At 43.1% G+C, this 71,271-nt stretch overlaps 2 protein-coding genes, 1 long non-coding RNA gene and 6 other non-coding genes across 9 annotated transcripts in view; 8 read left to right on the top strand and 1 right to left on the bottom strand.

Annotated features, from left to right (window-relative positions):
• The first annotated feature begins 1,004 nt into the window (after positions 1 to 1,004).
• On the top strand, positions 1,005 to 1,077 carry trnar-ccu (transfer RNA arginine (anticodon CCU)). Its single transcript has one exon. It is a non-coding gene; the product is annotated as a tRNA-Arg (tRNA).
• Positions 1,078 to 1,759: 682 nt separating this feature from the next.
• On the top strand, positions 1,760 to 1,832 carry trnar-ccu (transfer RNA arginine (anticodon CCU)). The gene has a single exon. It is a non-coding gene; the product is annotated as a tRNA-Arg (tRNA).
• A 1,239-nt stretch (positions 1,833 to 3,071) lies between these two features.
• Positions 3,072 to 3,144, top strand: trnar-ccu (transfer RNA arginine (anticodon CCU)). The gene has a single exon. It is a non-coding gene; the product is annotated as a tRNA-Arg (tRNA).
• A 1,238-nt stretch (positions 3,145 to 4,382) lies between these two features.
• trnar-ccu (transfer RNA arginine (anticodon CCU)) lies at positions 4,383 to 4,455 on the top strand. The gene has a single exon. It is a non-coding gene; the product is annotated as a tRNA-Arg (tRNA).
• A 3,119-nt stretch (positions 4,456 to 7,574) lies between these two features.
• trnar-ccu (transfer RNA arginine (anticodon CCU)) lies at positions 7,575 to 7,647 on the top strand. The gene has a single exon. It is a non-coding gene; the product is annotated as a tRNA-Arg (tRNA).
• A 2,860-nt stretch (positions 7,648 to 10,507) lies between these two features.
• trnar-ccu (transfer RNA arginine (anticodon CCU)) lies at positions 10,508 to 10,580 on the top strand. The gene has a single exon. It is a non-coding gene; the product is annotated as a tRNA-Arg (tRNA).
• Positions 10,581 to 39,202: 28,622 nt separating this feature from the next.
• Positions 39,203 to 52,999, top strand: LOC109884503 (glycogenin-1-like). The gene is made up of 7 exons (XM_031795576.1): positions 39,203 to 39,432; positions 40,539 to 40,674; positions 40,817 to 40,991; positions 41,083 to 41,245; positions 43,653 to 43,779; positions 49,030 to 49,255; positions 51,414 to 52,999. The coding sequence occupies exons 1-7, from the start codon at positions 39,426 to 39,428 to the stop codon at positions 51,582 to 51,584; spliced, it is 1,005 nt and encodes a 334-aa protein (XP_031651436.1). The 5' UTR covers positions 39,203 to 39,425; the 3' UTR covers positions 51,585 to 52,999.
• A 14,779-nt stretch (positions 53,000 to 67,778) lies between these two features.
• On the bottom strand, positions 67,779 to 68,553 carry LOC116354740 (uncharacterized). Its single transcript, XR_004203936.1, has 2 exons — positions 68,438 to 68,553; positions 67,779 to 68,326 (listed from the first exon to the last, which is right to left on the bottom strand). It is a non-coding gene; the product is annotated as an uncharacterized LOC116354740 (long non-coding RNA).
• LOC109884501 (serine/threonine-protein kinase PAK 2) overlaps positions 68,512 to 71,271 on the top strand; it is a 13,987-nt gene continuing 11,227 nt past the window's right edge. Inside the window, exon 1 of the mRNA XM_031795524.1 lies at positions 68,512 to 68,702. The gene's annotated coding sequence lies outside the window, so the exon portion shown is untranslated. The remainder of the gene's footprint in view (positions 68,703 to 71,271) is intronic.

Raw genomic sequence — 71,271 nt, 5'->3', positions numbered from 1 at the left:
TGAGTTCTAGTCTTTTCTGAAGTGGCTGAGAGCCACTAACCAGATTTTTTTTTAATGAAACGCAAGCAGAAATTAGAAAGCTAAATTGAATTTGCGTCTCTCACTGCTATCCAGTACACATTATTTTTACTGCTTCTATCAGTTCGTACTGTTTGCAGAAGGTAAACAGTGCCCCAGTGGCCTAAGACACTGGCCTCCTAAGCCATGGATTGTGAGTTCTAGTCTTTTCTGAACTGGCTGAGAGCAGAGTGGCGCAGCGGAAGCGTGCTGGGCCCATAACCCAGAGGTCGATGGATCGAAACCATCCTCTGCTAACCAGATTATTTAAAAAAATGAAACGCAAGCAGAAATTAGAAAGCTAAATTTCATTTGTGTCTCTCAGTGCTATCCAGTACACATTTTTTTACTGCTTCTATCAGTTCGTACTGTTTGCAGAAGGTAATCAGTGCCCCAGTGTCCTAAGACACAGGCCTCCTAAGCCATGGATTGTGAGTTCTAGTCTTTCCTGAAGTGGCTGAGAGCAGAGTGCCGCAGCGGAAGCGTGCTGGGCCCATAACCCAGAGGTCGATGGATCGAAACCATCCTCTGCTAAACAGTTTCTTTTTAGATTTTAAGTGCGAACAAAAAAAACAAAAAAAATTGTCGTTTCATGGCATGTCTCATTGCCATTATACATTTGTTTTTACCTCTTCCAACAGTTTGTATAGGTCTTACTGTTTACACAGTACCCCAGTGGCCTAAGACACTGGCCTCCTAAGCCATGGATTGTGAGTTCTAGTCTTTTCTGAAGTGGCTGAGAGCAGAGTGGCGCAGCGGAAGCGTGCTGGGCCCATAACCCAGAGGTCGATGGATCGAAACCATCCTCTGCTAACCAGATTATTTAAAAAAATGAAACGCAAGCAGAAATTAGAAAGCTAAATTTCATTTGCGTCTCTCAGTGCTATCCAGTACACATTGTTTTTACTGCTTCTATCAGTTCGTACTGTTTGCAGAAGGTAAACAGTGCCCCAGTGGCCTAATGGATAAGGTACTGGCCTCCTAAGCCAGGGATTGTGGGTTCAAGTCCCATCTGGGGTGGGTGGAAGCAGAGTTGGGCAGCGGAAGCGTGCTGATCCCATAACCCAGTGGTTGATGGATAATAATCATCCTCTGCTAAAAGTTTCTTTTTAGATTTTAAGTGTGACCAAAAAAAATGGCATGTCTCATTGCCATTATACATTTGTTTTTACCTCTTCCAACAGTTTGTATAGGTCATACTGTTTACACAGTACCCCAGTGGCTTAAGACACTGGCCTCCTAAGCCATGGATTGTGAGTTCTAGTCTTTTCTGAAGTGGCTGAGAGCCACTAACCAGATTTTTTTTTAATGAAACGCAAGCAGAAATTAGAAAGCTAAATTGAATTTGCGTCTCTCACTGCTATCCAGTACACATTATTTTTACTGCTTCTATCAGTTCGTACTGTTTGCAGAAGGTAAACAGTGCCCCAGTGGCCTAAGACACTGGCCTCCTAAGCCATGGATTGTGAGTTCTAGTCTTTTCTGAACTGGCTGAGAGCAGAGTGGCGCAGCGGAAGCGTGCTGGGCCCATAACCCAGAGGTCGATGGATCGAAACCATCCTCTGCTAACCAGATTATTTAAAAAAATGAAACGCAAGCAGAAATTAGAAAGCTAAATTTCATTTGCGTCTCTCAGTGCTATCCACTACACATTGTTTTTACTGCTTCTATCAGTTCGTACTGTTTGCAGAAGGTAAACAGTGCCCCAGTGGCCTAATGGATAAGGCACTGGCCTCCTAAGCCAGGGATTGTGGGTTCAAGTCCCATCTGGGGTGGATGGAAGCAGAGTTGGGCAGCGGAAGCGTGCTGATCCCATAACCCAGTGGTCGATGGATAATAATCATCCTCTGCTGAAAAGTTTCTTTTTAGATTTTAAGTGCGAACAAAAAAAATGGCATGTCTCATTGCCATTATACATTTGTTTTCACCTCTTCCAACAGTTTGTATAGGTCATACTGTTTACACAGTACCCCAGTGGCTTAAGACACTGGCCTCCTAAGCCATGGATTGTGAGTTCTAGTCTTTTCTGAAGTGGCTGAGAGCCACTAACCAGATTTTTTTTTAATGAAACGCAAGCAGAAATTAGAAAGCTAAATTGAATTTGCGTCTCTCACTGCTATCCAGTACACATTATTTTTACTGCTTCTATCAGTTCGTACTGTTTGCAGAAGGTAAACAGTGCCCCAGTGGCCTAAGACACTGGCCTCCTAAGCCATGGATTGTGAGTTCTAGTCTTTTCTGAACTGGCTGAGAGCAGAGTGGCGCAGCGGAAGCGTGCTGGGCCCATAACCCAGAGGTCGATGGATCGAAACCATCCTCTGCTAACCAGATTATTTAAAAAAATGAAACGCAAGCAGAAATTAGAAAGCTAAATTTCATTTGTGTCTCTCAGTGCTATCCAGTACACATTTTTTTACTGCTTCTATCAGTTCGTACTGTTTGCAGAAGGTAATCAGTGCCCCAGTGTCCTAAGACACAGGCCTCCTAAGCCATGGATTGTGAGTTCTAGTCTTTCCTGAAGTGGCTGAGAGCAGAGTGCCGCAGCGGAAGCGTGCTGGGCCCATAACCCAGAGGTCGATGGATCGAAACCATCCTCTGCTAAACAGTTTCTTTTTAGATTTTAAGTGCGAACAAAAAAAACAAAAAAAATTGTCGTTTCATGGCATGTCTCATTGCCATTATACATTTGTTTTTACCTCTTCCAACAGTTTGTATAGGTCTTACTGTTTACACAGTACCCCAGTGGCCTAAGACACTGGCCTCCTAAGCCATGGATTGTGAGTTCTAGTCTTTTCTGAAGTGGCTGAGAGCAGAGTGGCGCAGCGGAAGCGTGCTGGGCCCATAACCCAGAGGTCGATGGATCGAAACCATCCTCTGCTAACCAGATTATTTAAAAAAATGAAACGCAAGCAGAAATTAGAAAGCTAAATTTCATTTGCGTCTCTCAGTGCTATCCAGTACACATTGTTTTTACTGCTTCTATCAGTTCGTACTGTTTGCAGAAGGTAAACAGTGCCCCAGTGGCCTAATGGATAAGGTACTGGCCTCCTAAGCCAGGGATTGTGGGTTCAAGTCCCATCTGGGGTGGGTGGAAGCAGAGTTGGGCAGCGGAAGCGTGCTGATCCCATAACCCAGTGGTTGATGGATAATAATCATCCTCTGCTAAAAGTTTCTTTTTAGATTTTAAGTGTGACCAAAAAAAATGGCATGTCTCATTGCCATTATACATTTGTTTTTACCTCTTCCAACAGTTTGTATAGGTCATACTGTTTACACAGTACCCCAGTGGCTTAAGACACTGGCCTCCTAAGCCATGGATTGTGAGTTCTAGTCTTTTCTGAAGTGGCTGAGAGCCACTAACCAGATTTTTTTTTAATGAAACGCAAGCAGAAATTAGAAAGCTAAATTGAATTTGCGTCTCTCACTGCTATCCAGTACACATTATTTTTACTGCTTCTATCAGTTCGTACTGTTTGCAGAAGGTAAACAGTGCCCCAGTGGCCTAAGACACTGGCCTCCTAAGCCATGGATTGTGAGTTCTAGTCTTTTCTGAACTGGCTGAGAGCAGAGTGGCGCAGCGGAAGCGTGCTGGGCCCATAACCCAGAGGTCGATGGATCGAAACCATCCTCTGCTAACCAGATTATTTAAAAAAATGAAACGCAAGCAGAAATTAGAAAGCTAAATTTCATTTGTGTCTCTCAGTGCTATCCAGTACACATTTTTTTACTGCTTCTATCAGTTCGTACTGTTTGCAGAAGGTAATCAGTGCCCCAGTGTCCTAAGACACAGGCCTCCTAAGCCATGGATTGTGAGTTCTAGTCTTTCCTGAAGTGGCTGAGAGCAGAGTGCCGCAGCGGAAGCGTGCTGGGCCCATAACCCAGAGGTCGATGGATCGAAACCATCCTCTGCTAAACAGTTTCTTTTTAGATTTTAAGTGCGAACAAAAAAAACAAAAAAAATTGTCGTTTCATGGCATGTCTCATTGCCATTATACATTTGTTTTTACCTCTTCCAACAGTTTGTATAGGTCTTACTGTTTACACAGTACCCCAGTGGCCTAAGACACTGGCCTCCTAAGCCATGGATTGTGAGTTCTAGTCTTTTCTGAAGTGGCTGAGAGCAGAGTGGCGCAGCGGAAGCGTGCTGGGCCCATAACCCAGAGGTCGATGGATCGAAACCATCCTCTGCTAACCAGATTATTTTAAAAAATGAAACGCAAGCAGAAATTAGAAAGCTAAATTTCATTTGCGTCTCTCAGTGCTATCCAGTACACATTGTTTTTACTGCTTCTATCAGTTCGTACTGTTTGCAGAAGGTAAACAGTGCCCCAGTGGCCTAATGGATAAGGTACTGGCCTCCTAAGCCAGGGATTGTGGGTTCAAGTCCCATCTGGGGTGGGTGGAAGCAGAGTTGGGCAGCGGAAGCGTGCTGATCCCATAACCCAGTGGTTGATGGATAATAATCATCCTCTGCTAAAAGTTTCTTTTTAGATTTTAAGTGTGACCAAAAAAAATGGCATGTCTCATTGCCATTATACATTTGTTTTTACCTCTTCCAACAGTTTGTATAGGTCATACTGTTTACACAGTACCCCAGTGGCTTAAGACACTGGCCTCCTAAACCATGGATTGTGAGTTCTAGTCTTTTCTGAAGTGGCTGAGAGCCACTAACCAGATTTTTTTTTAATGAAACGCAAGCAGAAATTAGAAAGCTAAATTGAATTTGCGTCTCTCAGTGCTATCCAGTACACATTATTTTTACTGCTTCTATCAGTTCGTACTGTTTGCAGAAGGTAAACAGTGCCCCAGTGGCCTAAGACACTGGCCTCCTAAGCCATGGATTGTGAGTTCTAGTCTTTTCTGAAGTGGCTGAGAGCAGAGTGGCGCAGCGGAAGCGTGCTGGGCCCATAACCCAGAGGTCGATGGATCGAAACCATCCTCTGCTAACCAGATTATTTTAAAAAATGAAACGCAAGCAGAAATTAGAAAGCTAAATTTCATTTGCGTCTCTCAGTGCTATCCAGTACACATTGTTTTTACTGCTTCTATCAGTTCGTACTGTTTGCAGAAGGTAATCAGTGCCCCAGTGTCCTAAGACACAGGCCTCCTAAGCCATGGATTGTGAGTTCTAGTCTTTCCTGAAGTGGCTGAGAGCAGAGTGCCGCAGCGGAAGCGTGCTGGGCCCATAACCCAGAGGTCGATGGATCGAAACCATCCTCTGCTAAACAGTTTCTTTTTAGATTTTAAGTGCGAACAAAAAAAACAAAAAAAATTGTCGTTTCATGGCATGTCTCATTGCCATTATACATTTGTTTTTACCTCTTCCAACAGTTTGTATAGGTCATACTGTTTACACAGTACCCCAGTGGCTTAAGACACTGGCCTCCTAAACCATGGATTGTGAGTTCTAGTCTTTTCTGAAGTGGCTGAGAGCCACTAACCAGATTTTTTTTTAATGAAACGCAAGCAGAAATTAGAAAGCTAAATTGAATTTGCGTCTCTCAGTGCTATCCAGTACACATTATTTTTACTGCTTCTATCAGTTCGTACTGTTTGCAGAAGGTAAACAGTGCCCCAGTGGCCTAAGACACTGGCCTCCTAAGCCATGGATTGTGAGTTCTAGTCTTTTCTGAAGTGGCTGAGAGCAGAGTGGCGCAGCGGAAGCGTGCTGGGCCCATAACCCAGAGGTCGATGGATCGAAACCATCCTCTGCTAACCAGATTATTTTAAAAAATGAAACGCAAGCAGAAATTAGAAAGCTAAATTTCATTTGCGTCTCTCAGTGCTATCCAGTACACATTGTTTTTACTGCTTCTATCAGTTCGTACTGTTTGCAGAAGGTAATCAGTGCCCCAGTGTCCTAAGACACAGGCCTCCTAAGCCATGGATTGTGAGTTCTAGTCTTTCCTGAAGTGGCTGAGAGCAGAGTGCCGCAGCGGAAGCGTGCTGGGCCCATAACCCAGAGGTCGATGGATCGAAACCATCCTCTGCTAAACAGTTTCTTTTTAGATTTTAAGTGCGAACAAAAAAAACAAAAAAAATTGTCGTTTCATGGCATGTCTCATTGCCATTATACATTTGTTTTTACCTCTTCCAACAGTTTGTATAGGTCATACTGTTTACACAGTACCCCAGTGGCCTAAGACACTGGCCTCCTAAGCCATGGATTGTGAGTTCTAGTCTTTTCTGAAGTGGCTGAGAGGTGAGTGGCGTAGCGGAAGCGTGCTGGGCCCATAACCCAGAGGTCGAAGGATCGAAAACATCATCTTCTAAACAGTTTCTTTTTAGATTTTAAGTGCGAACAAAAAAAACAAAAAAAATTGTCGTTTCATGGCATGTCTCATTGCCATTATACATTTGTTTTTACCTCTTCCAACAGTTTGTATAGGTCATACTGTTTACACAGTACCCCAGTGGCCTAAGACACTGGCCTCCTAAGCCATGGATTGTGAGTTCTAGTCTTTTCTGAAGTGGCTGAGAGCAGAGTGGCGCAGCGGAAGCATGCTGGGCCCATAACCCAGAGGTCGATGGATCGAAACCATCCTCTGCTAACCAGATTTTTTTTTTATGAAACGCAAGCAGAAATTAGAAAGCTAAATTGAATTTGCGTCTCTCACTGCTATCCAGTACACATTATTTTTACTGCTTCTATCAGTTCGTACTGTTTGCAGAAGGTAAACAGTGCCCCAGTGGCCTAAGACACTGGCCTCCTAAGCCATGGATTGTGAGTTCTAGTCTTTTCTGAACTGGCTGAGAGCAGAGTGGCGCAGCGGAAGCGTGCTGGGCCCATAACCCAGAGGTCAATGGATCGAAACCATCCTCTGCTAACCAGATTATTTTAAAAAATGAAACGCAAGCAGAAATTAGAAAGCTAAATTTCATTTGTGTCTCTCAGTGCTATCCAGTACACATTGTTTTTACTGCTTCTATCAGTTTGTACTGTTTGCAGAAGGTAATCAGTGCCCCAGTGTCCTAAGACACAGGCCTCCTAAGCCATGGATTGTGAGTTCTAGTCTTTCCTGAAGTGGCTGAGAGCAGAGTGCCGCAGCGGAAGCGTGCTGGGCCCATAACCCAGAGGTCGATGGATCGAAACCATCCTCTGCTAACCAGATTATTTTAAAAAATGAAACGCAAGCAGAAATTAGAAAGCTAAATTTCATTTGCGTCTCTCAGTGCTATCCAGTACACATTGTTTTTACTGCTTCTATCAGTTCGTACTGTTTGCAGAAGGTAATCAGTGCCCCAGTGTCCTAAGACACAGGCCTCCTAAGCCATGGATTGTGAGTTCTAGTCTTTCCTGAAGTGGCTGAGAGCAGAGTGCCGCAGCGGAAGCGTGCTGGGCCCATAACCCAGAGGTCGATGGATCGAAACCATCCTCTGCTAACCAGATTATTTAAAAAAATGAAACGCAAGCAGAAATTAGAAAGCTAAATTTCATTTGCGTCTCTCAGTGCTATGCAGTACACATTTTTTTTACTGCTTCTATCAGTTTGTACTGTTTGCAGAAGGTAAACAGTGCCCCAGTGGCCTAATGGATAAGGTACTTGCCTCCTAAGCCAGGGATTGTGGGTTCAAGTCCCATCTGGGGTGGATGGAAACAGAGTTGGGCAGCGGAAGCGTGCTGATCCCATAACCCAGTGGTCAATGGATAATAACCATCCTCTGCTAACCAGATTTTTTTTTTAATGAAACGCAAGCAGAAATTAGAAAGCTAAATTGAATTTGCGTCTCTCAGTGCTATCCAGTACACATTATTTTTAATGCTTCTATCAGTTCGTACTGTTTGCAGAAGGTAAACAGTGCCCCAGTGGCCTAAGACACTGGCCTCCTAAGCCATGGATTGTGAGTTCTAGTCTTTTCTGAACTGGCTGAGAGCAGAGTGCCGCAGCGGAAGCGTGCTGGGCCCATAACCCAGAGGTCGATGGATCGAAACCATCCTCTGCTAAACAGTTTCTTTTTAGATTTTAAGTGCGAACAAAAAAAAATAAAAAATTTGTCGTTTCATGGCATGTCTCATTGCCATTATACATTTGTTTTTACCTCTTCCAACAGTTTGTATAGGTCATACTGTTTACACAGTACCCCAGTGGCCTAAGACACTGGCCTCCTAAGCCATGGATTGTGAGTTCTAGTCTTTTCTGAAGTGGCTGAGAGCAGAGTGGCGCAGCGGAAGCATGCTGGGCCCATAACCCAGAGGTCGATGGATCGAAACCATCCTCTGCTAACCAGATTTTTTTTTTATGAAACGCAAGCAGAAATTAGAAAGCTAAATTGAATTTGCGTCTCTCACTGCTATCCAGTACACATTATTTTTACTGCTTCTATCAGTTCGTACTGTTTGCAGAAGGTAAACAGTGCCCCAGTGGCCTAAGACACTGGCCTCCTAAGCCATGGATTGTGAGTTCTAGTCTTTTCTGAACTGGCTGAGAGCAGAGTGGCGCAGCGGAAGCGTGCTGGGCCCATAACCCAGAGGTCAATGGATCGAAACCATCCTCTGCTAACCAGATTATTTTAAAAAATGAAACGCAAGCAGAAATTAGAAAGCTAAATTTCATTTGTGTCTCTCAGTGCTATCCAGTACACATTGTTTTTACTGCTTCTATCAGTTCGTACTGTTTGCAGAAGGTAATCAGTGCCCCAGTGTCCTAAGACACAGGCCTCCTAAGCCATGGATTGTGAGTTCTAGTCTTTCCTGAAGTGGCTGAGAGCAGAGTGCCGCAGCGGAAGCGTGCTGGGCCCATAACCCAGAGGTCGATGGATCGCAACCATCCTCTGCTAAACAGTTTCTTTTTAGATTTTAAGTGCGAACAAAAAAAACAAAAAAAATTGTCGTTTCATGGCATGTCTCATTGCCATTATACATTTGTTTTTACCTCTTCCAACAGTTTGTATAGGTCATACTGTTTACACAGTACCCCAGTGGCTTAAGACACTGGCCTCCTAAGCAATGGATTGTGAGTTCTAGTCTTTTCTGAAGTGGCTGAGAGCCACTAACCAGATTTTTTTTTAATGAAACGCAAGCAGAAATTAGAAAGCTAAATTGAATTTGCATCTCTCAGTGCTATCCAGTACACATTATTTTTAATGCTTCTATCAGTTCGTACTGTTTGCAGAAGGTAAACAGTGCCCCAGTGGCCTAAGACACTGGCCTCCTAAGCCATGGATTGTGAGTTCTAGTCTTTTCTGAAGTGGCTGAGAGCAGAGTGGCGCAGCGGAAGCGTGCTGGGCCCATAACCCAGAGGTCGATGGATCGAAACCATCCTCTGCTAACCAGATTATTTTAAAAAATGAAACGCAAGCAGAAATTAGAAAGCTAAATTTCATTTGTGTCTCTCAGTGCTATCCAGTACACATTGTTTTTACTGCTTCTATCAGTTCGTACTGTTTGCAGAAGGTAATCAGTGCCCCAGTGTCCTAAGACACAGGCCTCCTAAGCCATGGATTGTGAGTTCTAGTCTTTCCTGAAGTGCCTGAGAGCAGAGTGCCGCAGCGGAAGCGTGCTGGGCCCATAACCCAGAGGTCGATGGATCGAAACCATCCTCTGCTAAACAGTTTCTTTTTAGATTTTAAGTGCGAACAAAAAAAACAAAAAAAATTGTCGTTTCATGGCATGTCTCATTGCCATTATACATTTGTTTTTACCTCTTCCAACAGTTTGTATAGGTCATACTGTTTACACAGTACCCCAGTGGCTTAAGACACTGGCCTCCTAAGCCATGGATTGTGAGTTCTAGTCTTTTCTGAAGTGGCTGAGAGCCACTAACCAGATTTTTTTTTTATGAAACGCAAGCAGAAATTAGAAAGCTAAATTGAATTTGCATCTCTCAGTGCTATCCAGTACACATTATTTTTAATGCTTCTATCAGTTCGTACTGTTTGCAGAAGGTAAACAGTGCCCCAGTGGCCTAAGACACTGGCCTCCTAAGCCATGGATTGTGAGTTCTAGTCTTTTCTGAAGTGGCTGAGAGCAGAGTGGCGCAGCGGAAGCGTGCTGGGCCCATAACCCAGAGGTCGATGGATCGAAACCATCCTCTGCTAACCAGATTATTTTAAAAAATGAAACGCAAGCAGAAATTAGAAAGCTAAATTTCATTTGCGTCTCTCAGTGCTATCCAGTACACATTGTTTTTACTGCTTCTATCAGTTCGTACTGTTTGCAGAAGGTAATCAGTGCCCCAGTGTCCTAAGACACAGGCCTCCTAAGCCATGGATTGTGAGTTCTAGTCTTTCCTGAAGTGGCTGAGAGCAGAGTGCCGCAGCGGAAGCGTGCTGGGCCCATAACCCAGAGGTCGATGGATCGAAACCATCCTCTGCTAACCAGATTATTTAAAAAAATGAAACGCAAGCAGAAATTAGAAAGCTAAATTTCATTTGCGTCTCTCAGTGCTATGCAGTACACATTTTTTTTACTGCTTCTATCAGTTTGTACTGTTTGCAGAAGGTAAACAGTGCCCCAGTGGCCTAATGGATAAGGTACTTGCCTCCTAAGCCAGGGATTGTGGGTTCAAGTCCCATCTGGGGTGGATGGAAAAAGAGTTGGGCAGCGGAAGCGTGCTGATCCCATAACCCAGTGGTCAATGGATAATAACCATCCTCTGCTAAACAGTTTCTTTTTAGATTTTAAGTGCGAACAAAAAAAAATAAAAAATTTGTCGTTTCATGGCATGTCTCATTGCCATTATACATTTGTTTTTACCTCTTCCAACAGTTTGTATAGGTCATACTGTTTACACAGTACCCCAGTGGCCTAAGACACTGGCCTCCTAAGCCATGGATTGTGAGTTCTAGTCTTTTCTGAAGTGGCTGAGAGCAGAGTGGCGCAGCGGAAGCGTGCTGGGCCCATAACCCAGAGGTCGAAGGATCGAAAACATCATCTTCTAAACAGTTTCTTTTTAGATTTTAAGTGCGAACAAAAAAAACAAAAAAAATTGTCGTTTCATGGCATGTCTCATTGCCATTATACATTTGTTTTTACCTCTTCCAACAGTTTGTATAGGTCATACTGTTTACACAGTACCCCAGTGGCCTAAGACTCTGGCCTCCTAAGCCATGGATTGTGAGTTCTAGTCTTTTCTGAAGTGGCTGAGAGCAGAGTGGCGCAGCGGAAGCATGCTGGGCCCATAACCCAGAGGTCGATGGATCGAAACCATCCTCTGCTAACCAGATTTTTTTTTTTATGAAACGCAAGCAGAAATTAGAAAGCTAAATTGAATTTGCGTCTCTCACTGCTATCCAGTACACATTATTTTTACTGCTTCTATCAGTTCGTACTGTTTGCAGAAGGTAAACAGTGCCCCAGTGGCCTAAGACACTAGCCTCCTAAGCCATGGATTGTGAGTTCTAGTCTTTTCTGAACTGGCTGAGAGCAGAGTGGCGCAGCGGAAGCGTGCTGGGCCCATAACCCAGAGGTCGATGGATCGAAACCATCCTCTGCTAACCAGATTATTTTAAAAAATGAAACGCAAGCAGAAATTAGAAAGCTTTATTTCATTTGTGTCTCTCAGTGCTATCCAGTACACATTGTTTTTACTGCTTCTATCAGTTCGTACTGTTTGCAGAAGGTAATCAGTGCCCCAGTGTCCTAAGACACAGGCCTCCTAAGCCATGGATTGTGAGTTCTAGAATTTCCTGAAGTGGCTGAGAGCAGAGTGCCGCAGCGGAAGCGTGCTGGGCCCATAACCCAGAGGTCGATGGATCGAAACCATCCTCTGCTAAACAGTTTCTTTTTAGATTTTAAGTGCGAACAAAAAAAACAAAAAAATGTGTCGTTTCATGGCATGTCTCATTGCCATTATACATTTGTTTTTACCTCTTCCAACAGTTTGTATAGGTCATACTGTTTACACAGTACCCCAGTAGCCTAAGACTCTGGCCTCCTAAGCCATGGATTGTGAGTTCTAGTCTTTTCTGAAGTGGCTGAGAGCAGAGTGGCGCAGCGGAAGCATGCTGGGCCCATAACCCAGAGGTCGATGGATCGAAACCATCCTCTGCTAACCAGATTTTTTTTTTAATGAAACGCAAGCAGAAATTAGAAAGCTAAATTGAATTTGCGTCTCTCAGTGCTATCCAGTACACATTATTTTTACTGCTTCTATCAGTTCGTACTGTTTGCAGAAGGTAAACAGTGCCCCAGTGTCCTAAGACACTGGCCTCCTAAGCCATGGATTGTGAGTTCTAGTCTTTTCTGAACTGGCTGAGAGCAGAGTGGCGCAGCGGAAGCGTGCTGGGCCCATAACCCAGAGGTCGATGGATCGAAACCATCCTCTGCTAACCAGATTATTTTAAAAAATGAAACGCAAGCAGAAATTAGAAAGCTAAATTTCATTTGTGTCTCTCAGTGCTATCCAGTACACATTGTTTTTACTGCTTCTATCAGTTCGTACTGTTTGCAGAAGGTAATCAGTGCCCCAGTGTCCTAAGACACAGGCCTCCTAAGCCATGGATTGTGAGTTCTAGTCTTTCCTGAAGTGGCTGAGAGCAGAGTGCCGCAGCGGAAGCGTGCTGGGCCCATAACCCAGAGGTCGATGGATCGAAACCATCCTCTGCTAAACAGTTTCTTTTTAGATTTTAAGTGCGAACAAAAAAAACAAAAAAAATTGTTGTTTCATGGCATGTCTCATTGCCATTATACATTTGTTTTTACCTCTTCCAACAGTTTGTATAGGTCATACTGTTTACACAGTACCCCAGTGGCCTAAGACACTGGCCTCCTAAGCCATGGATTGTGAGTTCTAGTCTTTTCTGAAGTGGCTGAGAGCAGAGTGCCGCAGCGGAAGCGTGCTGGGCCCATAACCCAGAGGTCGATGGATCGAAACCATCCTCTGCTAAACAGTTTCTTTTTAGATTTTAAGTGCGAACAAAAAAAACAAAAAAAATTGTCGTTTCATGGCATGTCTCATTGCCATTATACATTTGTTTTTACCTCTTCCAACAGTTTGTATAGGTCATACTGTTTACACAGTACCCCAGTGGCCTAAGACACTGGCCTCCTAAGCCATGGATTGTGAGTTCTAGTCTTTTCTGAACTGGCTGAGAGCAGAGTGGCGCAGCGGAAGCGTGCTGGGCCCATAACCCAGAGGTCGATGGATCGCAACCATCCTCTGCTAACCAGATTATTTTTAAAAATGAAACGCAAGCAGAAATTAGAAAGCTAAATTTCATTTGTGTCTCTCAGTGCTATCCAGTACACATTGTTTTTACTGCTTCTATCAGTTCGTACTGTTTGCAGAAGGTAATCAGTGCCCCAGTGTCCTAAGACACAGGCCTCCTAAGCCATGGATTGTGAGTTCTAGTCTTTCCTGAAGTGGCTGAGAGCAGAGTGCCGCAGCGGAAGCGTGCTGGGCCCATAACCCAGAGGTCGATGGATCGAAACCATCCTCTGCTAAACAGTTTCTTTTTAGATTTTAAGTGCGAACAAAAAAAACAAAAAAAAATGTCGTTTCATGGCATGTCTCATTGCCATTATACATTTGTTTTTACCTCTTCCAACAGTTTGTATAGGTCATACTGTTTACACAGTACCCCAGTGGCCTAAGACACTGGCCTCCTAAGCCATGGAATGTGAGTTCTAGTCTTTTCTGAAGTGGCTGAGAGCAGAGTGCCGCAGCGGAAGCGTGCTGGGCCCATAACCCAGAGGTCGATGGATCGAAACCATCCTCTGCTAAATAGTTTCTTTTTAGATTTTAAGTGCGAACAAAAAAAACAAAAAAAATTGTCGTTTCATGGCATGTCTCATTGCCATTATACATTTGTTTTTACCTCTTCCAACAGTTTGTATAGGTCATACTGTTTACACAGTACCCCAGTGGCCTAAGACACTGGCCTCCTAAGCCATGGATTGTGAGTTCTAGTCTTTTCTGAAGTGGCTGAGAGCAGAGTGGCGCAGCGGAATCATGCTGGGCCCATAACCCAGAGGTCGATGGATCGAAACCATCCTCTGCTAACCATATTTTTTTTTTTATGAAACGCAAGCAGAAATTAGAAAGCTAAATTGAATTTGCGTCTCTCACTGCTATCCAGTACACATTATTTTTACTGCTTCTATCAGTTCGTACTGTTTGCAGAAGGTAAACAGTGCCCCAGTGGCCTAAGACACTAGCCTCCTAAGCCATGGATTGTGAGTTCTAGTCTTTTCTGAACTGGCTGAGAGCAGAGTGGAGCAGCGGAAGCGTGCTGGGCCCATAACCCAGAGGTCGATGGATCGAAACCATCCTCTGCTAACCAGATTATTTTAAAAAATGAAACGCAAGCAGAAATTAGAAAGCTAAATTTCATTTGTGTCTCTAAGTGCTATCCAGTACACATTGTTTTTACTGCTTCTATCAGTTCGTACTGTTTGCAGAAGGTAATCAGTGCCCCAGTGTCCTAAGACACAGGCCTCCTAAGCCATGGATTGTGAGTTCTAGTCTTTCCTGAAGTGGCTGAGAGCAGAGTGCCGCAGCGGAAGCGTGCTGGGCCCATAACCCAGAGGTCGATGGATCGAAACCATCCTCTGCTAAACAGTTTCTTTTTAGATTTTAAGTGCGAACAAAAAAAACAAAAAAAATTGTCGTTTCATGGCATGTCTCATTGCCATTATACATTTGTTTTTACCTCTTCCAACAGTTTGTATAGGTCATACTGTTAACACAGTACCCCAGTGGCCTAAGACACTGGCCTCCTAAGCCATGGATTGTGAGTTCTAGTCTTTTCTGAAGTGGCTGAGAGCAGAGTGCCGCAGCGGAAGCGTGCTGGGCCCATAACCCAGAGGTCGATGGATCGAAACCATCCTCTGCTAAACAGTTTCTTTTTAGATTTTAAGTGCGAACAAAAAAAACAAAAAAAAATGTCGTTTCATGGCATGTCTCATTGCCATTATACATTTGTTTTTACCTCTTCCAACAGTTTGTATAGGTCATACTGTTTACACAGTACCCCAGTGGCCTAAGACACTGGCCTCCTAAGCCATGGATTGTGAGTTCTAGTCTTTTCTGAACTGGCTGAGAGCAGAGTGGCGCAGCGGAAGCGTGCTGGGCCCATAACCCAGAGGTCGATGGATCGCAACCATCCTCTGCTAACCAGATTATTTTAAAAAATGAAACGCAAGCAGAAATTAGAAAGCTAAATTTCATTTGTGTCTCTCAGTGCTATCCAGTACACATTGTTTTTACTGCTTCTATCAGTTCGTACTGTTTGCAGAAGGTAATCAGTGCCCCAGTGTCCTAAGACACAGGCCTCCTAAGCCATGGATTGTGAGTTCTAGTCTTTCCTGAAGTGGCTGAGAGCAGAGTGCCGCAGCGGAAGCGTGCTGGGCCCATAACCCAGAGGTCGATGGATCGAAACCATCCTCTGCTAAACAGTTTCTTTTTAGATTTTAAGTGCGAACAAAAAAAACAAAAAAAAATGTCGTTTCATGGCATGTCTCATTGCCATTATACATTTGTTTTTACCTCTTCCAACAGTTTGTATAGGTCATACTGTTTACACAGTACCCCAGTGGCCTAAGACACTGGCCTCCTAAGCCATGGAATGTGAGTTCTAGTCTTTTCTGAAGTGGCTGAGAGCAGAGTGCCGCAGCGGAAGCGTGCTGGGCCCATAACCCAGAGGTCGATGGATCGAAACCATCCTCTGCTAAACAGTTTCTTTTTAGATTTTAAGTGCGAACAAAAAAAACAAAAAAAATTGTCGTTTCATGGCATGTCTCATTGCCATTATACATTTGTTTTTACCTCTTCCAACAGTTTGTATAGGTCATACTGTTTACACAGTACCCCAGTGGCCTAAGACACTGGCCTCCTAAGCCATGGATTGTGAGTTCTAGTCTTTTCTGAAGTGGCTGAGAGCAGAGTGGCGCAGCGGAAGCATGCTGGGCCCATAACCCAGAGATCGATGGATCGAAACCATCCTCTGCTAACCAGATTTTTTTTTTTATGAAACGCAAGCAGAAATTAGAAAGCTAAATTGAATTTGCGTCTCTCACTGCTATCCAGTACACATTATTTTTACTGCTTCTATCAGTTCGTACTGTTTGCAGAAGGTAAACAGTGCCCCAGTGGCCTAAGACACTGGCCTCCTAAGCCATGGATTGTGAGTTCTAGTCTTTCCTGAAGTGGCTGAGAGCAGAGTGCCGCAGCGGAAGCGTGCTGGGCCCATAACCCAGAGGTCGATGGATCGAAACCATCCTCTGCTAAACAGTTTCTTTTTAGATTTTAAGTGCGAACAAAAAAAACAAAAAAATGTGTCGTTTCATGGCATGTCTCATTGCCATTATACATTTGTTTTTACCTCTTCCAACAGTTTGTATAGGTCATACTGTTTACACAGTACCCCAGTAGCCTAAGACTCTGGCCTCCTAAGCCATGGATTGTGAGTTTTAGTCTTTTCTGAAGTGGCTGAGAGCAGAGTGGCGCAGCGGAAGCATGCTGGGCCCATAACCCAGAGGTCGATGGATCGAAACCATCCTCTGCTAACCAGATTTTTTTTTTAATGAAACGCAAGCAGAAATTAGAAAGCTAAATTGAATTTGCGTCTCTCAGTGCTATCCAGTACACATTATTTTTACTGCTTCTATCAGTTCGTACTGTTTGCAGAAGGTAAACAGTGCCCCAGTGGCCTAAGACACTGGCCTCCTAAGCCATGGATTGTGAGTTCTAGTCTTTTCTGAACTGGCTGAGAGCAGAGTGGCGCAGCGGAAGCGTGCTGGGCCCATAACCCAGAGGTCGATGGATCGAAACCATCCTCTGCTAACCAGATTATTTTTAAAAATTAAACGCAAGCAGAAATTAGAAAGCTAAATTTCATTTGTGTCTCTCAGTGCTATCCAGTACACATTGTTTTTACTGCTTCTATCAGTTCGTACTGTTTGCAGAAGGTAATCAGTGCCCCAGTGTCCTAAGACACAGGCCTCCTAAGCCATGGATTGTGAGTTCTAGTCTTTCCTGAAGTGGCTGAGAGCACAGTGCCGCAGCGGAAGCGTGCTGGGCCCATAACCCAGAGGTCGATGGATCGAAACCATCCTCTGCTAAACAGTTTCTTTTTAGATTTTAAGTGCGAACAAAAAAAACAAAAAAAATTGTCGTTTCATGGCATGTCTCATTGCCATTATACATTTGTTTTTACCTCTTCCAACAGTTTGTATAGGTCATACTGTTTACACAGTACCCCAGTGGCCTAAGACACTGGCCTCCTAAGCCATGGATTGTGAGTTCTAGTCTTTTCTGAAGTGGCTGAGAGCAGAGTGGCGCAGCGGAAGCGTGCTGGGCCCATAACCCAGAGGTCGAAGGATCGAAAACATCATCTTCTAAACAGTTTCTTTTTAGATTTTAAGTGCGAACAAAAAAAACAAAAAAAATTGTCGTTTCATGGCATGTCTCATTGCCATTATACATTTGTTTTTACCTCTTCCAACAGTTTGTATAGGTCATACTGTTTACACAGTACCCCAGTGGCCTAAGACTCTGGCCTCCTAAGCCATGGATTGTGAGTTCTAGTCTTTTCTGAAGTGGCTGAGAGCAGAGTGGCGCAGCGGAAGCATGCTGGGCCCATAACCCAGAGGTCGATGGATCGAAACCATCCTCTGCTAACCAGATTTTTTTTTTATGAAACGCAAGCAGAAATTAGAAAGCTAAATTGAATTTGCGTCTCTCACTGCTATCCAGTACACATTATTTTTACTGCTTCTATCAGTTCGTACTGTTTGCAGAAGGTAAACAGTGCCCCAGTGGCCTAAGACACTGGCCTCCTAAGCCATGGATTGTGAGTTCTAGTCTTTTCTGAACTAGCTGAGAGCAGAGTGGCGCAGCGGAAGCGTGCTGGGCCCATAACCCAGAGGTCGATGGATCGAAACCATCCTCTGCTAACCAGATTATTTTAAAAAATGAAACGCAAGCAGAAATTAGAAAGCTTTATTTCATTTGTGTCTCTCAGTGCTATCCAGTACACATTGTTTTTACTGCTTCTATCAGTTCGTACTGTTTGCAGAAGGTAATCAGTGCCCCAGTGTCCTAAGACACAGGCCTCCTAAGCCATGGATTGTGAGTTCTAGTCTTTCCTGAAGTGGCTGAGAGCAGAGTGCCGCAGCGGAAGCGTGCTGGGCCCATAACCCAGAGGTCGATGGATCGAAACCATCCTCTGCTAAACAGTTTCTTTTTAGATTTTAAGTGCGAACAAAAAAAACTAAAAAATGTGTCGTTTCATGGCATGTCTCATTGCCATTATACATTTGTTTTTACCTCTTCCAACAGTTTGTATAGGTCATACTGTTTACACAGTACCCCAGTAGCCTAAGACTCTGGCCTCCTAAGCCATGGATTGTGAGTTCTAGTCTTTTCTGAAGTGGTTGAGAGCAGAGTGGCGCAGCGGAAGCATGCTGGGCCCATAACCCAGAGGTCGATGGATCGAAACCATCCTCTGCTAACCAGATTTTTTTTTTATGAAACGCAAGCAGAAATTAGAAAGCTAAATTGAATTTGCGTCTCTCAGTGCTATCCAGTACACATTATTTTTACTGCTTCTATCAGTTCGTACTGTTTGCAGAAGGTAAACAGTGCCCCAGTGGCCTAAGACACTGGCCTCCTAAGCCATGGATTGTGAGTTCTAGTCTTTTCTGAACTGGCTGAGAGCAGAGTGGCGCAGCGGAAGCGTGCTGGGCCCATAACCCAGAGGTCGATGGATCGAAACCATCCTCTGCTAACCAGATTATTTTAAAAAATGAAACGCAAGCAGAAATTAGAAAGCTAAATTTCATTTGTGTCTCTCAGTGCTATCCAGTACACATTGTTTTTACTGCTTCTATCAGTTCGTACTGTTTGCAGAAGGTAATCAGTGCCCCAGTGTCCTAAGACACAGGCCTCCTAAGCCATGGATTGTGAGTTCTAGTCTTTCCTGAAGTGGCTGAGAGCAGAGTGCCGCAGCGGAAGCGTGCTGGGCCCATAACCCAGAGGTCGATGGATCGAAACCATCCTCTGCTAAACAGTTTCTTTTTAGATTTTAAGTGCGAACAAAAAAAACAAAAAAAATTGTCGTTTCATGGCATGTCTCATTGCCATTATACATTTGTTTTTACCTCTTCCAACAGTTTGTATAGGTCATACTGTTTACACAGTACCCCAGTGGCCTAAGACACTGGCCTCCTAAGCCATGGATTGTGAGTTCTAGTCTTTTCTGAAGTGGCTGAGAGCAGAGTGCCGCAGCGGAAGCGTGCTGGGCCCATAACCCAGAGGTCGATGGATCGAAACCATCCTCTGCTAAACAGTTTCTTTTTAGATTTTAAGTGCGAACAAAAAAAACAAAAAAAATTGTCGTTTCATGGCATGTCTCATTGCCATTATACATTTGTTTTTACCTCTTCCAACAGTTTGTATAGGTCATACTGTTTACACAGTACCCCAGTGGCCTAAGACACTGGCCTCCTAAGCCATGGATTGTGAGTTCTAGTCTTTTCTGAACTGGCTGAGAGCAGAGTGGCGCAGCGGAAGCGTGCTGGGCCCATAACCCAGAGGTCGATGGATCGCAACCATCCTCTGCTAACCAGATTATTTTAAAAAATGAAACGCAAGCAGAAATTAGAAAGCTAAATTTCATTTGTGTCTCTCAGTGCTATCCAGTACACATTGTTTTTACTGCTTCTATCAGTTCGTACTGTTTGCAGAAGGTAATCAGTGCCCCAGTGTCCTAAGACACAGGCCTCCTAAGCCATGGATTGTGAGTTCTAGTCTTTCCTGAAGTGGCTGAGAGCAGAGTGCCGCAGCGGAAGCGTGCTGGGCCCATAACCCAGAGGTCGATGGATCGAAACCATCCTCTGCTAAACAGTTTCTTTTTAGATTTTAAGTGCGAACAAAAAAAACAAAAAAAAATGTCGTTTCATGGCATGTCTCATTGCCATTATACATTTGTTTTTACCTCTTCCAACAGTTTGTATAGGTCATACTGTTTACACAGTACCCCAGTGGCCTAAGACACTGGCCTCCTAAGCCATGGATTGTGAGTTCTAGTCTTTTCTGAACTGGCTGAGAGCAGAGTGGCGCAGCGGAAGCATGCTGGGCCCATAACCCAGAGGTCGATGGATCGAAACCATCCTCTGCTGACCAGATTTTTTTTTTTATGAAACGCAAGCAGAAATTAGAAAGCTAAATTGAATTTGCGTCTCTCAGTGCTATCCAGTACACATTATTTTTACTGCTTCTATCAGTTCGTACTGTTTGCAGAAGGTAAACAGTGCCCCAGTGGCCTAAGACACTGGCCTCCTAAGCCATGGATTGTGAGTTCTAGTCTTTTCTGAACTGGCTGAGAGCAGAGTGGCGCAGCGGAAGCGTGCTGGGCCCATAACCCAGAGGTCGATGGATCGAAACCATCCTCTGCTAACCAGATTATTTTTAAAAATTAAACGCAAGCAGAAATTAGAAAGCTAAATTTCATTTGTGTCTCTCAGTGCTATCCAGTACACATTGTTTTTACTGCTTCTATCAGTTCGTACTGTTTGCAGAAGGTAATCAGTGCCCCAGTGTCCTAAGACACAGGCCTCCTAAGCCATGGATTGTGAGTTCTAGTCTTTCCTGAAGTGGCTGAGAGCACAGTGCCGCAGCGGAAGCGTGCTGGGCCCATAACCCAGAGGTCGATGGATCGAAACCATCCTCTGCTAAACAGTTTCTTTTTAGATTTTAAGTGCGAACAAAAAAAACAAAAAAAATTGTCGTTTCATGGCATGTCTCATTGCCATTATACATTTGTTTTTACCTCTTCCAACAGTTTGTATAGGTCATACTGTTTACACAGTACCCCAGTGGCCTAAGACACTGGCCTCCTAAGCCATGGATTGTGAGTTCTAGTCTTTTCTGAAGTGGCTGAGAGCAGAGTGGCGCAGCGGAAGCGTGCTGGGCCCATAACCCAGAGGTCGAAGGATCGAAAACATCATCTTCTAAACAGTTTCTTTTTAGATTTTAAGTGCGAACAAAAAAAACAAAAAAAATTGTCGTTTCATGGCATGTCTCATTGCCATTATACATTTGTTTTTACCTCTTCCAACAGTTTGTATAGGTCATACTGTTTACACAGTACCCCAGTGGCCTAAGACTCTGGCCTCCTAAGCCATGGATTGTGAGTTCTAGTCTTTTCTGAAGTGGCTGAGAGCAGAGTGGCGCAGCGGAAGCATGCTGGGCCCATAACCCAGAGGTCGATGGATCGAAACCATCCTCTGCTAACCAGATTTTTTTTTTTATGAAACGCAAGCAGAAATTAGAAAGCTAAATTGAATTTGCGTCTCTCACTGCTATCCAGTACACATTATTTTTACTGCTTCTATCAGTTCGTACTGTTTGCAGAAGGTAAACAGTGCCCCAGTGGCCTAAGACACTGGCCTCCTAAGCCATGGATTGTGAGTTCTAGTCTTTTCTGAACTGGCTGAGAGCAGAGTGGCGCAGCGGAAGCGTGCTGGGCCCATAACCCAGAGGTCGATGGATCGAAACCATCCTCTGCTAACCAGATTATTTTAAAAAATGAAACGCAAGCAGAAATTAGAAAGCTTTATTTCATTTGTGTCTCTCAGTGCTATCCAGTACACATTGTTTTTACTGCTTCTATCAGTTCGTACTGTTTGCAGAAGGTAATCAGTGCCCCAGTGTCCTAAGACACAGGCCTCCTAAGCCATGGATTGTGAGTTCTAGTCTTTCCTGAAGTGGCTGAGAGCAGAGTGCCGCAGCGGAAGCGTGCTGGGCCCATAACCCAGAGGTCGATGGATCGAAACCATCCTCTGCTAAACAGTTTCTTTTTAGATTTTAAGTGCGAACAAAAAAAACTAAAAAATGTGTCGTTTCATGGCATGTCTCATTGCCATTATACATTTGTTTTTACCTCTTCCAACAGTTTGTATAGGTCATACTGTTTACACAGTACCCCAGTAGCCTAAGACTCTGGCCTCCTAAGCCATGGATTGTGAGTTCTAGTCTTTTCTGAAGTGGTTGAGAGCAGAGTGGCGCAGCGGAAGCATGCTGGGCCCATAACCCAGAGGTCGATGGATCGAAACCATCCTCTGCTAACCAGATTTTTTTTTTTATGAAACGCAAGCAGAAATTAGAAAGCTAAATTGAATTTGCGTCTCTCAGTGCTATCCAGTACACATTATTTTTACTGCTTCTATCAGTTCGTACTGTTTGCAGAAGGTAAACAGTGCCCCAGTGGCCTAAGACACTGGCCTCCTAAGCCATGGATTGTGAGTTCTAGTCTTTTCTGAACTGGCTGAGAGCAGAGTGGCGCAGCGGAAGCGTGCTGGGCCCATAACCCAGAGGTCGATGGATCGAAACCATCCTCTGCTAACCAGATTATTTTAAAAAATGAAACGCAAGCAGAAATTAGAAAGCTAAATTTCATTTGTGTCTCTCAGTGCTATCCAGTACACATTGTTTTTACTGCTTCTATCAGTTCGTACTGTTTGCAGAAGGTAATCAGTGCCCCAGTGTCCTAAGACACAGGCCTCCTAAGCCATGGATTGTGAGTTCTAGTCTTTCCTGAAGTGGCTGAGAGCAGAGTGCCGCAGCGGAAGCGTGCTGGGCCCATAACCCAGAGGTCGATGGATCGAAACCATCCTCTGCTAAACAGTTTCTTTTTAGATTTTAAGTGCGAACAAAAAAAACAAAAAAAATTGTCGTTTCATGGCATGTCTCATTGCCATTATACATTTGTTTTTACCTCTTCCAACAGTTTGTATAGGTCATACTGTTTACACAGTACCCCAGTGGCCTAAGACACTGGCCTCCTAAGCCATGGATTGTGAGTTCTAGTCTTTTCTGAAGTGGCTGAGAGCAGAGTGGCGCAGCGGAAGCATGCTGGGCCCATAACCCAGAGGTCGAAGGATCGAAAACATCATCTTCTAAACAGTTTCTTTTTAGATTTTAAGTGCGAACAAAAAAAACAAAAAAAATTGTCGTTTCATGGCATGTCTCATTGCCATTATACATTTGTTTTTACCTCTTCCAACAGTTTGTATAGGTCATACTGTTTACACAGTACCCCAGTGGCCTAAGACTCTGGCCTCCTAAGCCATGGATTGTGAGTTCTAGTCTTTTCTGAAGTGGCTGAGAGCAGAGTGGCGCAGCGGAAGCATGCTGGGCCCATAACCCAGAGGTCGATGGATCGAAACCATCCTCTGCTAACCAGATTTTTTTTTTATGAAACGCAAGCAGAAATTAGAAAGCTAAATTGAATTTGCGTCTCTCACTGCTATCCAGTACACATTATTTTTACTGCTTCTATCAGTTCGTACTGTTTGCAGAAGGTAAACAGTGCCCCAGTGGCCTAAGACACTGGCCTCCTAAGCCATGGATTGTGAGTTCTAGTCTTTTCTGAACTGGCTGAGAGCAGAGTGGCGCAGCGGAAGCGTGCTGGGCCCATAACCCAGAGGTCGATGGATCGAAACCATCCTCTGCTAACCAGATTATTTTAAAAAATGAAACGCAAGCAGAAATTAGAAAGCTTTATTTCATTTGTGTCTCTCAGTGCTATCCAGTACACATTGTTTTTACTGCTTCTATCAGTTCGTACTGTTTGCAGAAGGTAATCAGTGCCCCAGTGTCCTAAGACACAGGCCTCCTAAGCCATGGATTGTGAGTTCTAGTCTTTCCTGAAGTGGCTGAGAGCAGAGTGCCGCAGCGGAAGCGTGCTGGGCCCATAACCCAGAGGTCGATGGATCGAAACCATCCTCTGCTAAACAGTTTCTTTTTAGATTTTAAGTGCGAACAAAAAAAACAAAAAAAATGTCGTTTCATGGCATGTCTCATTGCCATTATACATTTGTTTTTACCTCTTCCAACAGTTTGTATAGGTCATACTGTTTACACAGTACCCCAGTAGCCTAAGACTCTGGCCTCCTAAGCCATGGATTGTGAGTTTCTAGTCTTTTCTGAAGTGGCTGAGAGCAGAGTGGCGCAGCGGAAGCATGCTGGGCCCATAACCCAGAGGTCGATGGATCGAAACCATCCTCTGCTAACCAGATTTTTTTTTTAATGAAACGCAAGCAGAAATTAGAAAGCTAAATTGAATTTGCGTCTCTCAGTGCTATCCAGTACACATTATTTTTACTGCTTCTATCAGTTCGTACTGTTTGCAGAAGGTAAACAGTGCCCCAGTGGCCTAAGACACTGGCCTCCTAAGCCATGGATTGTGAGTTCTAGTCTTTTCTGAACTGGCTGAGAGCAGAGTGGCGCAGCGGAAGCGTGCTGGGCCCATAACCCAGAGGTCGATGGATCGAAACCATCCTCTGCTAACCAGATTATTTTTAAAAATTAAACGCAAGCAGAAATTAGAAAGCTAAATTTCATTTGTGTCTCTCAGTGCTATCCAGTACACATTGTTTTTACTGCTTCTATCAGTTCGTACTGTTTGCAGAAGGTAATCAGTGCCCCAGTGTCCTAAGACACAGGCCTCCTAAGCCATGGATTGTGAGTTCTAGTCTTTCCTGAAGTGGCTGAGAGCACAGTGCCGCAGCGGAAGCGTGCTGGGCCCATAACCCAGAGGTCGATGGATCGAAACCATCCTCTGCTAAACAGTTTCTTTTTAGATTTTAAGTGCGAACAAAAAAAACAAAAAAAATTGTCGTTTCATGGCATGTCTCATTGCCATTATACATTTGTTTTTACCTCTTCCAACAGTTTGTATAGGTCATACTGTTTACACAGTACCCCAGTGGCCTAAGACACTGGCCTCCTAAGCCATGGATTGTGAGTTCTAGTCTTTTCTGAAGTGGCTGAGAGCAGAGTGGCGCAGCGGAAGCGTGCTGGGCCCATAACCCAGAGGTCGAAGGATCGAAAACATCATCTTCTAAACAGTTTCTTTTTAGATTTTAAGTGCGAACAAAAAAAACAAAAAAAATTGTCGTTTCATGGCATGTCTCATTGCCATTATACATTTGTTTTTACCTCTTCCAACAGTTTGTATAGGTCATACTGTTTACACAGTACCCCAGTGGCCTAAGACTCTGGCCTCCTAAGCCATGGATTGTGAGTTCTAGTCTTTTCTGAAGTGGCTGAGAGCAGAGTGGCGCAGCGGAAGCATGCTGGGCCCATAACCCAGAGGTCGATGGATCGAAACCATCCTCTGCTAACCAGATTTTTTTTTTAATGAAACGCAAGCAGAAATTAGAAAGCTAAATTGAATTTGCGTCTCTCACTGCTATCCAGTACACATTATTTTTACTGCTTCTATCAGTTCGTACTGTTTGCAGAAGGTAAACAGTGCCCCAGTGGCCTAAGACACTGGCCTCCTAAGCCATGGATTGTGAGTTCTAGTCTTTTCTGAACTGGCTGAGAGCAGAGTGGCGCAGCGGAAGCGTGCTGGGCCCATAACCCAAAGGTCGATGGATCGAAACCATCCTCTGCTAACCAGATTATTTTAAAAAATGAAACGCAAGCAGAAATTAGAAAGCTTTATTTCATTTGTGTCTCTCAGTGCTATCCAGTACACATTGTTTTTACTGCTTCTATCAGTTCGTACTGTTTGCAGAAGGTAATCAGTGCCCCAGTGTCCTAAGACACAGGCCTCCTAAGCCATGGATTGTGAGTTCTAGTCTTTCCTGAAGTGGCTGAGAGCAGAGTGCCGCAGCGGAAGCGTGCTGGGCCCATAACCCAGAGGTCGATGGATCGAAACCATCCTCTGCTAAACAGTTTCTTTTTAGATTTTAAGTGCGAACAAAAAAAACAAAAAAATGTGTCGTTTCATGGCATGTCTCATTGCCATTATACATTTGTTTTTACCTCTTCCAACAGTTTGTATAGGTCATACTGTTTACACAGTACCCCAGTAGCCTAAGACACTGGCCTCCTAAGCCATGGATTGTGAGTTCTAGTCTTTTCTGAAGTGGTTGAGAGCAGAGTGGCGCAGCGGAAGCATGCTGGGCCCATAACCCAGAGGTCGATGGATCGAAACCATCCTCTGCTAACCAGATTTTTTTTTTAATGAAACGCAAGCAGAAATTAGAAAGCTAAATTGAATTTGCGTCTCTCAGTGCTATCCAGTACACATTATTTTTACTGCTTCTATCAGTTCGTACTGTTTGCAGAAGGTAAACAGTGCCCCAGTGGCCTAAGACACTGGCCTCCTAAGCCATGGATTGTGAGTTCTAGTCTTTTCTGAACTGGCTGAGAGCAGAGTGGCGCAGCGGAAGCGTGCTGGGCCCATAACCCAGAGGTCGATGGATCGAAACCATCCTCTGCTAACCAGATTATTTTAAAAAATGAAACGCAAGCAGAAATTAGAAAGCTAAATTTCATTTGTGTCTCTCAGTGCTATCCAGTACACATTGTTTTTACTGCTTCTATCAGTTCGTACTGTTTGCAGAAGGTAATCAGTGCCCCAGTGTCCTAAGACACAGGCCTCCTAAGCCATGGATTGTGAGTTCTAGTCTTTCCTGAAGTGGCTGAGAGCAGAGTGCCGCAGCGGAAGCGTGCTGGGCCCATAACCCAGAGGTCGATGGATCGAAACCATCCTCTGCTAAACAGTTTCTTTTTAGATTTTAAGTGCGAACAAAAAAAACAAAAAAAATTGTCGTTTCATGGCATGTCTCATTGCCATTATACATTTGTTTTTACCTCTTCCAACAGTTTGTATAGGTCATACTGTTTACACAGTACCCCAGTGGCCTAAGACACTGGCCTCCTAAGCCATGGATTGTGAGTTCTAGTCTTTTCTGAAGTGGCTGAGAGCAGAGTGCCGCAGCGGAAGCGTGCTGGGCCCATAACCCAGAGGTCGATGGATCGAAACCATCCTCTGCTAAACAGTTTCTTTTTAGATTTTAAGTGCGAACAAAAAAAACAAAAAAAATTGTCGTTTCATGGCATGTCTCATTGCCATTATACATTTGTTTTTACCTCTTCCAACAGTTTGTATAGGTCATACTGTTTACACAGTACCCCAGTGGCCTAAGACACTGGCCTCCTAAGCCATGGATTGTGAGTTCTAGTCTTTTCTGAACTGGCTGAGAGCAGAGTGGCGCAGCGGAAGCGTGCTGGGCCCATAACCCAGAGGTCGATGGATCGCAACCATCCTCTGCTAACCAGATTATTTTAAAAAATGAAACGCAAGCAGAAATTAGAAAGCTAAATTTCATTTGTGTCTCTCAGTGCTATCCAGTACACATTGTTTTTACTGCTTCTATCAGTTCGTACTGTTTGCAGAAGGTAATCAGTGCCCCAGTGTCCTAAGACACAGGCCTCCTAAGCCATGGATTGTGAGTTCTAGTCTTTCCTGAAGTGGCTGAGAGCAGAGTGCCGCAGCGGAAGCGTGCTGGGCCCATAACCCAGAGGTCGATGGATCGAAACCATCCTCTGCTAAACAGTTTCTTTTTAGATTTTAAGTGCGAACAAAAAAAACAAAAAAAAATGTCGTTTCATGGCATGTCTCATTGCCATTATACATTTGTTTTTACCTCTTCCAACAGTTTGTATAGGTCATACTGTTTACACAGTACCCCAGTGGCCTAAGACACTGGCCTCCTAAGCCATGGATTGTGAGTTCTAGTCTTTTCTGAAGTGGCTGAGAGCAGAGTGCCGCAGCGGAAGCGTGCTGGGCCCATAACCCAGAGGTCGATGGATCGAAACCATCCTCTGCTAAACAGTTTCTTTTTAGATTTTAAGTGCGAACAAAAAAAACAAAAAAAATTGTCGTTTCATGGCATGTCTCATTGCCATTATACATTTGTTTTTACCTCTTCCAACAGTTTGTATAGGTCATACTGTTTACACAGTACCCCAGTGGCCTAAGACACTGGCCTCCTAAGCCATGGATTGTGAGTTCTAGTCTTTTCTGAAGTGACTGAGAGCAGAGTGGCGCAGCGGAAGCATGCTGGGCCCATAACCCAGAGGTCGATGGATCGAAACCATCCTCTGCTAACCAGATTTTTTTTTTTATGAAACGCAAGCAGAAATTAGAAAGCTAAATTGAATTTGCGTCTCTCACTGCTATCCAGTACACATTATTTTTACTGCTTCTATCAGTTCGTACTGTTTGCAGAAGGTAAACAGTGCCCCAGTGGCCTAAGACACTGGCCTCCTAAGCCATGGATTGTGAGTTCTAGTCTTTTCTGAACTGGCTGAGAGCAGAGTGGCGCAGCGGAAGCGTGCTGGGCCCATAACCCAGAGGTCGATGGATAGAAACCATCCTCTGCTAACCAGATTATTTTAAAAAATGAAACGCAAGCAGAAATTAGAAAGCTTTATTTCATTTGTGTCTCTCAGTGCTATCCAGTACACATTGTTTTTACTGCTTCTATCAGTTCGTACTGTTTGCAGAAGGTAATCAGTGCCCCAGTGTCCTAAGACACAGGCCTCCTAAGCCATGGATTGTGAGTTCTAGTCTTTCCTGAAGTGGCTGAGAGCAGAGTGCCGCAGCGGAAGCGTGCTGGGCCCATAACCCAGAGGTCGATGGATCGAAACCATCCTCTGCTAAACAGTTTCTTTTTAGATTTTAAGTGCGAACAAAAAAAACAAAAAAATGTGTCGTTTCATGGCATGTCTCATTGCCATTATACATTTGTTTTTACCTCTTCCAACAGTTTGTATAGGTCATACTGTTTACACAGTACCCCAGTAGCCTAAGACTCTGGCCTCCTAAGCCATGGATTGTGAGTTTTAGTCTTTTCTGAAGTGGCTGAGAGCAGAGTGGCGCAGCGGAAGCATGCTGGGCCCATAACCCAGAGGTCGATGGATCGAAACCATCCTCTGCTAACCAGATTTTTTTTTTTATGAAACGCAAGCAGAAATTAGAAAGCTAAATTGAATTTGCGTCTCTCAGTGCTATCCAGTACACATTATTTTTACTGCTTCTATCAGTTCGTACTGTTTGCAGAAGGTAAACAGTGCCCCAGTGGCCTAAGACACTGGCCTCCTAAGCCATGGATTGTGAGTTCTAGTCTTTTCTGAACTGGCTGAGAGCAGAGTGGCGCAGCGGAAGCGTGCTGGGCCCATAACCCAGAGGTCGATGGATCGCAACCATCCTCTGCTAACCAGATTATTTTAAAAAATGAAACGCAAGCAGAAATTAGAAAGCTAAATTTCATTTGTGTCTCTCAGTGCTATCCAGTACACATTGTTTTTACTGCTTCTATCAGTTCGTACTGTTTGCAGAAGGTAATCAGTGCCCCAGTGTCCTAAGACACAGGCCTCCTAAGCCATGGATTGTGAGTTCTAGTCTTTCCTGAAGTGGCTGAGAGCAGAGTGCCGCAGCGGAAGCGTGCTGGGCCCATAACCCAGAGGTCGATGGATCGAAACCATCCTCTGCTAAACAGTTTCTTTTTAGATTTTAAGTGCGAACAAAAAAAACAAAAAAAAATGTCGTTTCATGGCATGTCTCATTGCCATTATACATTTGTTTTTACCTCTTCCAACAGTTTGTATAGGTCATACTGTTTACACAGTACCCCAGTGGCCTAAGACACTGGCCTCCTAAGCCATGGATTGTGAGTTCTAGTCTTTTCTGAAGTGGCTGAGAGCAGAGTGCCGCAGCGGAAGCGTGCTGGGCCCATAACCCAGAGGTCGATGGATCGAAACCATCCTCTGCTAAACAGTTTCTTTTTAGATTTTAAGTGCGAACAAAAAAAACAAAAAAAATTGTCGTTTCATGGCATGTCTCATTGCCATTATACATTTGTTTTTACCTCTTCCAACAGTTTGTATAGGTCATACTGTTTACACAGTACCCCAGTGGCCTAAGACACTGGCCTCCTAAGCCATGGATTGTGAGTTCTAGTCTTTTCTGAAGTGACTGAGAGCAGAGTGGCGCAGCGGAAGCATGCTGGGCCCATAACCCAGAGGTCGATGGATCGAAACCATCCTCTGCTAACCAGATTTTTTTTTTTATGAAACGCAAGCAGAAATTAGAAAGCTAAATTGAATTTGCGTCTCTCACTGCTATCCAGTACACATTATTTTTACTGCTTCTATCAGTTCGTACTGTTTGCAGAAGGTAAACAGTGCCCCAGTGGCCTAAGACACTGGCCTCCTAAGCCATGGATTGTGAGTTCTAGTCTTTTCTGAACTGGCTGAGAGCAGAGTGGCGCAGCGGAAGCGTGCTGGGCCCATAACCCAGAGGTCGATGGATAGAAACCATCCTCTGCTAACCAGATTATTTTAAAAAATGAAACGCAAGCAGAAATTAGAAAGCTTTATTTCATTTGTGTCTCTCAGTGCTATCCAGTACACATTGTTTTTACTGCTTCTATCAGTTCGTACTGTTTGCAGAAGGTAATCAGTGCCCCAGTGTCCTAAGACACAGGCCTCCTAAGCCATGGATTGTGAGTTCTAGTCTTTCCTGAAGTGGCTGAGAGCAGAGTGCCGCAGCGGAAGCGTGCTGGGCCCATAACCCAGAGGTCGATGGATCGAAACCATCCTCTGCTAAACAGTTTCTTTTTAGATTTTAAGTGCGAACAAAAAAAACAAAAAAATGTGTCGTTTCATGGCATGTCTCATTGCCATTATACATTTGTTTTTACCTCTTCCAACAGTTTGTATAGGTCATACTGTTTACACAGTACCCCAGTAGCCTAAGACTCTGGCCTCCTAAGCCATGGATTGTGAGTTTTAGTCTTTTCTGAAGTGGCTGAGAGCAGAGTGGCGCAGCGGAAGCATGCTGGGCCCATAACCCAGAGGTCGATGGATCGAAACCATCCTCTGCTAACCAGATTTTTTTTTTTATGAAACGCAAGCAGAAATTAGAAAGCTAAATTGAATTTGCGTCTCTCAGTGCTATCCAGTACACATTATTTTTACTGCTTCTATCAGTTCGTACTGTTTGCAGAAGGTAAACAGTGCCCCAGTGGCCTAAGACACTGGCCTCCTAAGCCATGGATTGTGAGTTCTAGTCTTTTCTGAACTGGCTGAGAGCAGAGTGGCGCAGCGGAAGCGTGCTGGGCCCATAATCCAGAGGTCGATGGATCGAAACCATCCTCTGCTAACCAGATTATTTTAAAAAATGAAACGCAAGCAGAAATTAGAAAGCTAAATTTCATTTGTGTCTCTCAGTGCTATCCAGTACACATTGTTTTTACTGCTTCTATCAGTTCGTACTGTTTGCAGAAGGTAAACGGTTCCCCAGTGGCCTAATGGATAAGGCACTGGCCTCCCAGGCCAGGGATTGTGTGCAAGTCCCATCTCGGGTGGATGGAAGCAGAGTGATAAACTGTTGGAAGAGGTAAAAACAAATGTATAATGGCACTGAGACATGCCATGAAACGACACATTTTTTTATTTTTTTTGTTCGCACTTAAAATTTAAAATGAAACTGCTTAGCAGAGGATGGTTTCGATCCATCGACCTTTGGGTTATGGGCCCAGCACGCTTCCACTGCGCCACTCTGCTCTCAGCCACTTCAGAAAAGACTAGAACTCACAATCCATGGCTTAGGAGGCCAGTGTCTTAGGCCAGTGGGTCACTTTTTACCTTCTGCAAACAGTACGAACTGATAGAAGCAGTAAAAACAATGTGTACTGGATAGCACTGAGAGACGCAAATGAAATTTAGCTTCAATAAGTGCACCAAGGACGTCGTTCCCAGAGAAACTGTACGTACATACCCCAACCAGAAGCCATGGATTACAGGCAACATTCGCACTGAGCTAAAGGGTAGAGCTGCTGCTTTCAAGGTGTGAGACTCTAACCCGGAAGCTTACAAGAAGTCCTGCTATGCCCTGCGACGAACCATCAAACAGGCATCAATACAGGGCTAAGATTGAATCATACTACACCGGCTCTGACTCTCGTCTTATGTGGCAAGGCTTTCAAACTATTACAGACTACAAAGGGAAACACAGCTGCGAGCTGCCCAGTGATACGAACCTACCAGACAAGCTAAATGCCTTCTATGCTCGCTTCGAGGCAAGCAACACTGAGGCATGCATGAGAGCATCAGCTGTTCTGGACGACTGTGTGATCACGCTCTCCGTAGCCGACGTGAGTAAGACCTTTGAACAGATCAACATACACAAGGCTTCGGGGCCAGACGGATTACCAGGACGTGTGCTTCGGGCATGTGCTCACCAACTGGCAGGTGTCTTCAATGACATTTTCAACATGTCCCTGATTGAGTCTGTAATACCAACATGTCTCAAGCAGACCACCATAGTCCCTGTGCCCAAGAACACAAAGGCAACCTGCCTAAATGACTACAGACCCGTAGAACTCACGTCCGTAGCCATGAATTGCTTTGAAAGGTTGGTAATGGCTCATATCAACACCATTATCCCAGAAACCCTAGACCTACTCCAATATGCATATCGCCCAAACTGATCCACAGATGATCCCATCTCTATTGCACTCCACACTGCCCTTTCCCACCTGAACAAAAGGAAGACTTATGTGAGAATGCTATTCAATGACTACAGCTCAGCGTTCAACACCATAGTACCCTCAAAGCTCATCACTAAGCTAAGGATCCTGGGACTAAACAACTCCCTCTGCAACTGGATCCTGGACTTCCTGATGGGCCGCCCCCAGGTGGTGAGGGTAGGTAGCAACACATCTTCCACGCTGATCCTCAACACTGGAGCTCCACAGGGGGTGTGTGCTCAGTCCCCTCCTGTACTCCCTGTTCACCCACGACTGCATGGACAGGCACGACTCCAACACCATCATTAAGTTTGCAGACGACACAACAGTGGTAGGCCTGAGCATAGACAACGATGAGACAGCCTATAGGGAGGAGTCAGAGACCTGGCCGTGTGGTGCCAGAATAAAAACCTATCCCTCAACGTAACCAAGACTACAGAGATGATTGTGGACTACAGGAAAAGGAGGACCGAGCACGCCCCCATTCTCATCGACGGGGCTGTAGTGGAGAAGGTTGAGAGCTTCAAGTTCCTCGATGTCCACATCAACAACAAACTAGAATGGTCCAAACACACCAAGACAGTCGTGAAGAGGGCACGACAAAGCCTATTCCCCCTCAGGAAACTAAAAAGATTTTAAATGGTTTCTACAGCTGCAACATTGAGAGCATCCTGAATGATTGCATCACTGCCTGGTACGGCAATTGCTTGACCTCTGACAGCAAGGCACTACAGAGGGTACTGCGTACTTCACTGGGGCTAAGTACTTCACTGGGGCTAAGCTGCCTGCCATCCAGGACCTCTACACCAGGCAGTGTCAGAGGAAGGCCCTAAAAAATGTCAAAGACCCCAGCCACCCCAGTCATAGACTGTTCTCTAGACTTCCACCTGACTGTGCTGCTGCTCTAGTTTCAACTGTTCTGCCTTATTATTATTCGACCATGCTGGTCATTTATGAACATTGAACATCTTGACCATGTTCTGTTATAATCTCCACCCGGCACAGCCAGAAGAGGACTGGCCACCCCACATAGCCTGGTTCCTCTCTAGGTTTCTTCCTAGGTATTGGCCTTTCTAGGGAGTTTTTCCTAGCCACCGTGCTTCTCCACCTGCATTGCTTGCTGTTTGGGGTTTTAGGCTGGGTTTCTGTACAGCACTTTGAGATATCAGCTGATGTACGAAGGGCTATATAAATAAATTTGATTTGATTTGATTTGATTTGATTCTCTCTACTACCGCCTGGCAAGCAGTACCGGAGTGCCAAGTCTAGGACAAAAAGGCTTCTCAACAGTTTTTACCACCAAGTCATAAGACTCCTGAACAGGTAGTCAAATGGCTACCCGGACTATTTGCATTGTGTGCTCCCCCCAACCCAAAACCTCTTTTTACGCTGCTGCTACTCTCTGTTTATCATATACGCATAGTCAATTTAACTATACATTTATGTACATACTACCTTAATTGGGCCGACCAACCAGTGCTCCCGCACATTGGCTAACCAAGCTATCTGCATTGTGTCCCGCCACCCGCCAACCCCACTTCTACGCTTCTGCAACTCTCTGTTCATCATATATGCATAGTTAACCATATCTACATGTACATACTACCTCAATCAGCCTGACTAACCGGGGTCTGTATGTAGCCTCTTTAATAGCCCCGCTTTTTACTGTTGTTTAATTTCTTTACTTACCTATTGTTCACATAAAACATTTTTTGCACTAGTGGTTAGAGCCTGTAAGTAAGCATTTCACTGTAATACCTGTTGTATTCGGCGGACGTGACTAATCTTAATCTTTGATTTGATTCATTTGTTATTAAGTTCGGCTTTTTACTTATTTTCTTTGATCATGTAATAGATATAGTGCCCTCCAGGACACCTACACCACCCGATGTTACAGGAAGGCCATAAAGATCATCAAGGACAACAACCACCCGAGCCACTGCCTGTTCACCCCGCTATCATCCAGAAGGCGAGGTCAGTACAGGTGCATCAAAGCTGGGACCGAGAGACTGAAAAACAGCTTCTATCTCAAGGCCATCAGACTGTTAAACAGCCACCACTAACATTGAGTGGCTGCTGCCAACAAACTGACACTGACTCAACTCCAGCCACTTTAATGATGTAAAATGATGTAAAATATATCACTAGCCACTTTAAACAATGCTACCTTATATAATGTTACATACCCTACATAATTCATCTCATATGCATACGTATATACTGTACTCTATATCATCTACTGCATCCTTATGTAATACATGTATCGCTAGCCACTTTAACTATGCCACTTTGTTTACATACTCATCTCATATGTATATACTGTACTCGATACCATCTACTGTATCTTGCCTATGCTGCTCTGTACCATCACTCATTCATATATCTTTATGTACATATTCTTTATCCCCTTACACTGTGTATAAGACAGTAGTTTGGAATTGTTAGTTAGATTACTTGTTGGTTATTACTGCATTGTCGGAACTAGAAGCACAACCATTTCGCTACACTCGCATTAACATCTGCTAACCATGTGTATGTGACAAATAAAATTGGATTTGATTTGATAATGTAGTAACTCATTATAATGCAATAAGGTTATTTCATTGTGTGAAGTTGTTATTTAAGCATCTTATTATTACTGCCGAGCAGCATGACAGGCGCTAAAATAGTGCCAGAAGTGGGCTTTGAAACCACGCCTCCAGAGGAGGATTTGACCTGAACACAGCACCTTAGACCGCTCTGCCATCCTGACTACAGGACATTAACTGGGTGTTGTGTCTTTGGCTATGCTGGATTAAGTGATATGACATGCTATTATATCAAATCCTTTAGCGGTAATTAATATTACCTGATTGAGCTAATCATGTAAATGTAATTAACTAGAGAATCGGAGCACCACAAAAAAATATTTATAGAGCTGTTATCTTCCGAATAAACTCTTAAAGACCTTGTAATATTTTACATCAATAGCAGTCAATACTGATCGTCACCTTAATTCAGTCTCATCTGAAAGTTGTAAATTGTTGGTTATCTTCACGAACAAGTTGAATCAGCAATACAAAATTGGGTTTAATTATTTATTTACTAAAACCTAACTAATCACACATAATTACATATACACAGAATTAATCATACCTTGATTACAAATTACGTCATAAAGGAAAACATCCCTAGCGGGCGGAACAGATATGACAGCTGTTTACACAAAGAAAAGGGGGATTAGTTTGAGTGAAAGACCGGGAAGACTGAAGAACAAAGGGAGAAGCGATATCTCTATCGTAAATACAGTATCTTATGCATTCTAAATTACCGCCCATTCGGAAAAGGAAAATGCAATAAATATTTACTCTGAGCTGCGCTTCGGTAGGTTGGTGGTAGATGGAAGGCCATGTTGCCCAACCGAGTCCTTTGTCCTTTGAAGAATGTATCTGGTAGTAAATTGGATACGTTGTAGTAACGTCGTTGTGTGGTAGACGGGATAGTCTGTCTGTTCTTTCCTAGCCCACATGTAGTGAATAACAGTTCAAAGTTCATACCATTCGCAACCAAAGCTCATGCTGAGGTTGGCTTAGATCTGTAGTTGACATGTTAGTCCTTTTAACGCAGAGGCTGCAGACCTCACGTACTGGGAACAAGAGGTTACATTTTCGTCAAGGCTTTATATAGTGGAGCGAGAAGGGTGTGTTTGAAAAGTTTTATAACCCATGTCTCTTCACAGGGGCGGGCCACTGATTGAGCAGAGCCCTAACCTTATGAAAACCCAAATCTCTCATTTGGAAGCTAAAATTACATTTAATCTCTTCACCAATAATTTTATATTCAAACATTTAAATTGAACAACAATTCCATGTGAATCCGATAACTACAATGTGCAGACATTCCACTGTAGAGTTTATGTCATCCTATCATTGATGAGAATGTCTCAGATGACATCATATTCATTAAGTACCACCGCATATGTTCAATTGGTCGGATTACCAGAATATAGTTAATTTCCCCCCACCTTCTGATGTTCCCTGACTATCTATGTTCACCAAAGGATTTTCAAATCTCATATCAGTAGGGTCGAGAGAGGAAAAGGGGGGGGGAGAGGTATTTATGACTGTCATAAACCTACCCCCAGGCCAACGTCATGACATTGGTATCGGGTTAAAGAGTATGGGGTAAAAGTATAAATAGGCACAGCCTCCTAAAATCACCACAGAGACCAGTAAATGCACGATACTGACTTGAACTTTCAATAGTAATTTGTTTTTATCAATTAAAAACTCCAGTCATTGATTTAACCTCAATATGGCATTCAATGGAAAAAGCGTAGTAAATCGTCATTGATTGAGCGCTAAAGTGGCCTCAGAATAGGGCCATTCTGATATAAATGATAAAAATCCTCAGATAAGACCGAAAAACTGTCCAGAAGTATCAGCAACCATCAGGGTAAGAGTGACAACAGGTCCACATGGGGGAAATCTTAACAAATGGCTTAATGGTTATTTTGAACGTAATCGTGTTTTTGTTTTTTTAGGGATAGGTGAGATCAAGGGATCTCACCTATGACCTGTGGCTTGACTTTAGATACTGCGAGTTCGATTACCCTGCCAATACTCTTCCCGCCAATACAATCCACTGACAACGACCGACGAGTTGTGCGTTCCGAGATGCCTTTTGTTATTTGCCTGTTTGCGGCCCACCTGTGAAATTCTTGCAAATCTCTTTCAGCCTCTCATCAACTAGCTGTTTTTGCAGAATGTTATTCTCATATTAACTAGGTGTTATTTCCATTACTTTAAGTCATTTATTTTTCAACTGGTTTTTACAAAGCAGCATGACATGCAGGCGCTAAAAAGTTGTCAGAAGTGAGTTTCAAACCACGCCTATAGGGGAGACCGCAACCTGAATGGCAACCTTAAAGGTTATTTTCAACGTAATCGTGTTTTTTTCTTTTAGGGTTTAACAAGGGATCTCACCTATGACCTGTGGCTTGACTTTAGATACGGCGAGTTCGATTACCCTGCAGACTATAAGAGTGTCTTCACAATATGGCCATTTTGACATGAATTTAAAAATGCCTCAGATAGGACCAAAAAAGTGTCTGGAGCTATCCGTCAGGGTAAGAGTGACAACAGGTCCACATGTCAAAATGGGGGAAATCTTAGCAAATGGCTTAATGGTTATTCATGAGAATCGTGTTGTTGTATTGTTGAGTGTATCATGGGATCTCACCTGAAATCTGTGGCTTGACTACAAACCTGTAACCTGTGGCCTATAGAGCTAGATGGATGGATAACCAGGTGTGTAAAGACGTGAGGTATGGCCTGCAGTCCTGTCCCAAATTGACACCTAATCCCTATGTACTTGTGGAGCTCTGAGAGGATGTGATTGGTATAAGAAACATGAATAAACTTCCACCTCCGGAGGGGTCAGAAAATGTATTTTCATTGTCTGCAGGATTCAAACCTGCGCGGGAAGATCCCAAAGGATTTCCAGACCATCACCTTACCCATCTCGGCCACGACAAATGTGCCAGAAGAAAAGAGGCTTGTTAGGAGTGAAAGGCCCGTTAGGCATAGCCTACAGCAAATGATAATTTTATAACTGAAAGATAATGTAGTAACTCATTATAATACAATAACATGAAATGTTCCCCTAATTCATTCGTTATTAAGTACAGCTTTTTTCTTAGACCTTTGCCCAGCTCCAGAAGTTTTGCATTTGAGAGGGTTTATTATTAATTGTTATTCCACTGTGTGAAGTTGTTTCGTCATCTTATTATTACTGCCAAGCAGCATGACTCCTGCGTGAGAGGCGCTAAACAAATGTCAGAAGTGGGATTTGAACACATGCCTCCAGGGGAGACTGCGACCTGCACCTTATAACGCTCGGACATCCTGACTTCCTGATAACATGATGTGTTCCATCTGCTTCATTCATTTTTATGTCACCTTGTAATTGGACGTACGCGTTTGAAAATATATAAATTACAGTGTATCGGGTAAAAGTAGAAATTGACATAGGCTAGGTTACTAATAATTTCCCCTCGCTCAGCCAGCACCAAAGAAAGATAAATATATAATATTTCCTCGTTTAGTTAGCCCAGGGTGCTGATACACCATCTCACCACTAGGAGTCGCTAAAGGTACATGGGAACTGGTCTTATAAACCATTTGCAAGCATTTACCATAAATATTAGTTTATTTTTATCTTTTTTTTTTTTTCACCTTTATGTGTCCAGGTAGGCCAGTTTAGAACAAGTTCTCATTTGCAACTGCGACCTGGCCAAGATAAAGCAAAGCAGTGCGACAAAAACAACAACACATTGTTACACATGGAATAAACAAACATACAGTCAATAACACAATAGAAAAGTCTATGTAGAGTGTGTGCAAACGTAGTAAGATTAGGGAGGTAAGGCAATAAATAGGCCATAGAGGCGAAATAATTACAATTTAGCATTAACACTGGAGTGATAGATGTGCAGATGATGATGATGTGCAAGTCGAGATACAGGGGAGCAAAAGAGCAAAAATGAATAAATAACATTATGGAGATGAGGTAGTTGGGTATGCTATTTACAGATGGACTCGGTAGGTAAAATGATCGGTAAGCTGCTCTGACAGCTGATGCTTAAAGTTAGAGAGGGAGCAAAAAGTCTCCAGCTTCAGTGATTTTTGCAATTCGTTCCAGTCATTGGCATCAGAGAACTGGTTGATAAATAACACTGATTGATGTTGATATAGTCGTATTATGTACCGCTATTTTACCTTTCCGTTCTTGTGAACAAGTATGATCATTAGGCCTATCCTTAAGATCAAAGATCTATTTAAAAACTGTAATAAAACTGAAATAATCACTAAGACTGGCAAACATTTCGATTCTAAATTGCGTGCGTGTGTTAGTGTGTGTATTGTGGCGGGTGTGTGCGCTGTCACGGATCACATGACGCAGAATATGGCCTCCTGACTTGACTCCTTCCTCTTGACAGTCGACAGCTGTGTCTTCTAGCTCTGTATCCACCGAAAAAAAAAACGTTAATTAAACTCCGAATCTAGCACTCCAGACCCTCCCGAGCTACGGCCACACCGAATAACGGACCATGGCGGGTAAGACAGCGTACAGTCGGTTAATAAGGACGACAGGAATTGTCTATAACCATTAAGCAGTGTTATATTACTTTAGTTTGTTTTATATGATTATGGTTTGATAATATATTAGGCTATGCTTTGGAGCTATAAGCCGAATCACACGAAAATTCCAGTAGCTTTGTGTTGCCATCTTTCAGCAACGCTGTTTATATATGGTTTGATGCATGCGCATATTCCACGCAGTTACACAGTCTTCCTATTTATATGTAGATTCTCGTTTTATGCCGCGATGTAGTTAAAGTAACGTTATCCGCGTTGGCAACAAATATGATGACTTAAACTGAAAGTACACCGTATGCATGTTGTGTTTACGGTCCTGCAGTGTCTGTGCCTACGTGCATCCCGAGGTGTGCACTTGTTTACTCTCTGCGTAGGGATGTATCAAACACGCACTTTCGCTATATGCCCATGTATTCTACAATATTTACCCGAGAGATAACACGCAGGGGTTTTTTATCCTTGAAAAATAAATGGTTTTAAACACGACGCGTTTCTTGTCTGTATGGTCAATCTCACAAGTGGAAACGGCTCGTGTAGAACTGCCTTTGACATTACCACCACAAGTTGTCATATGACAGTTATAGTACAGTGTGTAAACTATAGGGCTATTCTATGGTAGGGAGGGGTAGAGGGTCAGCTATAGGGCTAGTCTATGGTAGGGACGGGTAGAGGGTCAGCTATAGGGCTAGTCTATGGTAGGGACGGGTAGAGGGTCAGCTATAGGGCTAGTCTATGGTAGGGACGGGTAGAGGGTCAGCTATAGGGCTAGTCTATGGTAGGGACGGGTAGAGGGTCAGCTATAGGGCTATTCTATGGTAGGGACGGGTAGAGGGTCAGCTATAGGGCTATTCTATGGTAGGGACGGGTAGAGGGTCAGCTATAGAGCTATTCTATGGTAGGAACAGGTCTATGGTTACCTTAGCTGTTGTCCCTATAGGCCGTTTGATATGAAGTACCGATATAAGCCATGTAGAGAGGGTTCAGGTGCCAGACAGAAGCTGCTCTCTCTTTCTGTTTCAGTGTTATTTTTAAATAACTAGTCAGATACGTGTGTGTGTGATTAGACCAAGCATATGTGACGCTGGCCACAAATGACAACTATGCCAAAGGAGCGATGGTTCTGGGGAGGTCGCTACGCAACCATAACACAACCAAACAACTGGTGGTTCTGATTGGACCTCACGTAGCAGAGCCCTGCAGGTAACACATACACATGCTTGCACTCATATATATATATATATTACACACACACCCATGGCCTTGTCTCTGTTAGTTTTGTATTGGTCAAGCCTGAGTACACCTGAGCAGGTAACACAACTCAAACCGTGTGTGTGTGTTGCAGGGCCATGCTGAGTAGCATCTATGACGAGGTGTGTGTGGTGGATATCTTGGACTCTGGGGACACGGCCCACCTGGCCCTGATGAAGAGACCAGACCTCGGAGTGACCTTCACCAAGCTGCACTGCTGGACACTCACACACTACACCAAGTGTGTGTTTATGGATGCAGACACACTGGTGAGCACACACACACTCACACTCCTTACTCAGTACAAATTACAGCAAGTCTGTATTCGGGGCTAAATACTGTGCGTGTGTGTGTACGCAGGTGTTGTCCAACATTGATGAGCTGTTTGAGAGGGAGGAGTTATCTGCTGCACCTGATCCTGGTTGGCCAGACTGTTTCAACTCAGGCGTGTTTGTCTTTAAACCGTCCAATGAAACATACCGCAGCCTTATGACACACTGCACTGAGAACGGCAGCTTTGACGGTGAGTTCTTTATTATTATTATTATTATTATTAACCCATTGAGATGTGAATGTGTTTTATCCATGTGAGTCCCATTGAGATGTGAATGTGTTTTATCCATGTGAGTCCCATTGAGATGTGAATGTGTTTTATCCATGTGAGTCCCATTGAGATGTGAATGTGTTTTATCCATGTGAGTCCCATTGAGATGTGAATGTGTTTTATCCATGTGAGTCCCATTGAGATGTGAATGTGTTTTATCCATGTGAGTCCCATTGAGATGTGAATGTGTTTTATCCATGTGAGTCCCATTGAGATGTGAATGTGTTTTATCCATGTGAGTCCCATTGAGATGTGAATGTGTTTTATCCATGTGAGTCCCATTGAGATGTGAATGTGTTTTATCCATGTGAGTCCCATTGAGATGTGAATGTGTTTTATCCATGTGAGTCCCATTGAGATGTGAATGTGTTTTATCCATGTGAGTCCCATTGAGATGTGAATGTGTTTTATCCATGTGAGTCCCATTGAGATGTGAATGTGTTTTATCCATGTGAGTCCCATTGAGATGTGAATGTGTTTTATCCTTGTGAGTCCCATTGAGATGTGAATGTGTTTTATCCATGTGAGTCCCATTGAGATGTGAATGTGTTTTATCCATGTGAGTCCCATTGAGATGTGAATGTGTTTTATCCATGTGAGTCCCATTGAGATGTGAATGTGTTTTATCCATGTGAGTCCCATTGAGATGTGAATGTGTTTTATCCATGTGAGTCCCATTGAGATGTGAATGTGTTTTATCCATGTGAGTCCCATTGAGATGTGAATGTGTTTTATCCATGTGAGTCCCATTGAGATGTGAATGTGTTTTATCCATGTGAGTCCCATTGAGATGTGAATGTGTTTTATCCATGTGAGTCCCATTGAGATGTGAATGTGTTTTTATCCATGTGAGTCCCATTGAGATGTGAATGTGTTTTTATCCATGTGAGTCCCATTGAGATGTGAATGTGTTTTTATCCATGTGAGTCCCATTGAGATGTGAATGTGTTTTTATCCATGTGAGTCCCATTGAGATGTGAATGTGTTTTATCCATGTGAGTCCCATTGAGATGTGAATGTGTTTTATCCATGTGAGTCCCATTGAGATGTGAATGTGTTTTATCCATGTGAGTCCCATTGAGATGTGAATGTGTTTTATCCATGTGAGTCCCATTGAGATGTGAATGTGTTTTATCCATGTGAGTCCCATTGAGATGTGAATGTGTTTTATCCATGTGAGTCCCATTGAGATGTGAATGTGTTTTATCCATGTGAGTCCCATTGAGATGTGAATGTGTTTTATCCATGTGAGTCCCATTGAGATGTGAATGTGTTTTATCCATGTGAGTCCCATTGAGATGTGAATGTGTTTTATCCATGTGAGTCCCATTGAGATGTGAATGTGTTTTATCCATGTGAGTCCCATTGAGATGTGAATGTGATTTATCCTTGTGAGTCCCATTGAGATGTGAATGTGTTTTATCCATGTGAGTCCCATTGAGATGTGAATGTGTTTTATCCATGTGAGTCCCATTGAGATGTGAATGTGTTTTATCCATGTGAGTCCCATTGAGATGTGAATGTGTTTTATCCATGTGAGTCCCATTGAGATGTGAATGTGTTTTATCCATGTGAGTCCCATTGAGATGTGAATGTGTTTTATCCATGTGAGTCCCATTGAGATGTGAATGTGTTTTATCCATGTGAGTCCCATTGAGATGTGAATGTGTTTTATCCATGTGAGTCCCATTGAGATGTGAATGTGTTTTATCCATGTGAGTCCCATTGAGATGTGAATGTGTTTTATCCATGTGAGTCCCATTGAGATGTGAATGTGTTTTATCCATGTGAGTCCCATTGAGATGTGAATGTGTTTTATCCATGTGAGTCCCATTGAGATGTGAATGTGTTTTATCCTTGTGAGTCCCATTGAGATGTGAATGTGATTTATCCTTGTGAGTCCCATTGAGATGTGAATGTGTTTTATCCATGTGAGTCCCATTGAGATGTGAATGTGTTTTATCCATGTGAGTCCCATTGAGATGTGAATGTGATTTATCCATGTGAGTCCCATTGAGATGTGAATGTGTTTTTGAAAGGAACCCTGGCCAAGAGCAAGCAGCTGCAGTACAGAATTAAATACATGGTACAAAGAGTGTGTGTCTGGGGTGGTGCAATAAATGCTCTATCTCCTATGGACTTTCCTTAAATTCTGCTGCCAACAAGATCCTATAGATCCTAAAATACCTGTCATGTTCTCGTCTAACCTCTCCCCCTCCCCACTCTCATTTTCCCTCTCTCACTCTCCCCTTCTCTCTCTCCTTCCCTCTTCCCCTTCTCTCTCCCTCTTCCCCTTCTCTCTCCCTTTCTCTCTCGCTCTCTCTAGGTGGGGACCAAGGAGTTCTGAACAGTTTCTTCAATACCTGGTCAACAGCAGACATTTCCAAACACCTGCCTTTTATCTACAACCTCAGCAGCATCGCTATATACACCTATCTACCAGCCTTCAAACAGTAGGCGCACACACACACACATTCCAGTGTTATCACAGTAGAAGTTATTTCATAAATCACACTTTAGCTCCAAATCCCTGGCTTCCTACCCTCAACTGTGTGTGTGTGTGTGTGTGTGTATGTGTGTCAGGGAGAGAGAGTGTCAGGGAGAGAGAGTGTCAGGGAGAGAGAGTGTCAGGGAGAGAGAGTGTCAGGGAGCGATCATGAGGAAGAAAAGTGAGTGAGAGAGAGCATGAGGGAGAAGAGTGCATGTTTTGGCATTAATAAGCCACGCAAGGTCAGTTGAAAGGGTGTGTGGTGTTGAGTTTCAAGAGAGGAGTGACTCAGGCCTGTCCTGAAATAACACACACTGGTACTGCCGGCAACCCCAAAATACAGTATAGCTTTGTCACATACAGTGCCTTGCGAAAGTATTCGGCCCCCTTGAACTTTGCGACCTTTTGCCACATTTCAGGCTTCAAACATAAAGATATAAAACTGTATTTTTTGTGAAGAATCAACAACAAGTGGGACACAATCATGAAGTGGAACGACATTTATTGGATATTTCAAACTTTTTTAACAAATCAAAAACTGAAAAATTGGGCGTGCAAAATTATTCAGCCCCCTTAAGTTAATACTTTGTAGCACCACCTTTTGCTGTGATTACAGCTGTAAGTCGCTTGATATGTCTCTATCAGTTTTACACATCGAGAGACTGACATTTTTCCCCATTCCTCCTTGCAAAACAGCTCGAGCTCAGTGAGGTTGGATGGAGAGCATTTGTGAACAGCAGTTTTCAGTTCTTTCCACAGATTCTCGATTGGATTCAGGTCTGGACTTTGACTTGGCCATTCTAACACCTGGATATGTTTATTTTTGAACCATTCCATTGTAGATTTTGCTTTATGTTTTGGATCATTGTCTTGTTGGAAGACAAATCTCCGTCCCAGTCTCAGGTCTTTTGCAGACTCCATCAGGTTTTCTTCCAGAATGGTCCTGTATTTGGCTCCATCCATCTTCCCGTCAATTTTAACCATCTTCCCTGTCCCTGCTGAAGAAAAGCAGGCCCAAACCATGATGATGCCACCACCATGTTTGACAGTGGAGATGGTGTGTTCAGGGTGATGAGCTGTGTTGCTTTTACGCCAAACATAACGTTTTGCATTGTTGCCAAAAAGTTCAATTTTGGTTTCATCTGACCAGAGCACCTTCTTCCACATGTTTGGTGTGTCTCCCAGGTGGCTTGTGGCAAACTTTAAACAACACTTTTTATGGATATCTTTAAGAAATGGCTTTCTTCTTGCCACTCTTCCATAAAGGCCAGATTTGTGCAATATACTAATGATTGTTGTCCTATGGACAGAGTCTCCCACCTCAGCTGTAGATCTCTGCAGTTCATCCAGAGTGATCATGGGCCTCTTGGCTGCATCTCTGATCAGTCTTCTCCTTGTATGAGCTGAAAGTTTAGAGGGACGGCCAGGTCTTGGTAGATTTGCAGTGGTCTGATACTCCTTCCATTTCAATATTATCGCTTGCACAGTGCTCCTTGGGATGTTTAAAGCTTGGGAAATCTTTTTGTATCCAAATCTGGCTTTAAACTTCTTCACAACAGTATCTCGGACCTGCCTGGTGTGTTCCTTGTTCTTCATGATGCTCTCTGCGCTTTTAACGGACCTCTGAGACTATCACAGTGCAGATGCATTTATACGGAGACTTGATTACACACAGGTGGATTGTATTTGTCATCATTAGTTATTTAGGTCAACATTGGATCATTCAGAGATCCTCACTGAACTTCTGGAGAGAGTTTGCTGCACTGAAAGTAAAGGGGCTGAATAATTTTGCACGCCCAATTTTTCAGTTTTCGATTTGTTAAAAAAGTTTGAAATATCCAATAAATGCCGTTCCACTTCATGATTGTATCCCACTTGTTGTTGATTCTTCACAAAAAAATACAGTTTTATATCTTTATGTTTGAAGCCTGAAATGTGGCAAAAGGTCGCAAAGTTCAAGGGGGCCGAATACTTTCGCAAGGCACTGTACATTACATATACAAACACGCTCTCCTAGTTAAGTCTAATTTATTCTGTAAGTACGCAATGCAAGAACGCACACCACACACACGCACACACACTAAGACTTAGGATGTCTGAGAGAATGGCTTCCATTTTATGGGCTCTTAACCAACCTATTTTGTGTGTTTTTTCACATTGTTTGTATTTTGAACATAATGTTGCTGCAACTGTCTCTTATGACCAAAAATAGCTTCTGGATATCAGAACAGTGATTATGAATTAGACAAATACATTTAATATAATGAGTCGGAAGGATATACTCCAAACACCCGAACAGGCCCTCATCCCCATCATTCGCAGGAGAAAGAAACAGAGACTTTGTGGAAAGAGATCGGGGTGCCTTGTGACGATCAGGCGACGAGTGGCTAATCTGCCCTTGCCATTCGTACTGTTAGCCAACGTTCAATCGCTGGAAAATAAATGGGACAAACTGAAAGCACGTATACCCTATGAACGGGACATTAAAAACTGTAATATCTAATGTTTCAGTGAGTCGTGGCTGAACGACGATATTAATAACATACAACATACACTCTATCGGCAGTATAGAACAGCAGCCTCTGGTAAGACAAGGGGCGGCGGCCACCTATGTATATTTGTAAACAACAGCTGGTGCACGATATCTAAGGAAGTATCAAGGTTTTGCTCGACTGAGGTAGAATATCTCATTATAAGCTGTAGACTACACTATCTACCTAGATAGTGTTCATCTGTATTTTTCGTAGCTGTCTACATACCACCACGGACCGATGCTGGCACTTAAACCGCACTCAATGAGCTGTATAAGGCCATAAGCAAACAGGAAAATGCTCATCCAGAAGCGGTGCTCCTAGTGACCAGGGACCTTAATGCAGGAAAATTAAATCCTTTTTACCTCATTTCTACCAGCATCTTAAATGTGCAACCAGAGGGGAAAAAACTGTAGACCACCTTTACTCCACACACAGAGACGCGTACCAAGCTCTCCTCACCCTCCATTTGGCAAATCTGACCATAATTCTAGCCCCCTGTTTCCTGCTTACAAGCAAAAATGTATGCAGGAAGCACCAGTGACTCGCTCAATAAAAAAGTGGTCGGATGAAGCAGATGCTTAACTACAGGACTGTTTTGCTAGCACAGACTGGAATATGTTCTGGGTTCCTAGAAGAGTACACCACATCAGTCACTGGCTTCATCAATAAGTGTGTCAATGACATCATCCCCACAGTGACTTCGCACATACCCCAACCAGAAGCCATGGATTAGAGGCAACATTCGTACTGAGATAAAGGGTAGAGCTGCCACTTTCAAGGAGCGAGAAGCTTATAAGAAATCCTGCTATGCCCCCCGACGAACCATCCAACAGGCAAATTGTCAGTACAGGACTAGGATCGAATCGTACTACATCGCCTCCGACACTCGTCGGATGTGGCAGGGCTTGCAAATTATTACAGACTACAAAGGGAAGCACAGCCGATAGCTGCCCAGTGACACGAGCCTACCAGACAAGCTAAATAACTTCTATGCTCGCTTCGAGGCAAGGAACACAGAAAAATGCATTAGAGCATCAGCTGTTCCAGACAACTATGTAATCATGCTCTCCGCAGCCGATGTGAGTAAGACCTTTAAACAGGTCAACATTCACAAGGCCACGGCGTCAGACAGATTACCAGGACATGTACTCCGAGCATGCACTGACCAACTGGCAAGTGTCTTCACTGACATTTTCAACCTCTCCCTGTCTGTAATACTAACATGTTTCAAGCAGACCACCTTAGTCCCTGTGCCAATGAACACTAAGGCAACCTGCCTAAATGACTACAGACCCGTAGCACTCACGTCTGTAGCCATGAAATTCTTTAAAAGGCTGGTCATGGCTCACATCAACACCATTATCCCAGAAACCCTAGACTCATCCAATTTGCATACCGCCCCAACAGATCCACAGATGATGCACTCTATTGATCTCTATTGCACTCCACACTGCCCTTTCACACCTGGACAAAAGGAACACCTACGTGAGAATGCTATTTATTGACTTCAGCTCAGCGTTCAAAACCATAGTGCCCTCAAAGCTCATCACTAAGACAAGGACCCTGGGACTAAACACCTCCCTCTGCAAATGGATCCTGGACTTCCTGACAGGCCGCCCCCAGGTGAGAAGGGCAGGTAACAACACATCTGCCATGCTGATCCTCAACACAGGAGCCCCTCAGGTGTGCGTGCTCAGTCCCCTCCTGTACTCCCTGTTCACTCATGACTACACGACTACAACACCATCTTTAACACCATCTTGCCGATGACACAACAACGATCAACGATGAGAGCCTATAGGGTGGAGGTCAGAGACCTGGCCGTGTGGTGCCAGGACAACAACCTCTCCCTCAACGTGATCAAGACAAAGATGATTGTGGACCACAGGAAAAGCAGGACCAAGCACGCTCCCATTCGCATAGATGGAGCTGTAGTGGAGCAGGTTGAGAGTTTCGAGTTCCTTCGCGTCCACATCACCAACAAACTAACATGGTCCAAGCACACCAAGACAGTTGTGAAGAGGGCATGACAAAACCTATTCCCCTCAAATGGTTTTACAGCTGCACCATCCAGAGCATCCTGACGTGTTGCATCACTGCCTGGTATGGCAACTGCTCGGCATCTGACCGCAAGGCACTACATAGGGTACGCGTACGGCCCAGTACATCACCGGGACCAAGCTTCCTGCCATCCAGGACCTCTATACCAGGCAGTGTCAGAGGAAGGCCCTAAAAATTGTCAAAGACTCCAGCCACCTTAGTCATAGACTGTTCTCTCTGCTACCACACGGCAAGCTGTACCGGAGCGCCATGTCTAGGTCCAAGAGGTTTCTAAACAGCTTCTACCCCCAAGCCATAAAAATCCTGAAAGTCTAATCAAATGCCTACCCAGACTATTTGCATTGCCCCCCCCCCCTCCTAGAATGCCTGTATATAGCCCCACTATTGTTATTTTACTGCTACTATTTAATTATTTGTATCTTTTACTTTATTTAGTATTTTCTTAAAACTGCATCGTTGGTTAAGGGCTTGTAAGCAAGCATTTCACTGTAAGGTCTACTACGCCTGTTGTATTCCACGCATGTGACAAATAACATTTGATTTGATTTTGATTTACAACCTCTGGTGTGTGTGTGTGTGTGTGTGTGTGTGTGTGTGTGTGTGTGTGTGTGTGTTTGAAGGTACGGTCATGAGGCTAAGGTGGTCCACTTCCTGGGGAAGGTGAAGCCATGGAGCTACTCCTATGACACCCGGACTGGGAAGGTCAAAGGTCACACCCTGACCCCTGGCTCGGGTGACCTGCACCCTGACTTCCTGGTTCAGTGGTGGAACCTCTACTCCTCTGGGGTCCTACCTGCTCTCAGAGACTCATATGGAGATGCACTGTTCTGCTCTGGCTGCACTGAGGTACTGTGTGTGTGTGTGTGTGTGTCCTCATAGCGTGTGTACTTCTTAAGATCTCCAGTACTGACAATGGTTTCTGAATCTTGGAAGATGTATAACAAGACTTATGAGATATGTTCAGTGCCTCTGGAAAGAATTCACACAGCTTGACTTTTTCCACATTTTGTTGTGTTACAACCTGAATTTAAAATGCATTAATTTGAGATCGTGCCACTGGTCTACACAAAATACCCCATAATGTCAAAGTGAAAAATGTTTTTAGAATTTTTTAAATAAATTAATTAAAGATGAAAAGCTGAAATGTATTGAGTCAAAGTATTCAACCCCTTTGTTATGGCAAGCCTAAACAAGTTCAAGAGTAACAATGTGCTTAACATGTCACGTAATAAGTTGCATTGACTCACTCTGTGTCTTAACATGATTTCTGAATGACTACCTCATCGCTGTACCCCACACATACATTATCTGTAAGGTCCCTCAGTCAAGCAGTGAATTTCAAACAGATTCAACAACAAAAAACAGGGAGGTTTTCCAATGCATCGCAAAGAAGGGCACCTGTCGGTAGATGGGTAAAAATGGAGACATTGAATATTCCTTTGCGCGTGGTGAAGTTATTAATTACACTTTGGATGGTGTATCAATACACCCAGTCACTACAAAGATCTAGGTGTCCTTCCTAACTCAGTTGCCGGAGAGGAAGGAAACTGTTCAGGGATTTCACCATGGGGCCATTGGGGACTTTAAAACAGTTCAAGTTTAATGTCTGTGATAGGAGGACACTGAGGATGGATCAATGACATTGTAGTTACTCCACAATACTAACCTAATGTACAATATGAAAAGAAGGAAGCCTGTACAGAATAAAAAATATTCCAAAACATGCATTCTGTTTGCAACAAGGCAATAAAGTAAAACTGCAAAAAATGTGGCAAAGAAATTAACTTCGTCCTGAATACAAAGTGTTATGTTTGGGGAAAATCCAACACATCACTGAGTACCACTCTACATATTTTCAAGCATGGTGGTGGCTGCATCATGTTATGGGTATGCTTGTCATGAGCAAAGACTAGGGTGTTTTTTTGGGATAAAAATAAACTCAATATATCTCAGCACAGGAAAAATCCTTAAGGAGAAACTTGTTTCAGCCTGCTTGGGATACAAATTCGCCTTTCAGCAGGACAATAACCTTAAACACAAGTTCAAATATACAGTGGAGTTGCTTACCAAGATGACATTCAATTTTCCTGAGTGGCCTAGTTTGACAGTTTTGATTTAAATTGGCTTGAAAATCAATGGCAAGACTTGGAAATGGCTGTCTAGCAATGATCAACAACCAACTTGACAAGCTTAAAGAATAACACAAATAAAATAATGTACATTCAAGGTGTGCAAAGCTCTTAGAGACTTTTCCAGAAAGACTCACAGCTGTAATCACTGCCAAAGTTGATTCTAACACGTATTGACTCAGAGGAATATTTAAGTTGTTATACACCTATTTCATTTTGTCATTATGGGGTATGGTGTGTAGATGGGTGAGAGAAACAAATCTATTTAATCTATTTTGACTTTAGGACGTAACACAACCAAATGTGGAGTAAGGCGAGGGCTATGCATACTTTCTTAAGGCACTGTATGCGTTTTAAGGGGACTGTTGAAGGACAGTTTGTGTATTTGAGTACAGTGTGTTCACAGTGTAATCGTACAGTAGTTTAAGTACACTATTTGCTGGTTTCAGTCACTGATGATGGTGTGTGTGTGTTGACCCTCTGTAGTGGCAAGTCATTGACATGGTAACCTCTCTCCCTGTCTCTCATGGATACTTTAAACAGGTTATCGAAGGGCATGTCTCAAATGGCACCATATGCCCTATGTAGTGCAATACTTTTGACACCCTAGTTCAACTCTAGAAACCCGGCCCGCTGTGCTTATTGGAGTTGCCACGGTAACAGGAAGAAGCTGATTGGCTTTTCACTCCCACTGACCCCGGCTCCTGCCCTTAGTTCTGTTTCTCTGTAGAGGAAGCTACTGATTGGTCAATGCTTTGGGTTGAGGGGAAATGCCTCATGGCTGTCACCGTCGCCTTTGTATTAGTGAGTATTTCTCCATGTCTTAGAATGCTCATCTTGTTTGCCTACCCTGTCTCTCCCTCCACCTCCTATAGGAGGAGGTCTGTGACAGTGTGGTTGAGATCATCCTCCCCCCGCCTCCCCCTAAGGCGCCCCAGGTGTCCAGTGAGGAGAGGAGGCAGCGATGGGAGGCGGGCCTGGCGGACTACATGGGAGCCGACTCCTTCGAAAGCATCCAGAGGAAACTAGACTGCTTCCTCAAGTAGAGGGCCAGAGGAGGGATGACGGATGGAAAGGGCATCTATTGGCAGGCCTGAGATGTGTCAGTCAGGGCGGGGACAAACAGGCATTTGACCAATCAGAAGAGAAAGCGGTAGAGCATGGCGTATTGAAAAACAGTCCCATCCTGGGCCTCTCTCTCTCTCTCTCTCTCTCTCTCTGTTTTTCTCTCTCGGTATGTGTGTGCGCATGTGTGTTTGTGTGTTCGCGTGTGGCCTGGTCCTGCAGAAATAACCCCTGCAGAGACTGGTCCATTCAGTGTTTGAACACCAGTTTACTACACTATGCAGCCCCCATACCACCACCTCAGCGCAGAAGCCTTGGTCAGTAAGTAATGACTCAGTAATAACCTCACTGTGACTCTGCCTCACCAAGTCCCATCCAGACCCCATGACTCTAACAGCTCTAACCCAGTTACTCAGTCAAACCTGATAATGATAGGGCAGTTGTGCTTTTACTCTTTAAATTATTCAGTGATATGTCGGTATGAAGTATTTCCCTCTATAAAATGGAATAACTGTTATTTTGTTTAAGGTTTGCATCCCAGTGGTTATTTCTGCTCTCCATATGCGTGTTGTGCATGGTTGTCTCTTTATATTAGGATTATTGTGCAGGAAGCCCGTTTCTAAAGTGGAAAACCCACCGTAGCACTTGTCATTTCGTCATGTCCTGTTTGTTGTCATCTCTTCCTGAGGGGTTTCATCACTTCCTGTGTAGTCTGACCAGTTGCCTTACCACTATCAAAGACTCTTATTTCACAACTAGGCCTATTCTAGTTGTGGCCGTTCACTGTTTACAGAAAACACTTCTCTGCTGCTGCCAACCCCCCCCCCTCCACCTCTACTCCATTCAACCCTCCTACAGACCTACCTCTACCCTCCTCCAGCTCCTCTCTACTCCATTCAACCCTCCTACAGACCTACCTCTACCCTCCTCCAGCTCCCCTCTACTCCATTCAACCCTCCTACAGACCTACCTCTATGCTCCAACATCAACACCCTGATGTCTCTTCCTCTCCCTGAAGTGTGTACCTTCATCCCACCTTGTGGATTTAAAAGGAATGGCCTGGTGTGAGGAAAATCATGTCAGATATTATTTTGACATGGTGAAAACTCAAGTCCATGATTAATCCAATGCGTTCACATCCATGAAGGGGACTGAGTGAGCAGGACAAGTGCACACGGGGGCATAAGGCCAGTAGGGAATCCTAACACACACAGCCTAAAATGATATAGTAAGTAATGGGACGTAATAGTTTTGTGGTCCCTCTTAATACACCCACAAACGGCTCTATAGAGAAGTTTCCAAACGCTGTGAAACCTTGTGTGTTCTGAACACACCCCGGTAGTTCTCACTGTTTCTGTTTTCTGTAGACACCTAATAAAGGACTGGTGAAGAAGTCTCCAGCTGTCTGTTATTCTAGCTATGTGGCTGCTACAAATGCAGCTTAGCTATTAGTACTACTGAACTGTGTGTGTGTGTGTGTGTGTGTGTGTGTGTGTGTGTGTGTGTGATTGTCTGGGTATGTGTGTGTGTGTGCGTGCTCAATGATGGTATTGAAATCATAACAAAAGGTTCTGATTTTTAGGTGCGCTCTGTTTCAGACCTGGGATAAATATAGTTTTTAACTGCTTTGTGGAAAGTAAAAATCTTTCCGGGGGCTACTTAGCTACTTTGGAGGTGACTACAACTATTTGAATACAGATTCCAAAAACTGACCACTTCTTAAACCTAAATACAGACCTCAGAAAGTTACTATGTTTCCAAACTATTTGAGTACCTACATTTGTTAACTATTTGAATATGGAGCTGAGAAAGCAACTACTTTTTTTTTTACAAATATTTGAATACAGATCTCAGGAAGTGAGTACTTTTCTGAAACTATTGGATTGGCAGCCTTCAACTAATGGCAGGGCTGTATCTGGAACTGCATGTTGAAGATAGAAATAGAATGAATAGAGCACACACTCCTATACTATTCCAATCTATCTGACACCATATTGGATCTACACAATACATTTCTATCAAACATTTTGTAAATGTCCATTCTGAATGTCCATTGCCACAGGTGTACATAATCAAGTGTAACCAATTATATTTTGTACAGATAAGTATAAGTAAATTGTGACATTCAACTACTCTATTACTCTTTAAAAATGCCACTGAAAAGATTGAAAGCTGCAAATAATTTTACGATAACTGTATGGGTGAAAGACGGGTAAACAGTATGTAAAAACAGTAACTAAACATTATTAAAGTGACCAGTGTTCCAATTTTCCCACACGACATCTCTCCTTCTCACTATCACGCATTAGTTTCGCTTCCCCACCCGCCATTTTTAAAAAGACCCGACGGGGCTCATTGCCTGCTTGAATTATGCAGAAACGGGCAGTGTTTAGGTCATGTAATTGATTTTGTTGGAAAGGGGAGAAATTGTGCTTTACAATGGTGTTGACATACAGTTGATCTGGAAGTATTAAGTTTTTGGGGCGCTAAAATAAGGTCAATTGTACGGACCAAAGCAATGTACAAGTTTACGTTATACTGTATTCTAGTCAAACGCCATCCTATTTAACTATTGCTGTCTATATACTATTCTATCCATGTATTCTTCAGATATACTACATATTCTATCCATATACTGTGCATAATGTCTATACATCCCAACACACACACACACACACACACACACACAGTACCAGTAAAAGTTTGGACATACCTACTCATTCCAGGGTTTTTCTTTGAAGACCTCAAAACTATGAAATAACCTATGGAATCGGCAAGTGGTACCGGAGCACCAAGTCTAGGACCAAAAGGCTCCTTAACAGCTTCTACCCCCAAGCCATAAGACTGCTGAACAATTAACCAAATGGCCACCCAGACTATTTACATTGACCCCCCCCCCCCCCCATTTGTTTTGTACACTGCTACTACAAGCTGTTTATTATCTATGTATTTTCACTTCACCCATACCTAAATGTACAAATGACCTCTACCTCCGCACAATGACTCGGTACCGGTACCCCCTGTATATAGCCTCGTTATTTTGTGTTACTTTTTATTTTTTACTTTAGTTTATTTTGTAAATATTTTCTTAACCAACAGTGCAGTTCAATAAGAGTTAAGGGCTTGGAAGTAAGCATTTCACTTGTTCTATTCGGCGCATGTGACAAAGTTTGATTTGATATGGAAATATGTAGTAACCAAAAAAGTGTTTAACAAATCATAATGTATTTTATATTTGAGATTCTGCCATTTTTGGTTACTACATGATTCCATGTGTTATTTCATAGTTTTGATGTCTTCACTATTTCTACAATGTAGAAAATAGTACAAATAAAAACCTTTTGAATGAGTAGATGTGGTCTAAAGTTTTAGGAAACTATGAAATAACACATATGGAATCATGTAGGAACCAAAAAAGTGTTAAACAAATCAAAATTTATTTTGTATTTGAGATTCTTCAAAGTAGCCAACCTTTGCCTTGATGACAGCTTTGCACACGCTTAGCATTCTCTCAACCAGCTGCATGAGGTAGTCACCTGGAATGCTTTTCAATTAACATGTGTGCCTTGTTAAAGGTTAATTTGTGGAATTTCTTTCCTTCTTAATGCATTTGAGCCAATCAGTTGTGTTTTGACAAGGTAGGGGTGGTATACTGAAGATAGCCCTATTTGGTAAATGTCCAAGTCCATATTATGGCAAGAACAGCTCAAATAAGCAAAGAGAAATGACAGTCCATCATTACTTTAAGACACAAAGTTCAGTCAATACTGAACTTTGAAAGTTTCTTCAAGTGGAGTTGCAAAAACCATCAAGCGCTATGATGAAACTGGCTCTCATGAGGACAGCCACAGGAAAGGAAGACCCAGAGTTACCTCTGCTACAGAGGTTAAGTTTGTTGGAGTTACCAGCCTCAGAAATTGCAGCCCAAATAAATGCTTCAGACACATCTCAACATCCACTGTTCATAAGAGACTGTGTGAATCAGGACTTCATGCTTTAATTACTGCAAAGAAACCACTACTAAAGGACACCAATAATAATAAGAGACTTGCTTAGGCCAGGAAACATGAGCAATGGACATTAGGTGGAAATCTGTCTTATGCTGTATCAGATGATCTGGCCTCCACAATCACCCAACCTTAATCCAATTGAGATGGTTTGGGGTGAGTTGGACCACAGAGTGAAGGAAAAGCAGCCAACAAGTGCTCAGCATATGTGGGAACTCCTTCAAGACTGTTTCCAGGTGAAGCTGGTTGAGAGAATGCCAAGAGTGTGCAAAGCTGTCAAGGCAAAGGGTGGCTACTTTGAAGAATCTCAAATATAAAATATATTTTGTATTGATATATATATATTGTCCAGATACTCAACTAGTCTAAAGTTTTATTGCTTATTTAACCATCACAACAGTTTTCAGCTGTGCTAACATAATTGCAAAAGGGTTTTCTAATGATCAATTAGCCTTTTAAAAGGCTAACACAACGTGCCATTGAACACAGGAGTGATGGTTGCTGATAATGGGCCTCTGTACGCCTATGTAGATATTCCATTAAAAATCAGCCGTTTCCAGCTACAACAGTCATTTACAACATTAACAATGTCTACACTGTACTTCTGATCAATTTGATGTTATTTTAATGGACAAAAAATGAGTTTTCTTTCAAAAACAAGGATATTTCTAAGTGACCCCAAACTTTAGAGCGGTAGTGTATATTAAGAAATATACAAATATTAGGATGAGCAATGTCAGAGTCCGAGGTATATATCTCTATATATACTCCGGACTCCGACACTGATAGTCCTAATATTTCTATATTAATTAATTAATTAAATTAATTTTAAAAAAAAAATTGCTGTTGTGTCAAATCGGCAATTGGCAACCAATTCCTTATGGGATTAATTGACACATAATCAAACATTACAATAATTCACTGTGGTAATTAAATGATAATTCTTCTTCCGGTGTTCTCTGCATTGCACATTGCATAAAGAGTGAAAAAAATGCAAGGTAAAAATCAGTACATAATGGTAATTAACGTTATCCAAACAATAATTATATCCCTAGAGCAGGAAAATAATATACATACACACTGTATATATACGCATGCATACATACATAACATATACAGAAAAAAAGAAACAGAAGCCTTTTGAACCCAGCACAAAGAGAAGATTCATATGGGAGACATAAGCCTATACACAATCTATATACATATGTGCCATTTACCACAGAAACAGTTTAATTATAAGGTAGGACTTTTTATTTTATCCCAGGCTTTATCTAAATATTCCGGAAACAGAAAAACACAATTGACAAAAAACATTTCAGTTTCTCCTCTTGGCTCAGCCACATAATGGCAGGGTATATCTGGTGGTCTATCTCCTCATGGCTCAGCCATATCATTTTTTAAATTTATTTTTATTTCACCTTTATTTAACCAGGTAGGCTAGTTGAGAACAAGTTATCAATTACAACTGCGACCTGGCCAAGATAAAGTAAAGCAGTGCAACAGAAACAACTCAGAGTTACACATGGAATAAACAAAATATACAGTCAATAACACAATATAAAAAAGGTCTATATACAGTGAGTGCAAATGAGGTAAGATTAGGGAGGTAAGGCAATAAATAGACCGTAGTGGTGAAATAATTACAATTTAGCAAATAAACACGAGTGATAGAAGTGCAGAAGATGAATGTGCAAGTAGAGATACTGGGGTGCAAAGGAGCAAAAATAAATAAATAACAGTATGGGGATGAGGTAGTTGGATGGGCTATTTACAGATGGGCTATGTACAGGTGCCTTGATCTGTGAGCTGCTCTGACAGCTGGTGCTTAAAGTTAGCGAAGGAGATGAGTCTCCAGTTTCAGTGATTTTTGCAATTCGTTCCAGTCATTGGCAGCAGAGAACTGGAAGGAAAGGCGGCCAAAAGAGTAACTGGCTTTGGGGTTGACCAGTGAAATATACCTGCTGGAGCCCGTGCTACGGGTGGGTGCTGCTATGGTGACCAGTGAGCTGAGATAAGGCGGGGCTTTACCTAGCAAAGACTTGTAGATGACCTGGAGCCAGTGGGTTTGGCGACGAATATGAGGCAAGGGCCAGCTAACGAGAGCATACAGATCGCAGCGGTGGGTAGTAATGGGGCTTTGGTGACAAAACGGATGGCACTGTGATAGACTGCATCCAATTTGCTGAGTAGAGTGTTGGAGGCTATTTTGTAAATGACATCGCCAAAGTCGAGGATCGGTAGGTGTTGATGGAATTTTTATGTGTGTGCGTATGTTAGTGTGAATGGGTGTGCGTGAGAAGCCAGTATAAAATCAATTGTCTTGTACAACAGAGCAGGGCGCTTTCGTAAATAAACTTACTGACTATCGTAGCTGGGCCTCCGTCTGATTCATTTCAACCAGTTTATTACAAATTTTGGGTTTCAGGCTGAGTAGTTAATTAGTAGTTAGTTAAGTAGTTTTAATTAAACACGTGAATTCTTTTGATAAAGGGAATATTCTGGGAACCTGGGATACAATATGTAGAAAAGGTTTGATAGTTTTTCTTTCATTTGTCTAATATAGTAAGAAACGACTGTAAAAGGGTGGTATGACCTTTGACCTCTATCATGGCTTTCCTTTGTGGTCTGATCAGCCTTATGGGAGGGCCATTTGGATAATGAATTGAAGGTCATCTCTGATACTGATTTTAAGGTAAATTGAGTAATTGATAATTATGAATGAATTTATAGTTCTTTGACATGGTTGGAAGTTGAACTAAGGAGAAGAAAGAAATGGCATAGCCTTGGACTAATGGTAGACTCATGTTAGGTATTTAGAACCTAATCCAGGCCAACAAGACAGGGATATATGACATCTGTGGCGATTCAGGATTATTGAGAACATCAACATAACCTTAATCAACCTATGTAATTACTTTAGTTATGGCCACCATAGACAAGTGATTTTTCAAAAAATCCATGAGTTCAGACAGTGAGACGTTTAGTAAATATTTGTCAAACACCCCATATTTGATACTGACTGTTATGAGAAAGAGCGACAGACAGATATGAGGAAGGGCCGACGGAGAAGCCCTCCACACACTGCTGAGACCTTGATGGTTTGGGAGCAGAGAGGAGACGGAGGGGGGGGGGGGGGGGGACAGAATGGGTAGATAACCATTACTGAGTGGAGACAAAAGGGGCCTGACACTGAACCATTGCCTAGAAATTATTTGGCACAACAAGCCGAAATAGTAGCATTGACTAGTGCCTGTGAAATAAGAAAGGAGAGAAAGGTTACTGTTTATATTAGAGGTCGACCGATTATGATTTTTCATGCCGATACCGATTTATTGGAGGACCACAAAAGCCGATACAGATTAATCTGCCAATCTTTATTTATTTATTGACAATTACAACAATACTGAATGAACACTTATTTTAACTTAATATAATACATCAATAAAATCAATTTAGCCTCAAGTAAATAATGACACATGTTAAATTTGGTTTAAATAATGCAAAAACAAAGTGTTGGAGAAGAAAGTAAAAGTGCAATATGTGCTATGTAAGAAAGCTAACGTTTCAGTTCCTTGCTCAGAACATGAGAACATATGAAAGCTGGTGGTTCCTTTTAACATGCGTCTTCAATTTTCCCAGGTAAGAAGTTTTAGGTTGTAGTTATTATAGGAATTATAGGACTATTTCCTTCTATACCATTTTTATTTGATTAACCTTTGACTATTGGATGTTCTTATAGGCACTTTAGTATTGCCAGTGTAACAGTATAGCTTCCGTCCCTCTCCTCGCTCCTCCCTGGGCTCGAACCAGCAACACAACGACAACAGCCACCATCGAAGCAGTGTTACCCATGCAGAGCAAGGGGAACAACTACTAGAAGGCTCAGAGTGAGTGACGTTTGAAAATCTATTAGCGCGCGCTAACTAGCTAGCCATTTCACTTCGGTTACACCAGCCTCATCTCGGGAGTTGATAGGCTTAAAGTTATAAACAGTGCAATGCTTGAAGCACAACGAAGAGCTGCTGGCAAAACGCACTAAAGTGCTGTTTGAATGAATGTTTACGCGCCTGCTTCTGCTTACCACCGCTCAGTCAGATACTTAGATAATTGTAAGCTTGTATGCTCAATCAAATTATATGCAACGCAGGACACGCTAGATAATATCTAGTAATATCATCAACCATGTTTAGTTAACTAGTGGTGATGATTGAATGTTTTTTATAAGATACGTTTAATGCTAGCTAGCAACTTACCTTGGCTTACTGCATTTACGTAACAGGCAGTCTCCTTGTGGAGTGCAACGAGAGAGAGGCAGGTCATTTTTGCGTTGGACTAGTTAACTGTAAGGTTGCAAAAATCTGGTGAAAATCTGTCGTTCTGCCCCTGGACGAGGCAGTTAACCCACCGCTTCTAGGCCGTCATTGAAAATAAGAATGTGTTCTTAACTGACTTGCCTAGTTAAATAAAGGTATATAAAAAATAAAAATTGGCAAATGGGCACCAAAAATACCGATTTCCGATTGTTATGAAAACTTGAAATCGGCCCTAATTAATCGTCCATTCCGATTTAATCGGACAACCTCTAGTTTACATAGACAGACATTTGAGACCATACAAAGCAGCACAGATAGCTCTTGAAGTGGATAGGACACTTGACAGAGAATTGTTGCAGGATAGCCATGACCGAACGCCCCAGAATTGGACATGTAGAGAATGAAAGGGGCGCTCCTACGAGATAATGTCAGTCATAAGGATAATTTACTAATCTTACCTAAGTCATTGTTTAGATATGCGGCAATATTGATACATGGGCAGAACCATGTATCAAAGGGGGATAGGATAGGACACTTTGTGGCCTATTGGATAATAAACTATGAACTAAAAAATTAATTGTGGAGTTCCCAACTTACTTGGCGGATACGATTATGGTAACTGAAATATTAGGTCAAGATATTATCCCTGGAGTTTGTTTACTAGGATCTATTTCTTTAAATAATGGATGACAGTTTAGCTAATCAGGTAGCACAAATAGAAGGCCAGAGTTAGGGACCAGAACATGTCGACATAGAAGTTGAAGATATACTAGCAGAACACATGAGAAGACTCTTCATTAACCAAACCCATATGTCAAGGGTTTTATGCTCTACAGGAGAACTACAAAAGGAGATTACCCACAAGATTGGGCCAGGAGACTGGGTCTGGGTCCACTCACTAAAGAAAAAGGACTGGAAGCAGCCACATTGGGAGGGGCCATACCAAGTACTCCTGGTGACAGCCTTCGCTGTGAAAATAGCTGAAAGAGCTACCTGGGTTCATATCACACATTGCAAGAGGGTAAGACACACTGACATTGTCGAACAATCGCAGAGTTAGGAGAAGAACCGAATACCAAAAGGGTTCGGGGGTTACCTCTAACGAAGATTCCCTGACGTGTTCATAGAAGTGAAAGTATGGGCTGGCCTCTAGCTGATGATATGTTCTCTGGGAAAGGGTGGGGCTTTACAGGAGTGCTGATTGGTCTGAGCTGTCTTATTGTGGGAGCCATATTCCTATTACACCATGACCCATCCGAGAATGCAGAAGGTGGTAACTTGACCCATAGTTTAGACGATGAGGATTTTGTATTAACCAAGCATAAGGAATCACTTGATCTGGGTAAACAGGAAGTGAGAGTGGAGATCGGGAAGGATGTCTCAGTGGAGTTCGATGTAGACCAAATGGGTTCTCTAACTCCATGGCAGTCTAGGACTATGAGCCATTATGGAAGATATCTGTGCAGGTCCCTGTGTAGTTCATGGAAACAGGTCATAGCTCACACCGAGAGAGAGGGCTACATAAATCCACATACCCAGAATGGAAGAAGATGGAGTGTAGTGAAGGTGAGGGTTTTTGACTGTACTCCTGAGCAGGGGAAATATTGCGTAAAGGTACGAATTACCATTAAAAACGTAAAGGAAGAGGATCTCAGGTTATGGTATGTTGGTTTTGATCAGGTTTTGGTTGACACCATAGTACCATTCTGGTTAGAAGAGGTTAGCGCAGGTGATAGAGCCACTGGCAAAACAGACACTGACCGTGGAGTCGTCCAGAGCCAACGGCCGGTGCGGATAGTGCAGACGATAGATCTTAAGGAAGTGATTGAGGTGGAAACTAGCTAACCTATGGTTAGAATGGATTCAGTATACAGCCAGATCAGTAGCGAAAGAAGAATGTTATGCCTGCGCCACAGCAAAACCTCAATTGACAACCATTCCCTTTCAATTTGATGGAATTGATTCACCCAGGGGAATGGCCTTTATGTTAATTAAAGCTGTTCATGAAGGCAGGGAAGCCAGACAATGACAGTTGCATTGATCTGCATTATCGGTATCCCCATGTGCCCATTACATCCAGACTTCCCCCTTTCACAGTTACAGGACATTATTATTGTATGGCTTGCGACATCACACACGTATGGGACGTAGGGGAAGTAAGAACATGCAATAGGACAGAGAATGTTACACCCGACAAGACAATGAGGGACCTGACTGGGTGGTTGAGTCCCGAGGACTTTAGTGAGCTAAAAAAGGCCTAGAGCGGATGTCTGGTGGTTGTGTGGAGGTATGAAGCTGTGGCCCAACCTGCCTACAAATTGGACCGGTATAGGTGCAGTTGGGCATGCCCTTCACCCGTATCAAATACAAAGACCGAGGGCAAGGTAGAAGAGACAGGAGTGCTCTGTCAGGATCTTTTGACAATAGAGTTTACATTGATAGCATTGTAGTTCCCAGGGGGGTGCCTGATGAGTTCAAAGCTACAAATCAGATAAGGGCTGGCTTGGAATTAAGCATCTTCTGGTGGTCAACTCTCAATAAGAATGTAGATTGTATTAATTATATCTACTATAACCAACAGCATTTCGTCAACTATACTAGAGATGTGATACAAGGGTTGACAGAACAGACAGCTGCAACTAGTTTGATGGTGTGGCAGATTAGAATAGCATTGGATATGTTACTGGCTGAAAAGGGTGGTGTGTGTGTGTGTGTGTGTGTGTGTGTGTGTGTGTGTGTGTGTGTGTGTGTGTGTGTGTGTGTGTGTGTGTGTGTGTGTGTGTGTGTGTGTGTGTGTGTGTGTGTGTGTGATATTCGAGTCCGAATGTTGTACTTTCATCCCCGATAACACAGCTCCAGACGGATCAGTGACCAAGTCCCTGGCTGGTTTAACCACATTAGCTCACAAATTAGCAGAGAACTCTGGGGTGGATAATGCTCTAACAAATTGGTTTGATAGTGTGTTTGGGAAATGGAAAAATGTCAATCACTGTGTTGTGCGCAACTTTCACCTGTATGAGTGTCTTGGCTCTGTGTGGATGTTGTTTGGCCCCTGTGTGAGAGGTTTGATTACCAGGACTCTGGAGAGGTCAATGACGCAACAGGTGGTGAGGTACGGACCGATTTTGCGCTCCGGCCAGTGTGATGACGAATACGGGCCTCCGGGCCTAGAAGATGGCTCCATTTCTTCTACGAGGAGCCCATGTTGGATGAGACAGTTTTTTTTATGAAGATTGTAATAAAAATCCTAACAGGAAGCGTTATGATTGGATAGGCCTATAATAGTCATTGATGAATATCGAATGTACATACATGTATTGGTTTGATTTATTCTTGGATACCATAAATATTTCCATATAGTATATATAGTATTTTTAGTCAATAAGGGTGGATGTGTTGATGGAATTTATATGAATGACTAGAATATTCCACCCTGAAGCCATATAATCGTATGAAATTGATTAGAATTATGTATAACCATAGTCTGTGCAATATGTCTATAATAGTATCTTAAAAACAGACCAGAACGTTCTGTCTGAGCAAGATTCAGTGCCGACCTTGACTGGGGCCATTGAGAGTACTTTCCAGAGTACGGAATCCCCTAATCTTTGTCGGCTGGGTAGCAGGAAATGTGTGTGCGTATGTTAGTGTGAATGTGTGTGCGTATGTTCGTGTGAATGGGTGTGCGCGAGAAGCCAGTATAAAATGAATTGTCTTGTACAACAGAGCAGGGCGTTTTCGTAAATAAACTTACTGACTATCGTAGCTGGGCCTCCGTCTGATTAATTTCAACCAGTTTCTTACAAATTCTGGGTTTCAGGCTGAGTAGTTAATTGAATTGGGTTTATGAACATTGAGAAGATAATTCTCGTGACAGTAGGATAGTCAGTTTTACGAGGGTATGTCTGGCAGCATGAGTGAAGGATGCTTTATTGCGAAATAGGAAGCCAATTCTAGATTTTATTTTGGATTGGAGATGCTTAATGTGAGTCTGGAAGGAGAGTTTACAGTCTAACCAGACACCTAGGTATTTGTAGATGTCCACAAATTCTAAGTTAGAACCTTCCAGAGTAGTGATACTGGACGGGCGGGCAAGTGCTGGTAGCGATCGGTTGAAGAGCATGCATTTAGTTTTACTTGCATTTAAGAGCAGTTGGAGGCCACGGAAGGAGAGTTGTATGGCATTGAAGCTCGTCTGGAGGTTAGTTAACACAGTGTCCAAAGAAGGGCCAGAAGTATACAGAATGTTTTCGTCTGCGTAGAGGTGGATCAGAGAATCACCAGCAGCAAGAGCGACATCATTGATGTATACAGAGAAAAGAGTCGGCTGAGAATTTAACCCTGTGGCACCCCCATAGACTGCCAGAGGTCCAGACAACAGGCCCTCCGATTTGACACACTGAACTCTGTCTGAGAAGTAGTTGATGAACCAAGTGAGGCGGTCATTTGAGAAACCAAGGCTGTTGAGTCTGCCGATAAGAATGTGGTGATTGACAGAGTCGAAAGCCTTGGCCAGGTCTATGAAAACAGCTGCACAGTATTGTTTCTTATCGATGGAGGTTATGATATCGTTTAGGACCTTGAACGTGGCTGAGGTGCACCCATGACCAGCTCGGAAACGAGATTGCATAGCGGAGAAGGTATGGTGGGATTCAAAATGGTCAGTGATCTGTTTGTTAACTTGGCTTTCAAAGACCTTAGAAAGACAGGGTAGGATAGATTTAGGTCTGCAGCAGTTTGGGTCTAGAGTGTCACCCCCTTTGAAGAGGGGGATGACCGCTGCAGCTTTCCAATCTTTGGGGATCTCAGATGATACGAGAGGTTAAACAGGCTAGTAATAGGAGTTGCAACAATTTCGTCTGATAATTGTAGAAAGAGAGGGTCCAGATTGTCTAGTCCTGCCAATTTTAGGGGTCCAGATTTTGCAGCTCTTTCAGAACATCAGCTATCTGGATTTGGGTGAAGGATACATGGGGAGGCTTGGGCAAGTAGATGTGAGGGGTGGAGGGCTGTTGACCTGGTGGAAAGCATGGCCAGCCGTAGAAAAATGCTTGTTGAAATTCTCATTTATCGTGGATTTATTGGTGGTGACAGTGTTTCCTAGCCTCAGCGCAGTGGGCAGTTGGGAGGAGGTGCTCTTATTCTCCATGGACTTTACAGTGTCCCAGAAAATGTTGGAGTTTGTGCTGCAGGATGCAAATTTCTGTTTGAAAAAGATAGCCTTTGCTTTCCTAACTGCCTGTGTATATTAGCTACAAACTTCCTTGAAAAGTTGCCTATCGCGGGGGTTATTCGATGCTAATGCAGTACACCACAGGATGTTTTTGTGCTGGTCAAGGGCCAGTCAGGTCTGGAGTGAACCACGGGCTATATATTTTCCTGGTTCTACATTTTTTGAATGGGACATGCTTATTTAAGATTGTGAGGAAAGCACTTTTAAAGAATAACCAGGTTTCTTCTACTGACAGAATGTGGTAAATATCCTTCCAGGATACCCGAGCCAGGTCGATTAGGAAGGCCTGCTCGCTGAAGTGTTTTAGGGAGCGTTTGACAGTGATGAGGGGTGGTCGTTTGACCGCAGACCCATTACGGATTACAGATATCTGTCTGTCTCCTCATGGCTCAGCCACATAATGCCAGAGTATATCTGGTGGTCTGTCTCCTCATGGCTCAGCCACATAATGCCAGAGTATATCTGGTGGTCTGTCTCCTCATGGCTCAGCCACATAATGCCAGAGTATATCTGGTGGTCTGTCTCCTCATGGCTCAGCCACATAATGCCAGAGTATATCTGGTGGTCTGTCTCCTCATGGCTAGGCCACATAATGCCAGGGTATATCTGGTGTTCTGTCTCCTCATGGCTCAGCCACATAATGCCAGGGTATATCTGGTGGTCTGTCTCCTCATGGCTAGGCCACATAATGCCAGGGTATATCTGGTGTTCTGTCTCCTCATGGCTCAGCCACATAATGCCAGGGTATATCTGGTGTTCTGTCTCCTCATGGCTCAGCCACATAATGCTAGGGTATATCTGGTGTTCTGTCTCCTCATGGCTCAGCCACATAATGCTAGGGTATATCTGGTGTGATTTCTGGAATAAGAGAAAGCATATTTCGTGGTAGAAAGAGCAATAGAGGATAAAATTAGTTTCATTCTCTATTTCTTCAAGATCACAGTAGTTACATCGTCTTTCCTCTTACATTTCACCACAATACCGACCTGTTTCAATTTGCAGAGGCAATATCCCTGATCTTAGCTATATTTCTTATTTCCATTCTTTTACTTTTAGATTTGTGTGTTGTTGGTAAAATTATGATTAAATGACTGAACAAGTCATTTTAAATGGAACTGTAACTAAGTAAAACTTATACTCTGTTTTATTATATCTGATTAACAATATGAGTTCATAAGAAGGGATTGTGAGACACGGACAAGGAGTAATTCAAGTTAATGAACACCATTCCAACTAGGAAGAAACGAATGGGTTGTGGACTGTGAAAACAGCTAAGGTCGTTAGCCTATGGTTGACCCTACAGAAACTTAGCTCTGGGGTTTTTAGATAAGACAGTGAGTGCATTCCTAAATTTTCTGTTAATTAGAACTGTCAGCTCAGTGGTGATTGATAATGTTGAGGCGTCAAAAGTTACCTGGGAGTGTGTTAGTAAGTTAGAATGAACTTTTCACCTCACTTTGTCCCGGTCGAGAGGAGGGGATTCTGTTAAAGCAATGAAATGACGTCATGATCTGTATATAAACTGTTGTTCATGGTTAAGTGTCAGCGCGCTCCGAGAATAAATTCTGTTACCTATTATTGAAAGACTGGTCTGCGTCTATTTTATGCAAACAAGAATCTTACAAATTCTCATAAAATAGATTAAGAGTTTTCAATTAATGAAAGCACATTGGCATAATTAAATTACATTAACAGTATTTAGTTGTTTATTGTTAGATATTACTGCACTGTTGGAGATAGGAAAACAAGCATTTAGCTCCATATGCAATAACATCTGCTAAATACTGTATGTGCATGCAACCAATAACATTTTATTTGATTTATGGTTAGTGTTCAACATCTTTAATATAGACGATAAACGAGAACACTTACAAAACAACAAATGTGAAAACCGAAAACAGTCCTATCTGGTGCATAGACACAAAGACAGAAGACATTTAGGCAGCCATATTCTGTGGGTACTTTGTGGGTGGTTGTCTTCTGTCTTTGTGTCTATGCACCAGATAGGACTGTTTTCGGTTTTCACATTTTTTGTTTTGTATTTTGTAAGTGTTCTCGTTTATCGTCTATATTAAAGATGTTGAACACTAACCACGCTGTATTTTGGTCCTCCTCTCCTTCAACGGAAGAAAACCGTTACAATTACAGACAAAAATACTCCTCAGCACCCCCTCAGACGATCCCGCAGGTGAAGTAGCCGGATGTGGAGGTCCTGGGCTGGCGTGTTTACATGTGGTCTGCGGTTTTGAGGCCGGTTGGACATACTGCCAAAATCTCTAAAATGACGTTGAAGATGGCTTATGGTAGAGAAATTAACATTCAATTCCCTGGTAACAGCTCTGGTGGACATTCCTGCAGTCAGCATTCCAATTGCAAGTTCCCTCAAAACTTGATACGTCTGTGGTGTTGTGTGACAAAATTGCACATTTAGAGCGGCCTTTATTCTTGTGCCCAGCACAAGGTGCACCTGTGTAATGTGCATGCTGTTTAATCAGCTTCTTGATATGCCACACCTGCCAGGTGGATGGATTATCTTGGCAAAGAAGAAATGCTCACAAACAGGGATGTAAACAAATTTGTGCCAAAAAAAATGAGCGAAATAAGCTTTTTGTGCATATGGAACATTTCTAGGATCTTTTATTTCAGCTCATGAAACATGGGACCAACACTTTTTACATGTTACATTTTACATTTATAATGTTGTTCAATATAGTTGGCTTTTAGTTGAAACTCTATATAAACTATATTAGACTACCTAGAGTATCTTAAACGTTTTTATTTTCTACTGAACTACAAAATACAACTATTTTCGGCCCAGGCCTACTCTGTTTAGCTTTATGAATGTTGTTGGCACTTTAGATATAAAGAAATGGTAGCAACAAACTTGAGTTTAACTCCAACGTTGTCTGTAGATTGGATATGTGTATTTCGATGCTCTAAAGCTCTTATAGGAAATTGCCAGAAAAATGCAAAGAACATTTTCTAAATCAATGTACAGACAGAGAAAGGCCAACACCACACTGTGTTAAAAACCCGCCCACCCGGCGCGCCGGCGTGGAAACTAAATCGAGTGTACCGTTCTGCCTGGGCTTGGTCTGTGGTTCGTTCCGTTTCCGCCCTGTCGTCCTGGCTTTTCTCCGGTCCTCGGGCCCAATTTCAGAAGAAGACAGCTAAACAAGTGAAAACAGAACATCTTCTAAATCAATGTACAGACAGAGAAAAGCCACCGAACACACGGTTAAAACCCCGCTCACCCGGCGCGGAAACTAAATCGAGCGTACCGTTCTCTCTGGGCTTGGTCTGTGGTTCGTTCCGTTTCCGCCCTGTCATCCTGGCTTTTCTCCGGTCCTCGGGGCCCAATTCCAGAAGAGGACAGCTAAACAAGTGAAAACTGTTTATTAGCTAAACTGACTACAGTCTATTAGCTCAAATCTTAAGTAAATCACAGCGCCAGATCGGTGTACCGCGGAGACAAAGAGAGGAGGAGGGGCGGGGTTTCAGGAGTTTTACATGAGACGAGATATTGCTTCCTAGTTAAGCTTACTGGTGAGTAAAAGGCGCACATTACAACATGGCTAGGCTATCCAGCTATCTGCTTAAACTAGCCGTACTACTGGACTTCTGTTAGATAGTTACAGATAATCACTAGTGGACGTAACATAATATTGCATTTCACATGGTTATAAACCGTTTATTACAGTGGATATAGTGCACCCATTCTCATAGGCCTAGATGTGAAACGTATTTTTTATAGTGGACATACACCCACCTATCATACCCTGGCTGTAACCCTATCATTAAGGCCTAGTGGACATATTACACCCAGCCTCCCATCCATATAGCTACTTTATAGTGGAGATATCACACCCACCTATTATATAGCCTGGCTATAAACCTATTATTATAGTGGAGATATAGCCTGGCTATAAACATATTATTATTATAGTGGAGATATAGCCTGGCTATAAACATATTATTATAGTGGAGATATAGCCTGGCTATAAACATATTATTATAGTGGAGATATAGCCTGGCTATAAACATATTATTATAGTGGAGATATAGCCTGGCTATAAACATATTATTAAAAACCTAGTAGAATATTGCAACCATTCACATACATCTGTTATTACAGTTGAAATACTGTACAAAGCCCAAGGCAACTGATTACCAGTCAGTAGATGGATGCATGGGGTTTTGGCAGCTACTAACTCAACTAACGTTGTTATCCAACTGTAGTTCTTCTTATTTGTATTATTTCAGTAAGCCTACAGTACCACTGTCTGTGTGCATCACATGTAGCCTGCCACTGTCTGTGTGCATCACATGTAGCCTGCCACTGTCTGTGTGCATCACATGTAGCCTGCCACTGTCTGTGTGCATCACATGTAGCCTGCCACTGTCTGTGTGCATCACATGTAGCCTGCCACTGTCTGTGTGCATCACATGTAGCCTGCCACTGTCTGTGTGCATCACATGTAGCCTGCCACTGTCTGTGTGCATCACATGTAGCCTGCCACTCTCTGTGTGCATCACATGTAGCCTGCCACTCTCTGTGTGCATCACATGTAGCCTGCCACTCTCTGTGTGCATCACATGTAGCCTGCCACTCTCTGTGTGCATCACATGTAGCCTGCCACTCTCTGTGTGCATCACATGTAGCCTGCCACTGTCTGTGTGCATCACATGTAGCCTGCCACTCTCTGTGTGCATCACATGTAGCCTGCCACTCTCTGTGTGCATCACATGTAGCCTGCCACTCTCTGTGTGCATCACATGTAGCCTGCCACTCTCTGTGTGCATCACATGTAGCCTGCCACTGTCTGTGTGCATCACATGTAGCCTGCCACTCTCTGTGTGCATCACATATAGCCTGCCACTCTCTGTGTGCATCACATATAGCCTGCCACTCTCTGTGTGCATCACATATAACCTGCCACTGTCTGTGTGCATCACATGTAGCCTGCCACTCTCTGTGTGCATCACATGTAGCCTGCCACTGTCTGTGTGCATCACATGTAGCCTGCCACTCTCTGTGTGCATTACATTTAGCTTACCATTGTAAGTTGAATTCTGACATGTGTTCTGAGGTGTGATGTGTGCTGGAATGAATGAATACAGGATGAATGGATTGTCTACACTGTGTAGCATGGCATGGAGGCGTCTGTGTGTGTGTCCTGTGCAGTCAGCTATTTCCTTTTATAGACGTTGAACACTAAAGGCTGTTTCACTCTACTTCCTGTAAACAACGTTGACTATGTTTGCTTCCTGCTTCTGTCTGATTAGTCAGTTTGGCCCTTGTGACCCTCAGGGCCTCTAGGAGTTCCAAGATGAGGAAGTGGGTTTCCCCTAGAAACAAAGAGGAGAGAGCAGAATGTAATGGAGAGAGCAGAATGTAACAGAGAGAGCAGAATGTAATGGAGAGAGCAGAATGTAACGGAGAGAGCAGAATGTAACGGAGAGAGCAGAATGTAACGGAGAGAGTAGAATGTAACGGAGAGAGCAGAATGTAACGGAGAGAGTAGAATGTAATGGAGAGAGCAGAATGTAACGGAGAGAGCAGAATGTAACGGAGAGAGCAGAATGTAACGGAGAGAGTAGACCTACAATGTATAAACAGAGGGTGGGTTCAGATTCCCTATCCTATCCTGGAAGTCTGCACTTGTTCAAAGTGTGCTTTTGTTCACTCCCCCTTATGGATATAAAAACATTAGATTGGCTGGGACGAAGCAATATGGTGATAATTCCCTGCAGCCTATCAGAGGGCATGATGTTGATATTCATTTGTTTCTGTGGCCTAAGGGAAGTGCCTCTGCCTCTGATTTACCCAATCCCAGGCCTGGAGCTATGGAATTCCTAGGGAACGAGTCCCAGCCTGGATAGCACCCATTATTATCCTGACACACACAAACACACACTGCCTTACACGTTACTAGGCTAGGCTGTGCAGGGCTGGAGCAGGGCGTAACCATGGAGATGAGCAAGAACTGCTGGGCATGATAGAACTGGCTGTGTCTGAGACCGCTGTGGAATGAGACTGCCTGTTATAACATGTCCTGGAGAGAGAGGAATAGAGAGAGGGGGGAAAGAGAAAGAAAGAGACCAAGATAGACAG

Source organism: Oncorhynchus kisutch, linkage group LG18 (genome assembly GCF_002021735.2).
Source record: "Oncorhynchus kisutch isolate 150728-3 linkage group LG18, Okis_V2, whole genome shotgun sequence".
Taxonomy (NCBI): Eukaryota; Metazoa; Chordata; class Actinopteri; order Salmoniformes; family Salmonidae; genus Oncorhynchus; species Oncorhynchus kisutch.
This window is presented reverse-complemented; position numbering and strand designations above follow the sequence as displayed.

Coding starts and splice junctions, on each gene's coding strand:
- LOC109884503 (XM_031795576.1), top strand. Junction 40,992..41,082: donor TTATGGATGCAGACACACTG/GTGAGCACACAC, acceptor GTGTGTACGCAG/GTGTTGTCCAACATTGATGA. Junction 49,256..51,413: donor TCTGCTCTGGCTGCACTGAG/GTACTGTGTGTG, acceptor CACCTCCTATAG/GAGGAGGTCTGTGACAGTGT.